Raw genomic sequence first — 71313 nt, 5'->3', positions numbered from 1 at the left:
CAGCTTGGCAATTGAATGAAAGAATGTATGTAATTTTTTATGCTTGACTACATCTTCCATTTCCACTCCATCTTACTTTAAAAACATTGAGCTGGATTGAATTACCAGCTGTTTTCTCTCTCCCTCTCTCTCTGTTTTTCTGTATAGGTATGGGGAATTACAGGGTCTTAATAAGCAGGAGACAGCTGAAAGATATGGAAAGGAAAAAGTGCATGAGTGGCGTCGAAGTTTTGATATTCCTCCCCCTAATGGTGAGAGTTTGGAAATGTGTTCACAGAGAGCTGTTGCTTACTTTAGAGAACATGTAAGCACATCTAGCTTCTTCTTGCTGACATTTGAGATTCACGTAGAATTTTTTAAAAGTGTTTAAAGTTCCTTAATATATATATATATATATATATTTTAGAAACCTGAATATTGAGAAGGAATGCATTGCAGATTGAACCCCATCTTCAATCTGGAAAGCATGTGATGGTTGCTGCACACGGGAATTCACTGAGGTCTATCATCATGTACCTTGAAAAATTAACTTCTCAGGAGGTAAGAAATTATATTTCTTGAGATTGCTCACTTCTGTGCCATAATACTTTCTGTTAGTTGATTATGGACAATCAATGATTTTGTCTGGCAAACAGGTCATTAGCTTAGAATTATCAACTGGGATACCATTGTTATACATATATACAGAGGGAAAATTTATGAGGAGAGGAAGTCCTGTGGGAGCTACAGAGGCTGGTGTTTATGCATATAATAGGGTATGAACTTTCTGTACTTTGTTGTGTCTGATCTTCTAATTTGTTAATTTTCTTAGATTTTCAGTTAGTTTTTTGCAAAATTTTTATTTGATGTTTTCTTACCATGTTCTTTTGAGGGGAATATTATCAGTTAATGGAAACAGAAAAAGGAAAAAACTTGATAATTTTGTTTGGCATGTATTGAGTACACTAATTCACCTTTTTAAAGCTTAGAGCCTTGTCTGTTACTGTAAGGTCAATCGTATTGGCTTGAGGATGAGTAGACTCAGATATATTTATCTATTTCACCTGCTGGATGGTCGTTGATTGGATGAGTTGGGGACTCCTCATAATTCCAAAACCAAGGGAACTATTTATATCGGACTTTGGTTTAGTTCCATTCATTTATTGCAGTTTGATAAGTGAAATAACTGAAATTTTACCTAGGCATACAAGAAACATCATGCTTGAAGTGTTACATAGAATTGAAAAGTTTTTTATATGAATCGCATAGTTCTTTTTGGTGGAATTTCATTTACCAAGGACCCAAGGAAGCTTAGTTTCAACTTCTGGAAAGTTTTCATACAAATTGCAATGTATATTTTTCAACCCTTTTGTCAAAGAAGCTAGAACCTATTCCTGTTAATTACCTGACAGGACAAATCGGAGAATTTGTCAACATTTGCTTGTGGCGGGCTAACGTAAAAGGCTTTGTAGATCTACAGTTTAGAGTTGTAGAAGAAAGAGTTAAGACTCAAAATTGACTAGGTTTTTTTTATATGTTTATTCAATAGAAGAAAGTATGTGTGGTTTTAGGGTTTTGATAGGTAAAACAAATTACTTGATTTATGGTTGTAAGGGAGAAGGAAAAGAGAGAAGAGAAAGGGAGAAAAGAGCTTACAAAGGCTAACATGCCTCAATAAGTAATAAGAATTATTTAGAAAGAAACAAGTACTCTATGTTCACGATGGTGAGTGGTGACCACAAAGTATCTAAAACAATTACAATCAAATCAACTAGAGAAACTAATAGAGTGCAGGAAATAAGAAATGGAAGTATAATGCATAAAACCTTACCCCAAACCCGAGACCAATCAAACAAATTCTAGATTAGCAAGGACTTCAAATGATCAAAAGGTCTCTCAACATCCTGAAAAGTGTGTTTTTTTTGTTCCTTCCACACTAACCACATCAAGCACGCTAGCACCAAATTCCAAACATCAAAGGAATGTTTCCCCAACTAGTTCTGCGAACCAAATGAAGAGAGACAACCCTCTCTAGCATCACTGCATCACCCATTGAATCCCAAACATTTGAAATACTTCACTCCACAGCACATGGGCAAAATCACATTGAAGCAAAGGATGATTCATTGATTCCCTCAACATCGACACATACAACACCGATTAGCTAGGGAAAAACCCCTCTTAACAAGATTATCAATTGTAGGAATCCAACCCCATGCTGCTGTCCACAAAAAGAAAGAAACCCTTTTAGGGGCCTTAACACGCCAAATGCTCTTCCAAGGGAAAGAAATAGTAAGGGTATGACAAATATAATTATAATAGGAGAGGACATCAAAAGTACCACTCTTAGTCAATCTCTAGATTCTCCTATCCCCCTTCCCCCTAGGCAGCTTGGAATAAATAAAACTCAAAGAAAGAATGCAATTCCTCCAACTCCCAATCATGAAAAGCTCTATGGAACTGCAAATTCTAGCTCCATTTAAATCAAGAAAATAAAAACCTAATAAAAGACTAGCTTGGACTCAGAAAATAAAACCTAAGATACTTGGGATCTCCTAAAAGGTTCTAGACTTAACTAAATTACCTAAATACCCTTAGGCTCTATTTGATTGGGAGGATGGAAATGTTGGGGAGATAGAAAATATTTTAGTTTTACACCATGGGTGTTTATAAATTCCACTCTACCATTCCGTTATTATCATCCCTATACATTGGATTATATTGAATTTATGTCTGTGCTATCTTGTTAATGATAATTTTACCAGTCAGTGAAGTTGTCGCCTGGCTGTGGTGTCCTCATCTGTGTGGCGCTAGAACATTTGAAGACCATCTACATGCTAATATACTAAAATCTATCCATTACCCATGAAGATGATTTTATTAATGAGCCATTTCATCTCTGTCCTTCAGAATTGCTGTCAACCAGCAATTTGATATGTAATTGTTTTTGAAGTAAAACTAATGGGAAGAAGAAAGAGAAGAAAAAAGGAGAATATCTTGAATTTTCACCCAACTCTACCAAAACATTCAACCCAAAGTAGGTGAGATCTAGAAAGTGAGTTAATCTTTAAACAGAGATGAAACAAATAGTGAATTTTTCCCCTTATCCTCATCTTATCTGGAAGAGTGCTTATTTAAAATCATATAATGTAATCAAGTCTCGAGCTCCATCCTTTAGAGAGTAGATTAGGGAAGCCAAGCTCCTCTTGTCTTGCTAAATATATTTTCAGTGTTTGCTTTTATTTTCTGTAGAATCTAGGCCTTTTTTGTTGCTGATTCACAAATAACATCTTAGCTCTTCCTACATTTTTCATATGCAGACTTTAGCTCTCTACAGGCAAGAATTGGATGAAATGCTGCACTAACTTTTTCAGAAAAAGAGGTAAGCGACATTTTAAATCATATACTTCTAACATTTGGACCTGTCTTAGATTCTATGTTAACAAAATCATTGCCTTTATAAGATCCGGTTGTACTATATTTATGCATGATATCAATGAGACTCCTCAGAAGACTAATTATATTATATCCAGACCGCAGCTATTCCAGGTTAATTAGACCCTTGCTCTGCTCATCCATGGTTCATATTTTTGCAGGGTAATTTTTCTTTTGTTCTTGATGGGGACTTTTCAGAGGATATAAAACTTTTGAAGCACTGGTGAAAAAAGCAAGCTCGTTGCAACGTAGGAATCAATTAGGAATCACTACAGGCTACAGCCCTCCCATTCTTTAAAGGAATCAATTAGGACAATGCAATAGGCATGGAGTATTATACTGTAACACATGGAGACTGTAACAATAACTGGGAAAGGAAACACACTCACACACACACACATTGTACGTACAAGGTTGCAAATGTTGTGTTAGAATTTGGTGATATTTAATAAAATTAAGCTAGTACAGGTGCATTTTTGCACTTATGTGTGAACTTATTATGCTCAGGATTTTATGAGAATTACTGGTGGCACTGGCGTCCATCCAATGAATCAGGATTTTAAAGCATGAGCAGTTAGTCTACACCATTGCACATAATAAAAATGCTTCTTGTAAGAGTAAAATGGAGGAGAAATCGTGGGGTCAAGACCTACTCAGTGCATGGATTAAATATATATATATATATATATATATATATTTTTTTTTAAAGCTCTATTTGTGCTATATATATGATGCTAGTTTATTTCTGGTTTTGTCAGTGTTAGGAAATAGCAAGGCCCTAACTTACCAATATCTACTGCTTGAAGTTTTATCTGTTCTCACTGAAGAAGAAGAATAGGGAATTTCTAGAAATAATTTGAACAATTTCAGCGGCAATGACCTACTGTTTATTGACAGTTTCGCACTGGCGACTGTAAAATTCAGAGTACTGTTTATTGGCCACTAAGTAACCAAAAAAAAAAAAAAAAATTTGATGTACTAATGTACCATATGTTACTACTCTTTCTCTACCATCCCTAAATGGTGTGATTAGGCATGGATTTTAAATAATAAGCAAGACAAATTCCCCCCCACCCCAAATAAAAGGAGGATAAAGCATTTTTCGGTTCTTGAGGTTAAGTGTGCGTTTGAGAACTTTGTAATTTTTTATAACATATTTGCATGGTATTATTAAAAAAATATATAGTTTTTGACAATTTTTATATTAAAAATGTGCGATAAAAATATAAAAACTAACTTTTTTATAAAAAAAAAAAAAAAGGTTTTGTTAGGAAAAAAAAAGTTTATTTTAGCCAAATAGAAATTAACAACTTATTTTTAGTTTATTAAACTTACTAGTTATAGGCCCGTGCATTGCACGGTTTTATGAAAAAAAAAAAAACTTATAAAATATATGTATAAATAATTATATATTTCAATAATAATTATAACAAAATAAGTGCTAATTTGTTAGTGACTTGAAGTATTGTTAAAAATAATATCAATGATTAAAAAATGTCAGAAGTATTTTTTTCCTTTGGAAAATCTTTGAATACTTATTTGTATACTATGTTTTTAGAGTATCCTTGTTCTTCTTCGTCATTGTTCTTTATTAAAATCTTTAGACATAGTATTATAAAAATTGGCCACTTTTAAAAGATAAAACTATTCAAAGAATAATAACCTTTAATTTGTTCTAATTATAGACCCTATCATAATTTTTGCTTCCTGTATGTTGCACGATTTTATACATAAATTCATATAATACAAAATTTATTTGAGAAACAAAAAGAAAATGAATAGTTTGAGTTGTAAAAGAGACACTACATGTAAATGAAAAAAAAAAAAATTCTGAGCTCTACATATAGATTACAGACCTTTTTTAGGATGCTTGGAATCTTTTATGACAAACCTGGAAAACAAAATTAAGAAAAAAATTAAACCAAGTTAAAAAAAAATTGAACTATATAGATTGTAAAATTGCATATGAGTCTATGACCATTTAATACCATGCTTTAAAATAAATCATATTATATTATATTATATATATATATATATATATATATATATATCATATTATATATAATAAAAGTTGGGCTTAGACGCCGTAGTTGAGCCATGTGGCTTCACTAAATTGCAGAAATTTTAATAAATTTTTAGATTTTAAGAATAGATATATACATATTTTTTGGATAAATATGATAAATCAAGTAATGAAAGAAAGTAGTATTTAATTTACAACTATAACAGTTGTGTTTATCTAAAATGTTATCAACAAAGCTTAAAATCAATAGAATAGAATTATCTAAGGATATAATTTAAATAAAAAAGAGAGATAAAACTATGCTAAAAAAAAAAGAGGTACATCCACTTAGAAATTGAAACTCCCACTATTGGAAAAAGAGCTTCCGTAGTATATTGAAAGCATATATACAAATTTGCATAAAAGAGGTCTAATACATCCACTTAGAAATTGAAACTCCCACAATTGGAAAAAGAGCTTCCATTGTGAGCTTCCGTTGTATATTGAATCATACATACAAATTTGCATACGTTTCTTAAAAAAACGTAAAAGAAAAAAAAAAAAAAAGATAGAACTTGCTTTTTTTTTTCCTACTTCTTTTTTTTTTTTTGGTGGATAAATTTGCATCTTATGTCATCTTTTTCCTAATAATTAAGTTAAAAAAAAAAATGTGAGTTTCACCTAAACTACTTCTTTTTGTTCATATCGTCTTCTTCACAATTTAAAATTCCCACTATATATACATACAGTTTTTTGGTGTTTCATTATTTCTACTACATATTTTACAATTATTTATTATATTCTTCATTTCTTCTCTCTACCCTACCTACAACCTTGCAGGTAAATTTTTTTTTTCTTTCATCAAATTGAATAAATTTTGTGTATTTGTTGCCTTTATATTATATATAATATGATTTTTACCAACAAGTTTTATAGATAAGCTGAAATTCTATGTTTAATCACACCTTTTAGTGTTTTTTTTAGAAGTCAATATAGCAAGCAATATATTTGTATTTTTTAATTTCTTATTACATGATTATTTGTTGTTGACATCAATATTTTATAATGGATTTAATTTGTTATGGTTTTGTTTGGTGCTTTGTTCCATGTAATCTATATTCTTTAATTAAAAGCAAAATTTGCTGTCAAACATGAAATTGGATACGAGAGAATCCATCTGTCCAAATTTCTATGCAAGTCTATCTTTGCTTAACTCCGTTTTTTATTTCTTAAGTTCAAAATTTTGGATATTTTTTCAATTATTGAATTCATTATTTTTTCATGTGTAATATTAATATCTATGTTTTTTTTAATGATAAAAAAATAATATATATGTTCTTAAAGGCTAAAACAGAATACAATTACAAACATTTTTTAAGTTAGGGTGTTATATTTATTTATTAGTTAGTTAGAATGTTACATTAAGTTAGAGTATTATATTTTTATTTATTATTAATTTAGAATGTTACATGTGGATACATATGCTGGTTTAAGATTGATATAACTTATAACCATTTGAATGAAAATCAACACTAAAAAAAATGATTTAAATATCAAAATAAGAAATAAAAATTAAATTTCTTTTAAGTGTACAAGTACAATTTATTTTTTAATCTTAAAATTTGAATTAATTCTTTTTTCATTTTATTTGTTATTAAATTTAATTATATTATCAAAATATTTTTTATTAAGCCGTGCGATAATACTAGTATATAATAAAAGTTGGGCTTAGACGCCGTGGTTGTGTCACATGGCTTCACCAAATTGCAGAAATGTTATTAAACTTTTAGATTTTTAAAAAACTAAAAAAGAGTAGTATACTACCAGGATTCTAATTCATTCTTATCATCAAATAAAATTAGATTAACATTATTATTTTTTATTTGTTAGGATATATTTCTTAAATTAAGAGATAATATTTAACATACAAAAATTTAATTTAGATAATATATATCATCTAATTAACATTATTTTTTTATTTTTCAAGGGATAATATTTAACATACAAAAATTTAATTTAGATAATATTTATCATCTAAATTTTCAAAATTTTAATTCTACTCTAATTAAAAGTCTTTTTTCAAAATTTTCTAAATTTGAATCTCATCCACGTTTTTGTTGTTTCTATTTTCCTCAAGTTGCAACTTAAATTTTAGCTGATGCTGCACTTTGCATCCTCTTTGCAGTTTAAAATCAAAAATATAAAAAGATTAATGAAGAATTTGTTGGGAATAGAAAATTATACTAATAATTAGCAAAAAAATATTAATTAATGTTGCAAATGGATATACATAATTCTGTGCACACTTTACATAATTAAATGTTGATATTCAAAATAAAAATAAAAAGTAAAAAGGGAACAACATGAATAAATCATACTTGACAAAATTTATTTCATTTTGTTTGATAAATTATATAAAATAAATCCTATTAACTTAGTTTTAGTGTATTTAAATGATTTAGAAAAATAATGAAGCATATACTTTTGAGCCTAATCACATCTAGCAAAATAATAAAGCATTCAAAATAAAGGTAATTTAAGTTCATATATGCTTGCATGAGATATGTACCTATCCATAATAGCAATGGAAGTCTCATCTTTGAGATGAAGAATCAATATAATGCTAATAAAAAATAAATAAATAAAAGAGAGAAAGAGAACGTGGTTGATATTTATATATATATATATATATATATATAAAGGAACTTCTTGTGTTCCTTTGGAGGCTGTTTCTCAAACTTCTTATTCTAATAGATTTTTTTTTTTTTTGGTTTAAAATGTCATCTACGTAGAAATTATTAAATTAATAGAGATATATACTGTTTTTTGGCATAGATAAATATTATCAAATTAATGGAGATATATACTATTTCTTGGGATAGATTTATATTAATCATCTCTTGAAGAATTTGGATTTTGCTTATCCCTTAATAATAAAAAAAGTGAACAATGAATAGTGGGATGAGATTTAAATTTAGAAATTTTTTAATTGTTTGTCAGTGACAATCTTCTTTGTCTCAAACTTTCTTTCTTTCTTTATTCTAGAAAATTTGAAGTATTGCAATTTTATACAACTCAGAGAAAAACAAAGACTATATAGACTTTCAGTGGCATTAGTCTTCCACCATTGTAGACCCCTCTCACGTGCTATTTTAGTATTTGAGGATGCAAAGTGCAGCATCAGCTAAAATTTAAGTTGCAACTTGAGGAAAATAGAAACAACAAAAACGTGGGATGAGATTCAAATTTAGAAAATTTTTAAAATAGACTTTTAATTATGCTCTGTTTGTTTCGATGGAAAACTTTCTGTAAAGATAGTTTTCCATATTTTCCAGCGTTTGGTAGCATTAAAAAAATTGGTCAATAGAAAACTATCTTTAGTCAATGGAAAACCTTAACAAAAATCAGGCTTATTTTTTATAGGTTGTTTTCCAGAAAAAAATTTCGGAAAACAATCTCTCTCTCATGCACTTCATCACTCCTATAAATAATTCTATTCTTTTGTGTGCACGAAACAAAAATTGATTTCATACTAGGTTGGTCATAGAGAAAAGCTTGTTCAGCAATTGCTATAACGTCCTCGCTTCCATAGTAATCATAGCTGGCTTTGAATGGGTAACCTTTATCATCACTGGGAGGGAAAATTTTGGGTGCAAAATAAACAATTGCACTTCCAAAAATTTGGGTTCTAGTCTTCCAGAATTAGAAGATTCCTTTATAAAACTATCACGCCACTCCTTAAAGAGCAACCAGAGGTTTGGCATGAAATTTCGAGTAAAGGTCTAGCCCATGAAAGCCATTAGCCATATTGCTGAGCCACATTAATGGAGGAGCTAATAAAGTCTCTACGGCCATCTAGAGTTCTTATCATATTGAAAAAAGAATTTGTGCTTGCTTTCAGGTCTCCTTCAATGGACAGGAAGCACTTTACATATGTTTCTTGGGCTATTGACATGAATTTGTTAAGTGAAGTAGGTTGTAGGAATTAAATCTGAAGGGAATTTTTCAGCTTTAGATGAACGCCAATAACCACTTCTGGTAACAGGACGAGATGATGAGGTATTTTTGAGTGGCTTAGCCATTGAACGGAATAGGCTGCAGATGGTGAAGTTGGCTTTGCTCTATGACCACCCAGGTAACATCTCTTTTTTTGTGCAAATATATATAATTTTGTTGAGAATCAGCTTTTTATTTATATTGATTACGTTAAATTGGTTTTACCCAATCCACATGATATATATGTTTTATATTATACAAGAAATGTTATAAAAATTTGTGCATACCAAATACCAAACAACAAAAAACAATCTCAAGCTTATTTTTAAGGTCAATACCAAACACTGGAAAATGAGATAGTTTTTCAGAAAATACTTTTTAGAAAATGACCTATTTTCTAGAAAACGTTAATGTTGAAACAAACAGAGCGTTAGAGTAGAAATAAAATTTTGATAAATATTATCTAAATTAAATTTTTGTATGTTAAATATTGTCCCTTAACAAATAAAAAAATAATGTTAATTAGATGATATATATTATCTAAATTAAATTTTTGTATGTTAAATATTATCCCTTAACAAATAAAAAATAATGTTAATTAGATGATATATATTATCTAAATTAAATTTTCGTATGTTAAATATTATCTCTTAATCTAAGAAATATATCCTAACAAATAAAAAAAATAATGTTAATCTATTTTTATCTGATGATAAGAATGAATTAGAATCCTGGAAGTATACTATTCCTTTTTAGTTATTTAAAAATCTAAAAATTTAATAAAATTTCTGCAATTTGGTGAAGTCACATGACGCAACCACGACGTCTAAGCCTAACTTTTATTATATATAATATGATATGATTTATGACTTATTGAAACTTTATTTAGTTTATTAAACTTGCGACTTGTTAAAACTTTATTTTTAGATACAGTCACTACAAAAAAAAGGTCCTCTGGCTGCATTTTTAAAACGCGGCTATATGTCAAAAAAATGTGGCTATAGGCTATAGCCGCGTTTTTTTAGGCCGCGGTTTCTAATGTGGCCTAAAACCCGTGACTATAGGACTGACGGTCCTATGGCCGCACTTTTTAACCGCGGCTCCAGCCCAGGTCCTATAGCCATAGTTGTCAAAACGTGAATTGTATCGTGAATCGATTTTTAATTTTTCCGTATCGTGTATCGTATCGTATCGTGTATCGTAAGATACACAAACACTAAATAAAATTAATAAAAAATTATAACTATACTTGTATAAAGGGTATATTCATTATAAATTTTGAATATATTCAACTAATGACTAATTTATTCATCACTTATGTAATAATATTTAACAAGCTAATTAAATAAATCAAACTAGCATGTGTATATAACATACACATTCAAAGTACTTAAATTTGAAATTGATAATATATTAAAAATGACCCAAAAATAATAATTTATTTTCATCAACCCCATCTATGTCAATGTTATCATCATATTTATAATTTTCCAAATTTATTTCTTTATTAAAAGTTTCTTCATCATCATTTGCCATTAACATTTACCATCTCTTCTTGTTCTTTTTATTTTAATAATTTTTTTATAATTTATTTTTTGGATTTCTAGTTTGTTGGACTTATAACAATAGTGATAAAAAAATTTTTTGTCATTATGTTTATAATTTTGCAAACTTGTTTCTTCAATAAAATTTTCTTCATCATCATTCTCATTAACATTTACTATCTCTTCTTGTTCTTTTTATTTTAATAATTTTTTTATATTTTTTTTTTTTGGCATTCTAGTTGGTTGGACTTGTAACAATAATGACAAAAATAAAAATTTTATATTGTCAATTAATATTTTATTCATAGTGTATAAAATAAATTTGTAAATATTAAAGTGAAGGGTAAGTGTGTACTGTGTAGTCCAATTGTAGGAGAGAGAGAGGGAAAAAAACTTATGAATATGTTATTTTAGTAGGGTAGTCTAAGTAAACTAATAATTTTATGTTAAAAACAAGTCTAACAACTTGTTAGATTTAAATAAAAATACAAATTTTAACAAAAAAAATCTCATTTTAAAGCATTTATCCATGTATCGTACGATTTACTATACGATACGATTCATACGATACGCACACTGTATCGTACGATTCATGAGCACTTACGATACGCCGATACGATACAGAACTTTTACACACGATACGATACGTATCGCGTATCGTACGATACTGACAACTATGCCTATAGCCCCGTTTAAAACGCGGCCTAAGGGTGCAGTCTTGGGCCGCGTTTTAAACGTAGCCCAAGGTTGAACCTTAGGCCATGTTTAAAACGCGGCCCAATGCCAAAACATTATGCCGCGTTTAAGAAGTGCGGCCATACCTCCCATGGTGATGGCCTCTGACACTTCTTTAAGCCGTATTTTAACCGTGGCCTAAGGTTCTGGTCTTAGGCCGCGCTTAAAACGCGGCCCAAGGTTTTGGTCTTAGGCCGCGTTTAAAATGCGGCCTAAGGTTCTGGTCTTAGGCCGCGTTTAAAACGCAGCCTCAGTTTAAAACACGACCTCAGAATAAAACCCCACAAATTTCACAAATTTGTTTTTGTTCACCATCTTTCTCACAGAAAACTCTAGATCCAAATTCATAGCTCTAGATATCTACGATCATCATGACGATCATATATAGAAATCACACAGTTCTAGATATTATAATAATGTGGAACATTTAAAAGTAAGACAAAAGATACTTATATATACGTTATTGACTATTTTAGAAAAGAGAAAGATTAAAATTAAAACAGAAAAAGAAAAAGAAAAGATTGATTGAAAGAAAGAAGGAAAGTTTAACTATATATGAGGTAAAATATACAATTCTAATTGTTCTATATGGAGGACAGATTTTAGGGACAATGTTAGCACCCAAATTCTATGGATGGATGGACAAACTGTTCTACAAACTGCTGGTTACGCTTCTCAGGTGTGAGCAATCTTAATGTCAGTGGTTCAGGAACGATTGACGGCAGGGGTTCAACTTGGTGGAACCAAGTCTACAATGATCAAGTATGAGATTTTTAATTTGCATATATTATTACGTGAACATTAGCATTAATGTTGGAAAAGATGGTCTCCATCCATCCAACTCATTGCCTAACTCCAAGAGGCCAAGACCACCACAAAAACCAACACAAAGAATGGCTCACCCTGATGAGTTGGAAACTCTAACCAAGGCCTTCTCAGATTCATAATCATCCTCTCTTTTGCTCTAAATATATATATTAATACATCAACTTTCTTCTATAATATATATTATATATCTTAATCAAATGTCAAGTGTATTTTCTTTTCATTTGAGGTGTAATTTAATGGCATACAAACTGGGATTAATCTAATGAATTGATTCTTTTGAATTTTTAGCAATATTTTGATTAACATTTCCAGTTCACAATGTTCACTCTCAAAAACATTTTCATTCAATTTTTCTTTTTCTTTTTTCCTTAATTAGGATTCTGCTGCACATATATATACATACATACGTACACACATTTGTATATCTATATATAGATCCTCTTTTTCACTGAATTTACTCAACACTGTACAATTATTTTTTTACTTTATATATGGTTTGTATCAAGTATTTTGAAAGTCATTCTTCATTTTCTTCTTTGCTTTAATATTTTCCTTTTTAAAATTATATCCTACATCATTTCCCTTTCTTGTTTTTTTCCTCCCATAAACACAATGTTTTACATGCTGACAAAGCTTTATATGACTAGCTTAATTCCATTTATTATTTTCTTTCTTTCCAGAAATCAATTGCTCCTTAGAGAAGTGATCAGTGGAAAACAATTTCCTAACATTTTGATAATGCTGTTATAATTAATTAACCAGGACATGGAATCCACGAGCAGGCATTAATATTAATATTGGGAAAATGGCAGCCAGAGGAAAAGAAATCCTTCCGGAAAGGAAATCCCAACTTGTTCATAGAGGATGAACGTAATTACGTTCATCCTCTATGAACAAGTTGGGATTTCCTATTGAGACTTTCTTTTTTTTCCTTTTTTTATCTGACTACCTTTTCTAATTTCACAAGCCAAAATATGGAAAAAACGAAAACAAAAATGTAATAAAAATTGTAAGAAATTGGGGAAAAATAAAATAAAACATTCTATTTGCTATCATTGTTGGGACGAAGGAACTTGAACCCCAATTTCAAACCAAAACCAAAAAAATGAAACAATCAAAGTAGAGAAGGAAAAACCTGAATGTAATCAACGACAAAATTCTGGCCGGAACGACGATCCAGCTCGAAAGCAGAAATTTGTTGCGGTGCTGCAGAAAAATCAAATTTACGTTTCCATGATCAGAGAAAAGAAATGAAGGAAGGTTGTTGATTGTGGGCGTGGAGAGGAGGAAAAACCCTAGAAATTGTAGTACCTTTGGTGTCCTTCGTTGCCAGTGAGAGCCGAAACCCTAGCTAGTCAGAGAGAGCGAGAAATTGAGAGAGATAGAGGGTTTGTTGAATTAGAGAAAGAGTTCTTTATCACTAAACAATCCCTAGAGATCGGAGAGATGGAGGGTGACGGTGAGATCGGAGATGGAGAGTGAGGATTGAGATCGGGTCTTGGAGAGTGAGGATTGAGATCGGGCTCTTGAGAGGCTAGGGTTGAAAATGTCTAAGGAATGGTATATAAACAAAGCCTAAAGCCGCATTTTTAACATGCGGCTATAGGCATAATCTGAGGCCCCGTTTAAAAAACGCGGCCCCAGTTTGGTCTGAAGCCGCGCGTTTAAAACGCGGCTTCAACTTTGGTTTGAAGCCGCGTTTTAAAGATGCGGCTTCAGACCAAATTTGAAGCCGCGCCTATAAAACGCAACTTCAGCTATGCTAGAGCCGCATTTTTAAAATGCGGCCACAGTTAAGGGAAAAAAAAAAAGTTTGCCAAAAATTAAATACGAAGGTCCTTAGGTCGCGCTTTTAGCTCAAAAAAACATGGCCTAAGAACCCTCCTATGGCCCTGCGTTTTAAAACGCAACTTTTAGGTTTTTTTAAGCCTCGTTTTTAGAAAACGGGGCTTCAATTTATCTTAGGCCGCGTTTTTTATAGCCGCACCTTAAAAAACGCGGCCCAAGGCCCCCGCGTTTTGTAGTGAGTTATATTTTTGTTTATTTTTTTTTAATTCAATAAAATAATTAAAATCAACTTTCCCAAATAAAATATTAAAACAAATGCTATATCAAATAGACATACATTTTCTTCTCAAAAAAAAAAAAAAATAGACTTACATTTTTTCCCCCGAATTATTAGACAATTAATCACTTGATTTTTTTAAGATTGGAGACAATCACATGGTTAGTCACCTAATTAATATAGTAACATTTGTGCAATTGGGGGATAAAGCTAGGGATACAACAAAAGTTCACAACATTCTTATAACCACCTCACATATCGGTCAACCACAATGTGCAATTTAAAATTTATTTAATATTAATTTGAAAATATTATAAAATTGTTGTGAATTTTTGTTGTGTTCCTAAAATGACTTAAAGAAAGTACTAACATATGTGCATGAAATGTGTAAATTCATGACATTCTTGTGCCTATGAATTTGATACAAGTCGATTAAAATCAAAGAAGTAAATCCAACTGAAACCATTGTGGTCTTACTTAAATAAAAAAATTAAAAAAAATCCATTGCGTAGAATCTTATCTTATCTTTTAACCTATGACGTTTGCTTTTGATAGTAACTCTTTATCATTAGACTAAGATACTAATCGATTTTTGATATAAATGAAGATTAAATCTCAAATTTCTTATTCAACTATAAAAAATTTTATCAGTTGACCTAACTGAAACTCACAAATCTTATCTTATCTTATATATCTGGCTTGATATTCAAAGTCAAATTCAAAACAAATTATAAGCTTTTTTAAAGTAAGACCCTAAACTAAGACTTTAAAGTCTTAGTTTTAAACTTTTTTAAGTTTATAATTTCATATTTTTTTGAATTTCTATTTTTTAAAGTCAAGAGCCCTTCAATGATGCGCAGATAATGATTGATGGTGATGTGTTTTAGACTAAGACAACCTTTTTTGACTATGGGACTCATTAGAATATGAACACATGTTCACAATCCAATGTATCCAGTGACATAGACCACTGGATAGAAGTCGGATCTTTTATTTTTTTTGGCAGAGAGGAGATGTATTAATGATGTGATGTTGATGTACTAATGTGTTTTTTTAGTTAATTGTTGGGCTGGGACCTTCAACGGTTTTGACTCTTTGCCATTCCAACTCCCGCCAAGTCATCCGAAAGAGTTGGCGCCAGAATCTCATCCTCTAGAACAGAGCCACATATGGAAAAATAAAATAAAAAATGGTTATGAACAAAATCAGCAAAAATTAAAAATAAATTTCAAACAAAATTTGTGGACAATAAAAACAGGGAATTTAATTTTCTCTCTTTCTCAAATTGTACCACAAAAAAAAAAAAAAAAAAAAATTCAAATTCAAATCAAATCTTGCTCAAACAACCAATAAGATATAGTATTAATTAATGAATGAATGTCTTCGTCAGATAGGTTTTCAAAGTCACATGGCAATGTTGATATGATCATCAAAACAGATAGAATCACCGCAGTTGCTGCCGCCTCCGCCATCAACAGCCCTAGTAGTATAGACTCTCCTAACAACTCTATCAAGAACGGAAAGAAAAAGAGGGTACTTTTTTTTTTGGGGGGGTGTAATTGTTATTTTCTAAAAAAATATATTTTCATTCATTTTTTATTATTATAAATTTGATGTTTTTTTATTCATGCATACTTATTTCTTTAGAAGAATATGTAGTTATTTATTAGGTTTTTGATTTTTTTTTTCCAATGTGGGAGTAAATTTTTTTTTTTTTTTTGATTTTTGGGAAATAGAATCTGTACTTATTGGTTTTTTCCTTTTTCATCTTTTGGGGTAAAAAAAAAAAAAAGTCTATTATTCCAAAGATTTTCAGTTCAAAGCGAGATGAGAGAGGAGGCTCAGATGAAGATATATTCAAATCAGATGATGGTGGAATTGATCTTGGTATCTTTCTCTCTCCCTCTCTTTCTATTAGGGTAGGACATGCACTACAATTTTAGGGTTTCTTTCTTTAATATTATTTAAATAAATGGTTTTGTATTATTTTAGTAGTATTATATTACTATTATTTTGTTTTTCATTGTTATAGATTTGGAGAAGAGTTTTGCAACAAGGAGAAAAACTTTATTGGAGACTCATGTATTAAGAAAGGGTTTCACAGCAGGTATGTGTTACGGCATAGGTGCATATAAGCCCTAAATTTTTTTCAACACATTGTTAAATGCAGAATATTATATTGTGAAAAATATTCATATGACATGACATTGAAAATCTTCTTGATGTCGATGTTGTTATCATAATAATTTTGTGGGTCCGTTCAGGATTGAATCTAGTGTGATAAGTACAGGCCACGTACCCATTAACCCTAGACTAGTCTCCTTCTCTCTCTCTCTCTCTCTCTCTCTCTCTCTATATAATTTTGGTAGTTTACCTAACAACAATATTTTCTTATTGTTTGCCATATATTTAATTATAAGGGTGAAGAAAAAAAAATCAAACAGGCACAGTGAAAATTTTGATGTCTGATAATGACCCTTAGGGCTTATCATCTGAAAAATGGTTAATCTTAGACTTTAGGAGTTCTGAAAAATGTAGAATATTATGTTAATCTCTTATCTACTCTCAGAAAGACAGACCAGTCCAGAGATTGAAGGCCTTAACCTGTCCACATTTGAAGAGTCTATGATGCCAGCAACTGAACTACAAGATATTAGGTATGAATTAATGTTCTTGTTTCTTGTTTGAGTGAACTTTAGTTGCTTTTGATCCGACTCCTATAAGAGAGGAGGGTTTAGTACACTGAGTGCAATGAAATAATCTCGTCACCATATTTTCTTAACGCGAGAACGCTGTGATTGGGTTGCAGATTATTCGTAGCAACATGGAATGTGGGAGGAAAGACACCCAACAATGGCCTCAACCTTGAAGACTTTTTGCAGGCTGAGGACTCTGCAGACATATATGTACTGGGGTATGATAAAAGTCACAAAAATTTACATTGTTTTGATCTTCTATATATGTCAACTTCATCAAATGACAGACCAATCACAGTACAAAGCTTTTGTCTCACAATCTTTGTAAAGCAACATCTTATCAAAAAATAGTTTTTGAGAAAGGATAGATGTAAATGGAAGATTGACAAGATTATTAGAACCTAGAAGTAGACTTAATGTTTCATGATATGGTATTGCATATGAACTTCAATTAGAATTCGTATCTATTTGGTACAACTTATTTTCAGCTTTTTGAAAATTAGTTGTTTCTCTATGACTCTCCCATCTAGTGTTTGCTACCATCAATTTCAATCAAAATCACCTGCTGTCTAACATTTTTTTTCTTCAAATATATTCAGGTTTCAAGAAATTGTTCCTCTAAGTGCTGGAAACGTTTTGGTGATAGAAGACAATGAACCTGCAGTAAAATGGCTGGCCCTCATAAGCCAAGCACTGAATAAACCACAGTATGAATCCATCTACTCTTCTTCTGATATAGGGCCTGGTTCCAAAGTCTCAAACAACAACATCACGAGGGACTCATCAAAGTGCACAAGCAGTCTTAACTTCTTCCAGAGGCCTTCTCTCAGAGCAATTAGAAGGAGTTTCAGGGCAGATAGTACTCTTCTTAAGAGCTGTAATTGTCAGGACTCACCTTCCAGAGAGAGGTGGAGGGTACGAAAACTTAGTGAACCCTCAAGTAAATTATACTCAGCAAGATCTCATCCAATCGGTCGCCATAGTAGTGTGGAGGAATACCTTTCCATTGCAGAAATACCTTTCTCACCAACCTCACCTTCCTCACCCTCCTCACCCTCACCCACTTCACACAGCCAGATGAGTTACTCTCTTGTAGCAAGCAAGCAAATGGTGGGGATTTTCCTGTCTGTGTGGGCTAGGAAGGAGTTAGTGCCACATATTGGCCATCTCAGAGTCTCCTCGGTAGGAAGAGGAATAATGGGTTGCTTTGGAAACAAGGTAAGTTGAAAGTTAGTTGGTGCAATTCCTCTCATCTTGGCTCTCCTTAGTCTAAGCGTGCATTTGCCGAGTAATGATTTTGCATTTTGCGTTTTTCTATTGGGTCCCACGACACTGTTTATGAACCAGTCAAATATTGGAAAACACAACAATAAGCAGTAAATCCTAAGTCCCACAACACTATTTATAGTTTAAAAATTATTTTACTACAGTATTTTCAGTAATAAATTTTCAGTTTTCAGCAAAATAAGCGGTATCCAAACAGGCTCTAAAGTGTCCATTTGGCAAAATTATTTTTGCCAACTTATTTTACTATTCAGCTTATTTTTGCTATTATTTATAGGTCTCACTGCACTTTTTAGTATTATTTATGGATCTCACTGTACTATTTTAACTAACTTTTACATTTATTTACAGTACTTTTAGCAAAAAATTTTAAATTTCAGCAAAATAAACAGATCTCAAACAGACTCTAAATGTCTAATATGACAACAAAAAATGCACTACTGAATTGGATAGCTTCGAAGCTGGGAGTGCTGAACCTAAATTAGAAATTGATCAATTTTAGATATACAAATTTTTCAGAAATTCTTTTTTTTTTTTAATTTTTTTTTTTACGTGTTAAGGCGACCAATTTTGTTTTGAGCAGTGTCATTTTTGTATGGTTGAACTATTGTCATCACTTTTATTATGCTTCAATCACAATAAGCCACATCAACTATTAAGAAAATCTGAAAAAGTCACATCACTTATTGTGAAATGTTGAAAAAAGTTGTGAAAAATTCCGCTCACTAGATTTATTGTTAGAAATTATTGAACCACTCTACAGTTTTGATGGTGGTCAACCTAGAGCTAATTTTGTAGTTTATTAAAAAATTAGTGTTTATTACACACACCTTCTTACACACACAAAAATTGCATTAATACGAGATTTTCTTTACAGGGATGTATATCAATGAGCATGTCATTGCACCAAACAAGCTTTTGCTTTGTATGCAGTCACTTGGCCTCTGGGGAGAAGGAGGGTGATGAACTAAAGAGGAATGCTGATGTGTGTGAAATCCTGAAGTGTACACAATTCCCTAAGATCTGCAAGAATCCAAATAGCCGAGCCCCAGAAAGAATTAATGATCACGAGTATGTGAATTGAAATAATTGATCTTTTTCATCTTTTTCCTCTTTTCCCATTCATATATAGTTCTCTGTATGTTTAATGTATGATTTTTGTTGTTATTATTATCAAATTTCAGTCGAGTAATTTGGCTTGGAGATTTGAATTATCGGGTAGCTTTGACCTATGAGGAAACAAGGGTTCTGTTGGAGGATAATGATTGGGACACTCTCCTGGAGAAGGATCAGGTTTGTACTTTAATATGCCCACCACAGGCCTTTCAATATAGTCTTTGTCATTAATTGGAATATTACTTTTATGACATTTTTTTTGGAAGCAACCTCAAGGAAGAACTTCAATTAAAAACTCTTGCACAAGCTTGTAGACATTTTTCAATGTATTATAAGCAATTATTAGCTTGTAGACATTTTTCAATGTATTATAAGCAATTATTGAATAAAGAGTAGTTACAGCTCCAAATTATTTTATAAGATTTTTACATACTATTGTTATGACTAATTTTTACTAGTTCTCATTTAAGCTCACAACAAACATAATTTTTTTCATTTATTAATAATTATTCATCACATCAGCAATTTGTGAAAAAAAATATATATATATATATATATATCTCTAGTACTTTCTTTGAATAAATTATTTATAAATCATGAGGTATAAGTATAATCTACCTTTGAGAAGTAATATTGGTGATTGAAAAGTATATATCCATTTGAAGTTATGATTCACAAGCATTCGAAAGGATTTTTTTTTTTTTTTTTCCTTTGAGGTAAATGATAGAAATATCCAAATTAAGCTTTTCTAGGCAAAAGAATTTTTAAGCGAGAGAAAGAGAAGAGGTGGGAGATTCCATATGAAGATTGAAGAGCCTGAAAATTATTTTGTGGCCATGAATTCAATCTTTGTTAAAATTGCATTCATGCAGGTTTTGAATACGAATAACAAACACATTATTTAAATGCAGTAATGGTGCATGAATGTTATGTATTGTTTGAAAATACAACTAAATGGATGTCATAAGCACACTGTGGAAACACTTCCTTAGTATTTTGGAAAATACTAAATTTACTACTAATTTTATTTATTTTTTTTAAAAAAAAACTTAAGAAATAACATCACAATGAATATGTCGATGTCATTTCAACAATATCATAAGTAACAGTATGAATTTCACTTCTATGAATTTTGCTTATATGATTGGTGTCCGTTCTTATAGCTAATGAGTGTGTTGATAATAGGGTAAAAAGTAAGATTCCGGGGGTTATTTGTAAGCTGGACATTGAGAAAGTCTATGATCATGTAAATTGGGAGGCTCTTTTAGATTTGTTGAAGAGAATGGGATTTGGGGTGAGATGGTGTAGGTGGATTCGTACATGTATATCTACAGTCCAATTCTCTGTCTTGTTAAATGGGTCTCCAGCTAATTTTTTTAGGAGTTCGAAGGGGTTGAGACAAAGGGACCCGTTATCTACTTTGTTGTTCCTGGTTATGATGGAGGTTTTCAGTAAGATGATGAAAAGAGTTGAAGGGGCTAGTTTACTTCAAGGTTTTAAGGCTGATGGCTGATGGGGTGGAGGGGTATGTGTCTCGCATCTATTGTTTGCGGATGATATGATTCTATTTTGTGATGTAAATGAGGAGCAGATTCTACATGTTTGGATGCTTCTTCTTTGTTTCCAGGCCGTGACAAGTTTGAAGGTTAATACTTTGAAGAGCGAGATGATTCCCATTGGGGAGGTTCCTAATGTCCTTGTCTTGGCAGAGATTTTGGGTTGTCGGATTGGATCTTTGCCTATGACTTATCTTGGTATGCTATTGGGGGCATCCCACAAGTCCCCCACTATTTGGAATCCTATCTTGGAGAAAATTGAGCGGAAGCTGACTAGGTGGAAGAAGATGTATTTGTCAAAAGGTGGAAAATTGATGTGGCTGAAGAGTACATTATCTAGTCTTCCTACTTACTTTTTATCTCTTTTTACTATTCTCACGCATGTGGCCAATAAAATTGAGAGGTTGCAAAGGGATTTCTTGTGGGGAGATTCCAAGACTCATTTGGTGGGATGAGACAAGATGTGTGCACCTCTGGAAAATGGTGGGTTAGGAGTAAGGAAATTAACTACTCTTAATAAAGTCTTACTAAGGAAATGGTTGTGGCAGTTTGGGGTTGAGGAGACAAGGCTTTGGAGAAGAGTTGTAGCTCTAAAATTTGGGGAAGAATGGGGGGGATGGACCTTCAAGCTAGATAGAGGGGTACATAGGTGTAGTTTGTGGAGAAGTATCTAAATGGGTTGGGAGGTTTTTAGCAAAAATATTCGATTTGAGGTAGGGGTGGGGGATAGAGTGAAGCTTTGGACAGATCACTGGTGTGGGGAGTCTCCACTTCACTTAATCTTTTTGGATGTGTACAGGATTGCTTCCAATAAAGAGGCGTCAGTGGCTTCCTCTCTTGAACGGTTGGGGACAGAGGAACGGAGAAGTTGTGATGTTCGTTTCATTCGGAGACCAAATGATTGGGAAATGGGTGGTGTGGATGAATTTCTCCCTACTTTGGGCTCTAATTTACCTCATTCTGATAATGGAGATTGTATGCAATGGAAGTTAACAAAGAATGGAGATTTTGACATCCAATCTTTTTATAATAAGTTAAGAAACCCCTTACCCATAATCTTTCCTTGGAAAGGTGTTTGGAAGGTTAAAACTCCTCGGCAAGTTTCTTTCTTTGTATTGATTGCTGTATGGAATAAGATCCTTACAGGTGACAATTTGAGGGGTAGAGGGATGGATTTTGTTGACTGGTGCATTATGTGTCGTTGTAATGAAGAGACGGTAGATCATTTGCTACTTCATTGTGATAAGACTTACTGGTTGTGGAGTTTGGTTTTTAGATCTTTTGGGATTTCTTGGGTCTTGCCAAGATCGGTTGCGAATACTCTCTTTGGTTGGTGGAATTGGCTTGGAAAGAATTCGTCCAGCATTTGGAATTTAGCTCTGTTGTGTATAATGTGGTGTCTGTGGAAGGAACGAAATTGGAGGATGTTTAAGGACATGGAAAGTTCTGATGACCAACTATTGGCTTCTTTTAGTGGCTCACTTTTTGACTGGTCTAGGGATTGAGGACTCACTACTAGTGATTTTCTCCCTATGTTCCTTACCTCTCTCTTTTGTAATTAGTAGCTTTTCTTTTTTTCTTTTTTCTTTGTTCTTTTTCCTTTTCTTTCTCTATAAACTTTCTCTGCCTTATGTTTTTTTTGCAGAAGGTAGTGTTCTTGAATATACATCCTTATTACTTATCAAAAAAAAAAATGATTGGTGTCATGTCAATTGTAAAACACATATAGTAACTTTATATTATCCTTAACATTACTTAGTTGTTTTACGTTAGAATTATCCTGCTTTGATTTATTCTTTCGTGTTGCTTGGCTAACCTACTTTTAAACATTGGGTGCAGTTGAATTTAGAGAGAGAAGCAGGTAGAGTATTTCCTGGTTTTGCTGAGGGAAGGATATATTTTGCCCCCACTTATAAGTATACACACAATTCGGATTCTTATGCTGGAGAAACAGTCAAATCCAAGAAGAAACGCCGCACCCCTGCATGGTACTCTCTCTCTTTCAACCTTAATAAGAGTGAATTAACTACCTAAAATCTTTGCATTGTATATATTGACAATGGAATTTAACAGTTTAAGCTTGATTGAGTTTCAGGTGTGATAGGATATTATGGCGTGGCAATGGCATTGAGCAGCTATCTTATATTCGTGGAGAATCAAGATTCTCGGATCACAGACCTGTCTGTGCTGTCTTTACAGTGGAAGTGGAAATAGAGAACAAGAACAATAATAGGTTCAGAATGGGCTATACATGCGCTGGTCAAAGATTTGATTTTGAAGATTGCATTCCTCAAAGGCACAGTTTGTATGAGTTATAATCAAATGTGCAATTCTTGTATATTTCATTAGGGTCTTATGGAAGAAGAGGGTATGAGACTCTTTTGATTTTTTTTTTTCAGCTATATCTTTTAACTTTTTCTTTGTAGAAGTATAACAAAACGAAGAGATTATATGAAGTATATAAGTAGGACACTAACTACAAAATTACATTTAATTTACATCTATATCGTTGTAATAAGGCTTTGATATTTGATCGATATTGATAGACATGGTAACATATGTATTACAAGAAATGGGAACAAGGGAAAGAAACATAATACTGTATAAGATTTCATTTCTAAAGCTACAAAAGTTGATATAAATATATAAGCTATGAAGTATAGCAACATGTGCAGCCAACTTTCTGTTTAAGCTTTGCTTCACTCAAATTCCAAATCCCAAATAGAAGTTGCTTCTGGATCATCTGAGCTCTCCTGTAATGAATTTAGATTCAAGTTCATGTTTTCTCTTAGGATCTCAAATGCTCCATTTAGAGCCACATCTTCAATCCCGCTCCCCAGTTGCTTGCATAATCTACCATTGAACTTCCTAAGGCCTGATCACCAACTCCCTCTATACTTGCATCATTGTTCTGATTAGCCTTTACTAGCTCCATAGTCATCCAGTCAGGTAAAATTGGCCAATGTGTTTCAAAGGAGAGAGGAAGAGGATCATAGGAGAGGATGTTTCCTTGGTCATAATTGACTTCCTTTGTGGCATAAACACATTGATATTCATGGTCCATCCTCAAGTTCTTGTCCACAAAGCCCAAACTTATGTCACTCTGTGGACACTGAGTTTTGGCAAGCATACAATGTGTCCATGGAGGCCTGTTCATCAAACACACACTTCCTTTTCTCACTGCTACATACAGTACTACTAGTACTAGATCCTCCTTCCTTCACATTTACATTTTGATCATCTTCAATCTTGAGGCATTTCTCAGTATGTTGTAGAAGGGCTTCTTCTTGGTTCCCCACCTTAGACCAAGTTGAAGTCTCTTTAGATGTCATCTTATCTTGCAAACTCTTAGACTGTTTAACAAGCCTTCTCATTCTTATCCAAATTATGAGACATGTGCTTGATCACTGCAACCAAAACATTAACTTTCCAAGCCTTTTTAAGGTCATGGGGCCTATAAGGAGGTGGACCATGTTCCTGAGAGATTCCTTCTTAACCCCACCAAAGCTCTTCCCCTGTGGGCCACCAAGGAGGTAGTAGACCCCTCTCTAGTGGAAACTTTCTTTGGGGAGGGATACAATGTTGCATTAGAGCAGATAGAAGAGACCCCAAAGTAATATCTTGCAAGTCATGAAGCATATGCATATAAGAACTTGGGTCTAATTCATGACTTTCTTGGTCCAAAACTGGCAAGAAATCAGCAATGGCAAGAGGAGCATCTTGATCAAATCTAACTTTTTCTTTCCACCAATGGCGTAAACTATCAGATGAGCCAGTGACAGGCTTTCCTTTCTCTGTGACTATACCATAGACGAAACCTTGTGCTTTACAAACTTCCATGATCTTCACCATGTACTTGAGGATAGCATCTTATGCCCTTGACATCTTTTTCCGATGAGATGCATCTTCTTGTTTTGCCAATGACTCTGGCTCTCCATTAAGCTTATCCTTGAGCTTTTGCAAGTGCATCCGATCCTTCCACATGCGCTTCTTGAGCTCATCGTAGTTGATATCTTCTGCTTCATCTTCACTTTTACTTATGGGGTCTATTTCTCCCTGGAATTCAACCATGGTTGCACTCATATTTAGCTATAAAAATGTGTATAATCAAATATATAGTCATGCATGCATGTAATATAGCCCGCTCTCTCTATATATACAAGGGTATTGAAGAGCTCAGTGGCGTTTTTTGAGCAGGAATAAAATTGGGAACATAAATATTAAGGCTTAATAAGGACAAATTACCATTAACGAGGTGATTGGTGACCTCTAAAGTTTCTTGAGAGGGTAAGGAGATCATGTGGGGGATAGAGGAATTTGAACAAATGGTACTTTTTGGCATGTAAGTGAGTGATGCAATAGAGGCCATGAGCAGAAGACAGCTCTTAATTCCTCTTGCTTTGCATGAGGGACACATGTGTATATGTTGCATATGCCTATCTTGCATGCTTGTTCGTAACAAATTTAATATATAAAGAATACTATTCAAGATATGCGGCCATATCATATATACTTGTTCACTTACTATATATATCACGTTTTTTTCTAATTAAAAACTAAAAAGTATATGTTTTAATATTATCTTTAAGTAAATGAGCTGATCCTGATTCTTGACTAAGGCTCCTGGTGATAGATGAATGATGATGTAAGAACAAATGTAGAAGGGGTGAAAAGGATGAAGTTCACCGCCATCAACATGAACATTTAGCCAGTCACTCATGTATATATATAATATTGTTAAGTATTGAATTTGAATAAGCAATTAATGGGGTGTAATTAGTTTAGCTTTTCTAGCTAATATATCGTTAACCTAACATTATCTTTTGTATTTAGTTTTTTAGTCAGTGTTTGTTCCAACTCTCATCTTATAATCTCAAAAATATAAATATAATACATGTAAACACTTTTATGCATGAGTGTAACAATTCGTTCAATCCTATTGTGGGTTTCAATTTGGTATCAGAGTCATTCAATCTTCATAGCCTACAACTCTTCTTTATCTTCCTCCACTATCCACCCTACCAAGTATTATTCCCTAACACCTATGCCTTTTTTATGTGTTAGAATATAGATATTTAAAAAATGTGGAAATTTTCACATCAATTATGAATATTAATGTAAAATAGTAGATGTAAATGAGTATGAGAGGAAAATTAAAAATTTCCCTTTCAACATTATTATAGCATTGAGTATGTCGAGAGATGTTTGTTTTACAAATTTATAAATTGGTATTATTTACATAATATTCACATTAAATAAAGTACACACATATTTAAGTGTCAGTTCTTATCAAAACAGACTCAACCTAGCTAGGTTTAAGCCTTCACATATGATTTCTTGCTCTCTCTCTTTTTTAGCTGTGAGGATAGCTAGTTATTATTGTAAGTTATTTTATAGAAACAACTGAAGCATTAACTTTTATTATTATAAAAATTGGATCTTAATCATCTTTTTAAAGAAAATAATGATTTTGAAGAATATAAGACCTTATGGAGGCTCTTTCTATTTAATGATCGAACCTTCTTGTTATAATTTAAATTGCTAGGGTTATTATCATAATTGTGGGGAAGTCATTAACGAGATCTCAGTTGAGGTCAATCCTTCACGGACTCTCGATCATCGAAATGGGTCTTGCAACAAAAGAGAACACCTATATACTACACCTGAGACCAAGCAATGGGGTTAACCAGAAGTGCTCTTCAGGTTAAGTTAGAATTGGTGTTGAAGGAAAATTCTACAAACAATGGGTGTTTTGTTTTTTTTTTTTTTTCATAGCTTTGCATGGAGATATGTCTCTGATATTTACAAGGTCTTCTCTATGAGGGTGAAATTGAGATTCTACTCTCCCTTGAATCCGGGATCAAGTCAATCACCTAGCACTCCTAAGGAAAGTCAGAGGAGGAGTGTGTGAATGACAACATCCTATTCTTGCCTTTTCGCACTACACCACCAATAATTTAATTTTTCAAACAACAATAAATGTGATTATTAGCGCTGTTTGGAAGCAATAAATGTGAATGTGGGGATTGTACTTTGCAAGCTGGTATTGGGTACTCCAAGAGTATACTCCATTCCTCTCACAAAAAGGTGGGTTCTACCCACCATGGGGCCCACTCTTATATGAAAGGGAGGGAGTATACTTCCAAAGTACCAAATAAATTTCCATACTTTGCACGAAACATATTAACTTGCACTTTTCAAACATTCCACAAATTGCTTGCTATCTTCATATAATAAAGGAGGCTTGCTTAGCTAATCTCTATGGCCAAAGGTGGTCATTGAGACTCGATCTTCCCATGCTAGTCAAGGTGGTGGATGAAAATTGAATTCAAGGTAAATTTGAGATTCTACTCTCCCTTGAATTCGAAGATCAAACCAATCACCCCACACTCCTATGGAAGTTCGAGGAAGAGTGGGTGAAGGATATCCTCTCCCTACCTTTTCAAATTGCAAGGCTAATCATGCATTATCAAAAAAAAAAAAGGGATTAATGGTGGTGGAAGCAATAAATGCAAGGAAAATTATACTTTATTCCTCTACTATACACCATATTACATTTACTCATCTAAAGTATGAGAATGCACATTTATCCCCTAAATTATACTTCATTTTATACATATCCTCTAATCTATGAGAATGCACATTTTACCCCTTTAAGCTATACCAATTTTACAATTATAATCCCCAAAACTATGATAATGCACACTTATTTCCCTAAACTATTACCCATGGGATGGAGTGCAAAGTGTTACACATATAATAGTTTATAGGGGTAAGTGTGTAGTCTTATAATTTAGAAGGGCAAGTGTTAGACAATAATTTAAGGAGATAAGTGTAAAAATGAGTATATTTTAGAAAGATAAAGTGTAATTTTCCCTAAATGCATTTAAAGTGTACAAAACCTCATGTCAACGTGAATTTCTCAAACATTTCATGAACCGCTTGTTATCTCCATACGATAAAGGAGGCTTGCTTAGCCAATTTCCATGGCCAATTAAGGGGCACAATCCTCCTGTGTGAACATCATGTCGATCGGCATAGATCATGCCCTAAAATTGAGGTGGTGGATGAAGACTGAATTGAGGATTTAGAAGCCCTAGTAGAGGGTTTGGCTTGATTGTGGACATACTGTGTTTGAATCCATTGGGCTTGGAACCCACGGTCCTACAAATTGGGCCCAAAGCCTTCATGTCCCACAAAATTGGTGATTAACAAGCCTCCCCAAGAATTGGATGGCAAGCTTTAAACTGGTCTGCACTGTTACAACAAGCTATCGTTAATTGATTTAAACTGATATCTAGGGTTAATTATTATCCTAGTCGTGACTAGTATCCCTCACCAAATATTGAATGGATTATTTTATTATGATTGAAGGTGACAGTGACACATCAATTTTTTTTTTTTTTTTTGAAGCACAGTGACACATCATTTTAACTTTCTGTAGTAGATGCAGTTTTTATCATTTATTAAACATGAATATTTAAGTAGTTACGTAGTTATGTGTGTATAGGCTTAAAGGATATTTGCCTGATTCTAGAGAATAAGAAATAGCACCCTCTTAATTAACCTCTAGTAGTCTCTTCGATTATCATGATTGTTAAAGATATATTAGCCTATTAGTATAGGCCCAAGCCTAATTCTACTTTGTGTGCAAGACAAGTCTCCTACTTGTACTAGAAGTCTATTAGTTTAGGTTTTAGTCTACTATATATACACATGTTATGATTCATTATAATATAGGATTTGTACTACACTCTAATATATTATTAATGTAACCCTTTAGGGTTTCCTCCGTGGATGTAGGCCGTTAGGCTGAACCACGTAACTCTTATGTGTTACTATGTTCTATACTTTATGCTTTCGCTTCCACATCCATACTAGCATATTCAACATGGTGTATCAATGCTAATATTTAACATGGTATCAGAGCCACCTTCCTGTGGCCATGGTTTTCTGTCATTGTGGTATATTTAAGAGCAATCTTTGTCTTCCTCGGTGTTTTCTTCGCTGCGTTCATCTTCTTTGGCTTCCTACTGCTGCCGTCAAAACTCTCCGGTACAGTCAAGCCACCATTAGAAGTCGCATCAACACTGCAAGACTATTGCTTTCCTCAAACTACCGTCATAGAGCCAAACTCCATTCAAGGGATCTTCTCAACCTTATCAAATCTCAAGATTTCATCAAACTTCCATCTTGAGTTTGAGAGGGGGTGTTAAAGCTTTATTAGCCCATTAGTATAGGCCCAAGCCTAATTCTACTTTGTGTGCAAGCCAAGTCTCCTACTTTTACTAGAAGTCTATTAGTTTAGGTTTTAGTCTACTATATATACACATGTTATGATTCATTATAATACAGGATTTGTACTACACTCTAATATATTATTAATGTAACCCTTTAGGATTTCCTCCGTGAATGTAGGCCGTTAGGCTGAACCACGTAACTCTTATGTGTTACTATGTTCTATACTTTATGCTTTCGCTTCCGCATCCATACTAGCATATTCAACATGGTGTATCAATGCTAATATTTAACAATGATAAAGAGAAGATTTACATGATTCTCTAGGTAGCTTGACCAGTTCGAGCATACCTTAGCAGAAAATAGAAAAGCGATGTGGCTTTCCAACAGCAATGTTTCAAAGAAGAGGAAGCATTTAAACCTTAATCAATCACTGAAACTATCGAAATTAAAATACAGAAATTGATCGCGAGATACCATCTGAGAAGTCAGACCCCCCGTCAGGATAAGAATTTCAAATCTTTGGACTAGCTAGGATTATAGAGAAAATTTTGCTTACAAAAAAGAAAAAATAGAAGGTAATCAATGAAGGAAATGCACCTGAAAAAAAAAAGGCTGAATTAATTAAGTACAATTTGCCCCTTAAAGTTCAAGGTTGTTCTTATTTTGGCAATTTTCGTATGAAAGTTTTCATTTTATCCTTTATGTTTGATTCCGTTTAAGGGTTTTTGACATTTAATTTCATCAAACTTCAAAAAAAAGTTAATATAAGTTTCTAGCTCTGTGTTGGGATCAATTTTTATGATTAAGTTCTTCTAATTGCGGGCATAAAGCCATGATATTAATTTCATGGCTTCTTCTTTCTAGAAAGTTCAGTTTTGTCATGTTCGTAATCGTAAACTATGTAATTTTGTAATTCACAGGCTCATTATACAAGCTAGATCTTCTAATCCTCTTTTTTGTTTGGATGAAATCTATTCTACCAATATTCATGATATATACAATGTTGATTTGTTAAGCAAGGAATAAAAAGTTGCTTTCATTTGTTTCTTAAAAAAGGGGAGAAATAAAAAAAAGTTTTTCTTACAAAGAGTTTTCAAGAACAATAATGTTATTCAATATTTGCAGAAAATTTTAGGTTCATCATTCAAATCACCCTCTCTCTAGATTTGGGAAAAGTCAAAGGAAGGGTCCCTTAGGCCTTGGATGGTTCTCCATAGCTTGCGGCTGCAAATGGTGTTTTATGGAGTATGTCCTAGGGCTTTAAGTAGATTGGGCTATGGAAGTCAAAGTTTCTAGGCCTATGGGTGCATGAACTCAGGCTTCAGGTTTGTAACATATGGGCTTCCGATGGAAAACTATTTTTTCAGATTCTTTGGGAATTGGGACCCTTAAATTCTCTCACTTTCAGTGATTTCTTTAGTTGAAACTTGAGGGTGAGGCAATGAGCCTTATAGCACAAACAAGCAGCTTGGCAATGTTAGGTGTGGAAGTGGAAATCCAAATTATCCAGTATGATGACCTCTTTATGGAAATCCAAATTATCCAGTATGATGACCTTTCTTTTTTAATAATTAGAAGAAAAAAAAATCCTTCTATTCTATGTCATTATGTCATCGTGTACACAACTCAATTTCTCTAGCGAGCACTGAGTTGTAATAATTTCTCTTTTATTCTCAATTATATAATTATTCATCCCATAATTAGCATGATTGTCACCCTTTAATTAGTTTTCCCATTTTAAATCATCTAACTTTTTGAAGCTTTATAATATGGATACTATCATGATACCTGTAAGGACACGATTAGTTCCCAAAACCCAAAAGGAAAAAGATTAAAGCCCAAAGAGCCCAAAACAATGAATTTGTAGAGAGTGAACCTAGAAACTAAACTTCAGTGAGTTGTACCGTGATCACAATAGGCTAATTGTTACTTAGAAGCATAAACAAACAGTTTGGGTAAGGAAAATCCTCCTCAGCAATGTCCGAGGAAGATTGTTGTTATATATTTCTTTTAGATTTAAACACAATCACAGTTCTTGTGTGTACAATGATTTTTCTACAGATTCTCTGATGATCCCCTTGTAATGGGATTTTTCTTCTTTATATCCCCATATTTTACTTCAACTCAGCCCTCCACGTGTAAATCAGATTGCTGGCTTTGATACTTGTCCCATTAGCACTCTCCTAAAGTCTTTATGAGTAGCTGTAAAGCTGAATATTACTATTCAGGTATCACCTCCATATTAATGTAGTCAGGAGGTTAGCTGTAAAGCATAAAGCATTCAATGCGGTGGTAGCAACTTTCTTCTCAGATATTCCTAGCTCCCTTTTGTCTTATCTCCACTTGATGTTTATCCTTGCCAGCATGATCGTTTGTTACTTTGTTCTTGATGAAAGGTCGGACTTATGACCTCTACCCTATTTAGCCGAGGAGGTACTTCTCCTCGGACAACACTTCAAGTTCCTCTTGACCTAACTCTTTCCACAGACTACTATCCTGTAGGTTTCCGTCACTATTACCTATCCTCGGACTACTTGATGTCCTCAGACATGGCCCACGACCCAATACCCATATTTGGGCCCTTTATCCCTACAATATCCATATTCATATTGTCTGTATATTAAATCGTAGACTGAACATAGAACAAAAGCACAATATCATTTCAATCTAAATCTATCAAAACTAAATGCCACATCCATTAAAGTATAAAGAAAAAAAGCAAAAGAAAACTAGCACACGATGTCTTAAAAGCCAGGTAAAAATGGAGGGATGAGAGTAAAAGGTTAGCAACGTAATGGCCTTATCTTTATCAGTTTATTTGATATATCTTGTTTATTATAACAAATGGTTTTTTATTAGTATAAAATAAAATAAAAAGTACATTCTTTCTAAGGGATTAGGAGTAAAGATGAAAATAAGCTCAATCAATTCATACAGATTGGTAGCCTAAAAAGATAGGAGAAAGCCTACTTTGGCATCCTTATTCCTTAGCATTTGAAGGATATGATTAAAGTTAAAAGTTAAAACAGGAAAATCCTGATTTTAGTGTGCTTTTTCTCTTTACCTTTGGGTAAAGACATATAATATGACATTGACAAGCAAAAATGTTTGTCAAGGCAGCTCCTAGATGATCCACACGGAGCTGGAAAAATATGACAATGGGGCCAGGGTCAAATTAAGGATCTAAAAGATGGACAAAGGCAATCTCAATAGCATCACCAAGTTTGTTTTTTTGGTTTTATTATTTATTTAAATTCATAGAATAAATATTTATATACATGTAATTTGGGAAAAGAAATCTTTAGACATTTACTTTTATTCATATATAATTAAAGTGGCACCAATCATTTTTTATTTTGATAAATTATTATAAGTGGAGGATAGAAGATTTGAATTTTGATTCTCTTTATAAAGACACCAATTATATTTGTTGTCATGTTACTTTATATTTTATAAGTTTTTTATAACAAAATTTGTAGCAATTTTAACATTTTTCACTAACATAGCTTCTTCTTTTTTTTTTTCTTTTTTTTTTTTTGAGAAAATTCATTAACATAGCTAGCCCTTATTTTCTTGAAGTTTGTTTATTTTTATCTTCAAATTTCATCTTACTTTCATTGTCAGTGTACAATATGCAGACATTTTTAGAGTCCTATGTGTATTTGATGCTCTTTTGTAATTTGATACATAAACTAATCCAAAACAAACTTGAAAGATATTCTTCTAATATGTTTCATATTCCTTAAAATGAAAAAGAAAAAAAAATTGGAGTCAAAATTCTTTAAGTTTTTTAACTAATTTGGAACACATTTAATGTATTGTCCCACACACTTGAAGAGCTATGGGGTATCATATAAAAATAGTTCTAGCTATGCACGTTAGAAAATTAACTCTCTACAATAGCTATCAATGTACGTTCTTGACTCCTTGTGCATAGGCATAACGTGGCTTGCTGGGCCTCTTATCTATTTTTGGGTCAACAGTTGAATAATATAAAACAAGCTGGGGATTTAATTTATTTCATTTTCATTCTAAGGAGAATATAACTCTATTTTTGTCTAATTTATTTTTATTTTTTGATTAAATAAATCAATGAACATATATAAAATATTACCAAACCAAATTAGAAGGGCAGAGGAAACAGGATAGTGCACACATGGACAGAGGAAAAAATTAGAAGGGCAGGTTTGGTACTCAGAAATAGATTCATAAATGAAATTACTATTTCTTTGTAAACATTGTTCAATTCTTTTGTTACATATTCTTTAGAAGGAATAGTTATTCTTTAAATTTTAAATGAGTAATAAAAATTTCTTACTATAAGGCCTGTAATAAATATTCCTTAAGTCATGCAATAGCTTAATAAATTAAATTTTTAATTAAAAATTTAAAAAGTATGAATTTATATTTTAAAAAATCACTAATTTTTTTTTAAATCAAGTTTGTTTTATATATCATCATCTTATTCAAGCATGTGACTTTGTCATTTGTTAGAACTACACTCCCGATGATCCCAATAAAACACTTTAACAACCAATCCATTAAACCAATTAAAAGGCCACATCCACCAGTAATACTTAGTTTAGTTCAAGATGCTTTATTTGTGTTTAATTTATACTAAAGTACGCTTTTGATCCTTAAAACTTTGGATTGTTTTCACTTTGATCATTTATGTTTTAAAACTTTCATTTTGGTCATTCACGTTTGATCTCATTTTTATTTTGGCCCTGGTATTCATTTATGTTAGTAACTTAACCGATAATTCCTTTCATGTTTAACTATTTCAGGAAATGTAGTGGGCTCGTGTGACAATAATGGTACTCAAATAACAGTTTGTTACCTTAAAAAAAAAAATAATAATATTCCTATCATTACTAATATAATTTCAACCAACCTTCTATTGATTTCTCCAATATTTCACCTAATCATAGACAACACATAATAGTTTGTTTCAATCCAGATCATAGAAAATTCCTCCATTTTTAATCACACAAACAACATGCATGCCATTTTTGTAGAGAACATCCCTCTATTCCTCTGAAGCCATAAGCAAGGGCGAAAGCTTAGGGGAGTTGAGGGGGGCAATTGTCCCCTGCCAGCCCAAAAGAAACTTAAACAAATACTGACTAGTTATTAAAACCCCCCTGGGGCAATAGTTGTTTTAACAAAAGACAGGCTTTTCCTTACTAGTTTTTATTATTATTTTGGATTGCTAGTCCTCTGATTGGGCAGCATGGAGACAAACATTTTGGAACCACAAATGGCAGCACTGCAATTGCATTTTTTCTGCCACTGTTTGGTTCTTGTAAGAATTAAAAATTGTAGATTTCTGTCACAAGTTAGAGGACTGAAAATGTTCATAGTATGGTTTTAATTATTACAATTTCAACATTTTATGAGTCCATATTAATCAAAATAACATAAATTTACTTAAATTGTACTCTTTTTTTTTGCAAATATATTAATTTTGCAAATCCTCCCTCTTAAATGAAATTGGGCAGAAATTTGAGAAATTTTTTATTTCTAGTAGCTTATTTGCATAATATTTATCAAAAGAAATAGATTTTGAAATTTTTTATGTTAAATGTGTTATAAAAAATTAAAAGCAAATTTATTTGAAAAATAAAACTAAAAACTAAATTATTTAATAAAAAAATAGAAAAAAAAAATTAAAAATCTGAACTTTTTTCAACAATTCCCAAATGCACACCCTAACTTTGACACAGACCATAAGGACAAATACCTACTGGCAATACAACCATCAACTCAAATTTTCCTCCTATAAACCCCATAAAAGCATGAATCTTGTTTATTGGCCACAGCTTTTTCATTTACTTAACAATTGCTTCTTCTTTTTTACATTTTTTGTATGCTAAAAGTATAAAAGTATTCAGAAATATCTCCCTACTACAATATCCCTTGTCAACAGACTGCTTTCCTGTTCCCTGCCCATTAAAAATCTATAGCCACAATACCCACCTTTTCATTATTTTATAGCTTCCCTCCCATTCTACATTAGATTAAATTGGTATAAAAATTAACTTACCTCCCATTTGTATATACTCAAATATTCAATCAGTGGCTCATTAAAAAAATTGAAAACCAAGAAAAGAATATTCAATCAGTCCCCATCAAAAAAAAAAATATTCAATCAGTCAGTGGGGTTCGTGAGTCTTATCTTGAAATGAAATATCAGATTGGGGCCTCACTAGTGGTGGCATCCCACCGTCCCATTACTACTACAAATTGGTATATAGTATAAATGCTGGCAAATAGGTACGTACAACTAATATTTTGCTTGATTCTCCACAAAAGAGAAAAAAAAAGTTAAGAGTCCATTTGGTAAATGTGTTTAAATAATAATTTTTAATTTTTTTAAAATATATATAAATAAAAAAATGGTATAAAAATATATATAATATTATTTAAAAATTAAAAACATATATTTAAGTTGATGCTCCAAACATGCTCTAATATTTTGCTTAAACTCAGAAAATTAAAGGCATATTTGTTTAAGACTAATAATAATATTTTGCAGTTTTTTTCTTCTTTTTGGATGCAGAAAGAAAAAGTGAAACCCAATGCCCCCAAGAACCGGATTTTAAGGAGCCGTTAGAGTGTCCCTCGGGAAAACCTAAGGGCAATTCTGTCATCCAAACACACCTTTTCCAATAAAAACAGGTATTCTTTCTGACACTCACACTCTGTTTTGCCCTGTATCAAGGAAAGGAAAGTTTTTTTTTTCATTGTGATTTTCATTTTCTTCAATGTTCACTCCTTTCCCTCCAGTTTTCCCTATAGTAAATAGTAATCTAATTCACCTCCATGATCTAGATTTTACTTTCAAAAAAAAGAAAGAAAAGTTTTTTACTTTTTAGACAGAAAATAAAAATAAAAGAGCTGTTTTTGGAGGAAAAAATAGTAAATTTCTCTGTTTTTCCTTTTATTTTGTCCAATATCATTAATTTCTGTCAAAAAATGAGTGCAATGAGTGAAAGAAAGCTCATATGTTAGACACACATCTCGAGGCTTTTGCTCTGCAGTATTCTTCTCTCTCTCTGCTTTTCACATTTTGCTTTTTCTTTATTAATACATATTTTTAATCATTTTTACCCATCTCTGGAAAATCTTGGTCTCTGTAGACCCACACCAAAAGGAGACTGATACTCTCAGCTGCTTAAATAGTTTCTCCAATTCATTGCTTTCAGACTATTTCAGGTTTTCGTTAATGCCTTCGGTTTTATGACCGTCTCTCCCAACTACTTCTCTCTCTTGAAAACAACTATTCCTCTGTTTTTGGCTCTGAGCAGAGTGTGATAGAAAAAGTCCAACGATTTTTCCTCTTCATTGTCGATTACACCATCTGGGTCTTGTCCCTTTCCTCTGAACCAACCTTTTTCTCCAAGTGGGTTTTTTACGTTTTGTGGCCAGAAGAACCCACCTGCTTTTTTGGGGGCTTGGAAAAAAGGTTGCTCTGTTTTACTCTGTTCAAGATCACAAGGTTAGGGTTTTTGTGGACAATAAGGGTTCTTTGCCTTTGCACATTTTGTTCTACTTCCTTTGTTTTCTTAGTTTTTAAGGTTTTTCTGAAGTGGGTCCTCAATGTTCTAGAGAAATTCACTTTGGAGGCTGAGAAAATGGGGTTTGTTTCATGAAGTGGGTGGAAAGTTGGGTTTTTTAAGCCCCTTGGTGGTTCTATTGCGGTGAAATTTCGGATTTAATATATTCATTGTCCATATTTTTAGTTTCACTAGCTTTTGTTCAAGTGGGTTTTTGATAATGGGGTTTGTTTCAAGGACTAGATTGCCAAGGCTTTTGGTGGTCTTATTGATGTAGTGATTTTTGTTCAGTTGTGGTGGGGGTTGTGTTTTTTGGATTTTGAGAAAATGGGTTGTGGTAACTCCAAAACTGATAAAAATGAAGCTCTACGTCTCTGTAAAGTACGGAAGAGATTCATCAAGCAGGCCATTGATTCAAGGTATGCTCTAGCAGCTGCTCATGTCTCTTACACACAATCCCTTAAAAACATCGGCATTGCTCTTCGGCGGTATGCTGAGGCCGAGGTCTTGATAGAGTCATCTCTGTCGGATAAGACCCCATCACATTCATCATACCCGTCACCGTCTCCGTCACTTCTTGCCGATGTTTCGGACTCACCTTTGCACAATGAGAGCCCCCTTTCCCCGCCTGTGGCGGCTATTAGCTATATGAGGTCTGGTGGTGGTGCTGCTGTTACTGTTATGGTCAATCCGAGTGGTGTTAATAGTTATGTGGATGAGGAATCAATGGCATTTCCTGTGCCACCACCACCTCCCCCTCATCTTGAGTCAGGTTCTTGGGATTTCTTTGATCCCGTTGATGATAATGTGAGCTTTAGGTTTGTGGAGCATAGTGGGTTGGATATGAATTTTGATGATATGAGTGGATGGAGACAGTTCAAGAGAGAGTTTGATTTAGGTGGAACTAATGAATTTCATGAAGGTTGGTCCCAATCAGAGCAAAAGGCTGGTGACATCCCTGGTAATATAGTGACTCGAAATAATAGTAACAGTCGATCAAAAGAGCGTAATGTTCATTCAATTACCTCTAGAGGAGTTGAAGGTTCTCAACAAACGGTTGATGGTAAAGTTAGGCAGCTAGAGTTGGAAAATAATGGTAATGGATTAGCTGAGACCTCTGCAGGTAAAGTTGCTCTTGAACAGTCTAGTTCAAAAAGGGAGAAAAGCATGGTGGAGAAAGATGTAAGTGCAGAAAGAGAGGATCCTTCAGAGTTCATTACCCACAGAGCTAAAGATTTTCTTTCGAGCATTAAGGATATAGAGCATCGTTTCTTCCGTGCTTCTGAATCTGGTAAGGAGGTCGCCAGGATGCTAGAGGCAAACAAAATCAGAGTTGAATATTCTGAGGCTAAAGGTAATTTTTTTTTTTTTAATGGAAGAATTATTTATTACCACTCAAAAGTGCTGAATGGGTTCTAATTATTTACATATGCTGTAATGCAAATTCCTTTTATACTTTTGCTGGCTTAAATTTTTATATATACTCAATTTTCTTATAGGGAAGTCATCTGCCTTGGCTCTTTTGGTGGCTTTCAAGCTTGTTTGTTGCCATGGGAAGACTGCACTTGTTACTTATGGTAAGTTCTAGCTTGTTACCTGGCACCAAATTGGTTAACAATCAACGGTACTCTTGGGGTTTGGTTTTTGAAATTTATATCCTTAACAGTTTCCAGTCATAATCCTTAAAGCAGCTAAGTAAGGTAAGATCCATTTATTTGGTAACCAACTTTTGGTCATCCTCAACAGTTTAAGGGAAATGGCAAGAAGTTGTATGTTAAAAAATATTGTGAGATTGTTTAAGTTAATCATATATTTCAATAGATTGTTTTGATTTCGAATGGGATTAATTAATTTCAATTAATAAGATTACTATTTGCATAATGTACAGTCAATTGAGAGAAGGTCTGTTCCAAGTTCCAACCTTCAGGCCTAATGAAGTACAACTTTTGTCATGGGCTGATTTACTGCAGCATTACTTGCCTTTGCTTTACTTAGTTTTGGGTTTCCATGTTTGTGTAGAACCTTCACAAAATGTAACAAAGATTATTACATGGAACCGGACAACATCTACAAGGTCATCTTCATCTAGGAATCCTCTCACCGCAGCTTCAAAAGAATATAATGATGACAGCGGAAGTGATTTTGTTGAGGAGTTTGGCATGATTGCAGGAAGTCATTCCTCCACTCTGGACAGACTGTATGCATGGGAGAGAAAACTTTATGATGAAGTAAAGGTACTTCGTTGAAGCCATTTTATTTGTATAAAATCCTCCTGATAATCTGGGATCTGGTGCTGCATGCTCTGGGGCAGTCCTTTACAATAAACTTGTCATAGTTTCATGATTTGGGGCATAAGTATATTGTTGATATGAATCATGTTCAGGGCACTCTATCAATAATATCATCTTCCTAATCCTCTCAAATGTTTATTATTTTGTGTTGATTTTGGATTTTGACTACAACTTAGTATCTAAATTTTGGAATATATCTCTTATATACTTTTGTGAAACATATCTGAATGATTCTAGTGGACTATTTCTTATTTACAATAGCTAAAGAAATATTGTGTCGTAAATACTAGTGTGAAAATATGTTAAATTTAAAAGTATACTGTTGATATAAATCATGTTCAGGGCACTCTATCAATAGTATTATCTTCCTAGCCCTCTCAAATGTTTCTGATTTTGTGTTGATTTGATTGACTACGCTTTGGATAGAATAGAATGATGAAAAAGAATACATGTGGCCAACCTTGTCCAATTTGTTGAAGACCCATAGATAACCCTCAAAAATTGGGACCAAGGTTTGGTTGTTGTTATTTGGATTTTGACTACAATGTATATCTAAAATTTGGAACACACATCTGTTATTTACTTTTGTGAAACAGGGTTTCTAGTGTAGTATCTCTTTTTTACAATAAATAAAATATTGTGTTGTAAATACGTGTGAAAATATGTTAATTTTAAAAGATCCTTCATGGAATAGTTTTTCAATCAGATGATTGTTCTTTCATGATTCAAAATGCTGCCTTTTTTTTTTTCTTTTTTGTTTTGTTTTGTTTATTTATTTATTTTATAGAACAAAAGAGTTAAATTTACTTGTTTTTGAAGAAGATTTCACTTGGCATAGAGGTCAGTGTGAATAAGATTTGAATATCATTTTTCATTATTTTGGAGCTTAACACTTTAATATATTTGTCCAATCCTTCAACAATCTATGGACAAGTGAAGGGGTGTTGATAATTAATAAGATTACCCACATATACAGATCATAAGTTTGCTAGATTCTGTGTTTGTCCTTTTTTCCCCTGCTAGTATGTTCCTCTTTTTTGGACACTTTTGAGGCTGGTGAAACCATTCACTAATGCTCCTTCCTGTTGATTGTAAAACGCCTCAACACCACGTCAACTTTGGTGTAGTTGCACATACATCCCCTTGAACTTTTAATTTAGCCAATTTAGTATGTATGCTTTGGTATTGTAACCAATAGACCCCCTAAACTTTTATGTTGTTGTAGTAAATCCCTTCATTTTCTTTCTTTAAAAAAAAAAAAAAAAGATTTGGTGAAAGAGAGATTGAATTGGGGGCAAAAAAAAAAGGGGGCCTTACTGCTACAATATCATAGTTTATGTACTAAATTGACAAAAGATAAAGTTAAGGAGGTCTCTTTGTTGCAGTATTAAAGTTTGTGTACTAAATTGACCAAAATAAAATTTCAGGGGGTGTAAGTGCAACTACCCCAAAGTTCAAGGGATGTCATGGCATTTTCCCCCCTCAAGTACTGCTAGAACTAAATTGACAAGGACTTACTTCCCCATTTGAGTATTTACAAATCTGGAAGAGTATCTATTCGCGGGAGACTCATAATCAGGATTTCTAGGATCTTAAAAAACATCTCTATCTATCTCAGTAGCTAATATATCTATTTTGCTAATTGGATTCTTCTTTACCAGTATTGCAAATGCTTGTCTTCAAAGTTAGCCCATATAAAATGATGCAAGTCCTTGCTCCTCCTAACTTGTTCACTTTTTTTGTTCTCGGTAGGCCAGTGAATCTGTCAGGAAGGAATATGACCGGAAGTGTGACCAGCTTAGGCACCAATTTGCAAAGGATTGTAGCAGTCAAGTGATTGACAAAACCCGGGCAGTTGTAAAGGATCTTCACTCACAAATAAAGGTGGCAATTCATTCTGTTGATTCAATATCTAAGCGGATTGAGAAAATTAGGGATGAAGAGTTGCAACCACAGCTTGTAGAATTAATCCAGGGGTAAGTACCTTTTTTGTTCATATATTTCATTTATGTCCAAGACTTTGGATCTCATGCCCGCATGGCATTTTTTATTTTTTGAACCCTTGAGATTTGAATCTGGATTAGTTATGCAATACCTTTGTGCCCATGCAGATTGACCAGGATGTGGAAAGCCATGCTTGAATGTCATCACGCACAGTACATCACCATATCATTGGCATACCATTCAAAGAGTTTGTCAGGAACTCCCCAAGGAGATACCCGCAGGCAGATAACATCTCAACTCCAGGATGAAATTGAATGCTTTGGCTTAGGTTTTGCTAATTGGATCAATAGTCTCACATCATATGTGGAAGCTCTGAATGGTTGGCTGCAAAACTGCATCCTGCTACCGCAAGAACGTTCCAGGGGTAGGAGGTCATTCTCCCCTCGTCGAGTTGTGGCACCTCCTGTATTTGTTTTGTGCCGTGATTGGTCAGCGGGACTTCAAGCTTTGCCATCTGATGAACTAAGTAATGCAATCAAAACATTTTTATTGGATGTTTGCCAGTTGATGGACCAACAAGCACTATTGCAGAAGAAACAGAAATCTGCTGAGGCAGAAAATGAAGAACCAGAGAGCAAAGATGCTGAAAAGGATGACGATAGTTCCTCAAATTTGTGCGGCAATCATACAAGTTTGACAAAGGTTCTTGAGCAACTGAACAAATTTTCCGAGGCTTCATTGAAAATGTACGAAGATATTAGACACAAAGGTGAAGCAGCCCGAAATGCATATTTGAATTATAAGCCTAGAACATAAGAGTTTTACGTCATCATCTAATATAAGCACTGGAATTTGTGGTTGGGAATAGATATCTGTAAATTTCATAGTGTTGCAAAGAACTATTGAAAAGTACAATTATTTGGGAGGAGTGTGGGCATTGGCTTAATTTTAGAAAGCTCAAGGTGAAAATTCCAGATTTATGGAATTCATGTCTTCTTATACTTACCAATCTACTACCTTTTCTTATGAGCGAATTTGACAGATTCCTCTTCTTTATTTATTTGTTTTTCCTCTCCTCTTTGTTGCTAATATATTACTTGATTTTTGCTTCATTACTTCCCATGTATTGAAATGTGATAGAATTCAATTGCTAAAGTTTTCATGTTTTGAGTAAGTCTTACTGGTGCATTGAAAACCCTTACTCTTTATATCAACGAATGAGGTATTTTCCTCCTGTCTGCGAATCTAAATCATGCCAGTGATTTTTTTTTTATCCCTGAGGAAGTGGGGAAAGAAAAGAAAAGATTTTTATTTTTAGTGCCACCAATGTGAATTTTCTTTTCGTTCTAGAAAATTTCCAGGATCAGCCCTTATTCAATTTTCTTGGATCGAATCACCCAAGGATATTATAACATAATCACAAGTTAGAAAGTATATATGTAAGAAAATATGGACAGTAAAATTTGCATTTTGAATACTAATTGATGATTGATACAGTTTACAAGCAATCGTGTATAAAGTATTGTTTCAATTTCTACCACAGCTAATTATTCTTCCCAAACACAGTGAAACACCAACCTCGGTTTGAAAGCCACCATCTCCTTTGACCAATTCATCTTGCTTTCTTATTAGGAAAGAAATAAAAGAAAATAAAAACACTAATGACATTTGGCCACCAAAAAAAAAAAAAAATCCTGACAACCCACATACTGTGTGAGGCTTTTTCATATGTATCAGCATCAGAAATTCTTTTATATGCATCTTGTGAGGCTTTTTGCTCTATTTAGGTATTAAAATCCTGCATACTGCAAGTACTGTGAGTAGGCTTCTGACTGCATCGCAATAGGGGCCCGTGTAACATGATCTGGAAGATCAAATGCGTCAACAAGTTCCCCTGCAATATTCCTCACTTGAAAACTCAAGTAATCTGCAAGCTTGTGGATTGCCTGCAACAGGATATGCATAGGTCAGTTAATAAAACACTAACTATAAAACAGAACTTCACATTTGTTCTGTCCATCCTCTACTCAGGTACTTCCCTGAGACAAATGTTCACAAATGCCCCTGTGCTAAATTAAGAAAGCATGTCAAAATCTTCTGACACATGAATGGCACTTTATACAGTATATCTCAATAACTTCAGTTGTCAGTCTTTTTATGTTTGATACCTTAGCTTTGTTGGGTGCCACATAGTCAACATTACGGTAGGTTCCTATGTCCTTCCAGATTCGTTCCAAGGCATAAAGATCACATACAAGTTTCAGAGCTTCTTGAGTACTCGCATCCGGACATCTACCAATCAAACCAAATCAAATACTCAAAAATCAAGAAGTGAAAAAATAAAAGAATATATGAGGTTAAGATTAAGAGGGTACCTCTTTACAGCTTCAATAAACTTTGCTAGGATGACAGATTCAATATGGGATTCAGCAAGTGTCAAAAGGTGATTCAAGCATCGATTCCAAGCACCAAAGCCTCCAAGAGTTTTAGAGTGCTTGTTTAGTCTCACAGCAACACTTTGAAGCAATCGAGATGTTCGGTACTGCAACAAGATCATTCACATAAACCATAAATATACAGACTGTATTGTCTGAAACAATTAAAATCTGTAAATAACCTTAACTAAGATAAAACTCACTCTGAAGGCATCCAACTGGAACTTGGGATCTCGTAAATGATCGGCACTTTCCCACCTAGCAGTTACGGGATTTGGCTGAGACAGGTAACTGTTCATTGATTCTCTTAAGTAGTTCCATGTAACTGCAAGTGTCCCACCTTGGAACTTCTCCTTGTATCGCTTCAAGAGATCGGCTGCTACCTGGCATCACAATTGAAAGGTTCAAGAGTCTAGTTTCCGTCCAAAAGAGTAATCAAGATTTATTAATAATGCAGACCATATATATACAGCCCCATACAAATTATAATGTATGTTAGCAACCAGTGGAGTGATAACCCGAAATGACACTAGCAACCAAAATTTAATCTGAAGATGTGGGCACGGTTGTTATCTAACAACTATCATTGCCTTTCATTTTAACATTGGATGACCACCATAAATCCATTTATCTCAAATTGCCCAAAACCCAAGTCCACATAGGAAAGCTAGAATCCTCTATGGTAAGTTGGTGACCAAAGAGCATAATTTCATCTATTAAAAGCACAGAGACTTTACTACCTAGGAAAGGCACAGGAGTGCAACTATCAGGCTATTCACCTGAATTGACCCTACAAGAACAATTTTGTTGAAAAATAAACATGTTAACATTTTAACACTAGCTTTTCAAAACTAATTTAGGATCAGGTAGCCTCAACTTTATTGTGAGAGATAAAACAATATAATCATTCTCTTCAGTAGTTCACAGCTAACCAGCTGACTACATTTTGGAGTGATGCAAGTCAGGGTGGGTCTTTAGGGAGGAAGTTGCTATTCTAGTTGCAAACCCATCCTGTAGCAATTCCTATTTCCTACCTCTTCTCTACCTATTGAAAACAGCACCATCAATTCAGATGCTCTTGTACTTTATTGATGAAACAAACTAGGATATATCAAATTCTTAAGCAAAGTGTGTAATAGAATTGGATTTGTTTGCAACCTGTTGTAGAAGCACTGTGTTGTCCCCTTCAAATGTCTGAAAGATGTCATGATCATTCCTCAAGCTGCCAAACCGGTTCACTGCAGCATACCCATGACCTCCACAGGCTTCCCTGCAGATGCTCAATGACTTTGCTGTATAAGATGTCACGTATGCCTTGAGACCTGCTGAAAGTGCATGGACATCTCCAACTAATTCTTCATCATGAGTCTTCTTCATCTCTGAATATATCTCCACCAAATGCTGAGTGGCAAAGTGGAATGCATAAGTTGAAGCCAGCATTGGCATGAGCTTGTGTTGTTGGGACTGGTAATCAAGAATACTGACTTCGGGTTGCTTGGGAGGGCCAAACTGCTGGCGCAGTAAAGAATATCGGGTGGCAATTGTAACAGCTACCTTGAGGACACTAACTGAAGAATATGCAAGGCCAACCCTCCCACCTACCAGTTCACCTAACATGGCAGCAAATCTTTTATTTATGGATGGGAGGCTGGTTGTATATTTCCCATCACGGGAGACATCTCCAAATCGATTAAGGAGATTATCTCGAGGAATTCTGACTGAATGGAATTTCAATGCTCCATTGTCCACTCCATTCAGGCCAATTTTGTGGCCACAATCATGTATTTCAACTCCTGGAAGTGGTTGGTGGGTGTTAAAATCCCTTATTGGAACGATGAAGGCATGGACTCCCATGTCAGAAAATCCTTTTGTGTCATGAGTTGGCAACATCAGCTTAGCAAAGACAGTGGCAAACTTGCCGTGAACTGCAGCATTTCCAATCCACCATTTGATGGCCCCGTCATTGGGTGTGTCAATTACAAATTCATCTGTGATTGGATCAAATTTTGCAACTGTTTGGAGGCCTTGAACATTTGAGCCTTTTAAAGCACCAAAAAATAAACAGTTTAGTTTAGATATGCATGCCAAGATAAGTGGAAAATAATATATTTTCAGGACCTTAGCCTATATCTTTATACAAGTTATCAGGCTTTGTTTGGAAGACAAAATGCCCCTTGCATGTTGTAGAATACCTATTTAATAAGAGACCTAATTAGGCAACATCCAATTTCACATTAACGTTTGGATTCATGACTTAAGATTCCGTGAAATTAGCAAAAATTGCCTTTTTTTTTGGGGTGGGGGGCACTGGCAAGCATACAACGACAGCAGGAAGATGTTAGAGACACAACAGAGATAGATTTTTCATTGTAGTAGCAGATAACACACAAAAGCAAGGAACAAACAATGAAATTAACATTTGGATTCATGACTTAAGATTCCGTGAAATTAGCCAAAATTGCCTTTTTTTTTTTGGGGTGGGGTGGGGGACTGGCAAGCATACAATGACAGCAGGAAGAGGTTAAGGACACAACAGTGATAGATTTTTCATTGTAGTAGCAGCTAACACACAAAAGCAAGGAACAAACAAATAAAAGACGAGCAGACTAGCTTACCATGATGCAGTTCAGTCATAGCAAAACAACCTGTATAGTCCATATTGTCAATACCATCATAGTACTTATCCTTGTGTTTCTTAGTTCCTAAATTGATCACAGAACCTCCCCAAAGACTGCAAGAGCAAAATAAATAGTCAATGCAGGATATAATGTACAGACTATGAAGATAATGTGACTAAATATTAGAGAGAGATGGAATTAGTACAACAGCAATCTAAAAAATGATCAACCCCAAAGCAACCACAATCTAAAAGTGAAAAAAGATAATCCTAATAGATAGATAAACACAATATTGTATTCAGTATCAACTCAGACAATAACATTCAAATCAAAACATCTTAACTCCACCTTTACTAGATATTGAAAGTCACTAGCACAATTACCAAACCTTAAAAATCAAACAAAACCAAGCCCAAATCCAAAACACATCCTATTTCCAACCCAAATAACAGGAAAAAAAAACTTAAAATACCATACAATTTAGTCCCTAAAATTTGGATCAGGTTGTATTTTAGCATCTGGAATTTACAAAAAAACTAAATTCTGCCAAGTAAGCAAGTAATGGTAGACTACAAGGCACAATTTTTTTTTTTTTTTTTTTTCAAATTCTTTTCACAACAGGTTGCAAATTGTTAGTTTTTTTTACATGGACCCACAATAGATTTTATTCTTATTCATTCACAATTTGTCGTATCGAACCGATATGAAAAAATAAATTTATTATTTACAATTATTTTTAGTAATTTGGTACTTTACATTTTATTTTATTTTTAATAATATTAATACACAACATGTTTTAATCACAGCTATAATTAGAACTTTCATACGCACAAATCCCCATGATGAGTGACCGAAAACTCCTCAAAATTTGAAAGCATAAAATAGAATTAAACCAAAACTTAATAGCTCCCAATCCCAAAATAGGAAAAAAATAAAATAAAATAATAATCCTTTGGAGCAATAATAAAGATAAGATCAGCACCATACCTGTACTGCACACCCATCTTGATCCCAAGCGACATGTCGACAGCTCCCACAGCTTCCAAAATGGCGAAGTACTGAGAGGGCTCTTCCACGAGGTAGCTGAAGGGCCTGATATTGGCTTCTCTCACCAACCCAATCAGCTGCCTCATGCACAGCTCTCTGTGCTCGTCTCTCGAGATCTCCAACGGGGTCTGAAGCTCCGGCCTCGCGTTGAAGTACTCGAACACCTTTTCCTGAATCTCTCTGTGCTTCCCTCTCATGCACTCCCACAACCTCGCCCTGTCCACTTCCAGCTTCTTCCTCGTCGTCGTTGCCCCGCACGTTACTGTCTGAAGCTGAAGGTGATCATGATCATGATCATGATCTGGGTCGTTGAGGAGGTGCAAGGAGAGCCGTCTGATTCGCCGAGTTGTGGGGTCGTCGGATTCGGTTTCGTCGGTGTGATTTGGGTTTGGGTTTGGGTTTGGATATTGGGTTTCCATTTTTGAGAGAAAATTGGAAATTGGCAGAGACAGAGACAGAGGGGAAGAGTAATCTGGGTTGTGTTTTTTGAGGATTTGGGTTTCCTTAATTTATTTATATGGTTGAGAGGGTGACGTGGCGTGTGTCAGAGATGGACGTGGAGGGATGGTATTGGTGGATATGTTTGGCTGTTGTTTCATTTTGGCGCGCCTTTCAACGCCGTGGGGGCGTGTTATACGAAAGGGTTTTTTTTTTTTTTTGAAATGCTGGCGAATGGTTTAAAGAATCGGATAATAATCTATTTTAAAAAAAATAATTTATAGGGAATAAAATAATTTATTTAAATAAAATTTTTATGAAAAAAATTATTAATGTTTTGATATATATATTTTTTTTCGTAAAATTAATATCAAAATTTTCTTAAAATAAATTATCAATTAATTTTCTAAGAACATTCGATAATATGACCTTTTTTTTTTTTTTTAATGGATTAGGATAGATGAGATATTAAGTAATAATTTAACTAGATTTGGCATTTAAGAGTTGGGCAAATATGGTCAAAGTGATATATTTTGGACCTTTTGACAACAAATGGCTGAGCCAGCCGTCTTTGTATTTTTTCCTCTTATTTTTTTTTAATATTATGGCTTGTTTGAATCAAGAATGAGAGTATTATGGAGCTTAATTTATGGTCAAGTTTACTCTTTTCCCTGCTCCCTCTTCCTCAATCTAAACAAGTTAATATTTTGTTATCAGTTCCAATTCTCATGCGCTAAGTGCCTTTTTTTTATTAAGCAATGTTATGTTAGGGATCAATATTTTTCACAAATTTCTTTTTGGATGTTTTCACAACTTTGTAAGTTGTAATTTGTGGAGCAGTATTTTCTTATTAGTTATTGCTAGAAAAATGTAAAAGAGTGAAAATAAATTGAATCCTAATATATCCACTTAAATATGTTATTAAAGTTGTGGAAATCCTATAGTTTCAAGAGGAAAGAGAAGAGATGATATATGAGTTTAACATGGTCGTGAGCTAGACATTAGGTTGAGCTTAATAAGTATGTGTGAGTTGTGCCCTCTTTTTTCAAACAATAATATGTTATTGATTTTATTTTTGAATTAAATAAATCTATGCACAATGTTAGTTTATCTTGAAGTGTTTCTAAAAAAAAAAAAAAAAGTTTATCTTAAACAAGGTGATATATGAGTTTAACATGGTCGTGAGCTAGACATTAGGTTGAGCTTAATAAGTATGTGTGAGTTGTGCCCTCTTTTTTCAAACAATAATATTTTATTATTTTATTTTTGAATTAGTAAATCTATGCACAATAGTTTATCTTGAAGTGTTTCTAAAAAAAAAAAAAAAAGTTTATCTTAAACAAGGTGTCTATTCACCAATGTATATATTCTTCATTGTCTCTCACTCATAAAACTACTTCTAGTGAGAAACTTTCCAAGAGAAAATATTTGTCATGCATACATTTGCATAGAATTACATAGACAGAAAGAGAGTTTAGTGTGCTGAGTATGGAGATTACAATGATTCTTCTTCGTGTTGTTGATTATGTTATCTTGGGAGGTAAACGTCCCTGAGTCTTTAAGCACCATTGAGTGTGTGAGTGGCAAAATATGCTTTAAGGAAATTCTGTCAAACACAAGACTTGATGAATTATGTATTGTTCATTTTTCATGCACCTAGTCTGTGAATTATTTAATTATTGTACAAATTTATTCTTATATACATAATCTATTTAGTGTTTTTGCCTATTGAATCTATTTGTGTTTTATAATTTAATCTATATGTTTTTCTTGCTTACTTAATCATAACTATAAATTTAAAAATTTTGACCATAAATAAATTAAAATTCATAACTAAATTAATAAATAAAATTAAAATTAGTATCTTGTGGGGGGGTAAAAGACCGGAAAGCCCATGTCAATATCTACATTGGGCCAAGGGCCCATTCCAAGGAAGAACCCCTCCTCGGCCATGGGAAGAACCCTCCTCGGCCATGAATGTAGCCGAGGACAAAGGGAGCAGCCTACTACTGGTAGTGACACTCCGGGTCATTCCACGGAATAGAATAAGTACTAAGACAGAAAAGGACAATGGGAAGAATGGAAATATCTAAGGGAAAGTTGCCATTATTACGGTACTCCGTACCTGACATAGTCATGCCTCTCTGCCTTTACAACCACTCCCAACAACTTTAGGGATGGGCAGATAGGACAAGTAGCAAGGCAATGAATCTAAAAAGTTAGAGGAGGAAAGGGGGGTATAAAAAGGATGGAAAGGGAGGCAAATGAGGGAGGGCGAAATCCCTACCACTAAATGCGAAATGGAGAAGGCTCCTCGAATTGTGCCGATGACCAATCTTCCTTGATAAACTCAGTTCATCTCAGCTTGATCGTGTCAAACACCATATTAACTGTTATATGTGCACTAAAACCTAGCTCTTCGACCTACTCTTTACAAATTTATTGTTCTGGGTTCACTGGTCCAAGATGCCATACAATTGGCATCTTGGACTTGGGCTGAAAAACGTGACCCTACAATTGGCATTGTCTGTGGGAAGAGCTTGTGCATTAGCAAATGCAATGGTTAATCATGGTGGGATCAAGCTCCTATCAACAAAAGTCCCTTGAGAAGACCACTTTGGCGATGGTGCAAGCTACATGAAAGTTTCCCCATTATTTTCAAGAACACACCGTCGTTGTCATAACTCAGCTTTCGCTTAGGTCTACACTTCGAAGTACTAATTACACAAGAAGGATTGCTAAATGGGGCGCAATTCTAGGGGCTTCTGACGTCAAGTATATGCCCCGTACACTTGTCAAGGGGCTAGTTCTCGCGGGTCTAATAGCCCGGTTCGCTGAATTCCCATTGGAGAAAGAAACCGAAGGTCAAAGCATGGATAAAGAAGCGGTTAAACAGAACCTTAACTATGTCGGGTCCTCAGATTTCCTACTTTAGGGAAATTAATACGCACCAGAATCTTATGAAGCGGTTAAACAGAACCTTAACTATGTCGAGTCCTCGGACCTCCTGCTTTGGGGAAATTAACATGCACCAGAATCATGTAAAATGGATAAACAAAACCTTAGCTATGTCGGGTTCTCGGACCTCCTGCTTTGGGGAAATTAACACGTACCAGAATCTTGTGAAGCGGTTAAACAGAACCTTAGCTATGTTGGGTCCTCGGACCTCCTGCTTTGGGGAAATTAACACGCACTAGAATCTCTTGAAGCGGTTAAACAGAACCATAGCTATGTTGGGTCCTCGGACCTCCTGCTTTGGGGAACTTAACACGCACCAGAATCTTTTGAAGCGGTTAAACAGAATCTTAGCTATGTCGGGTTCTCAAACCTCCTGCTTTGGGAAAATTAACACGCACCAGAATCTTTTGAAGCAGTTAAATAGAACTTTAGCTATGTCGGGTCCTTGGACCTCCTGCTTTGGGGAAATTAACACGCACCAGAATCTTGTGAAGCAGTTAAACAGAACCTTAGCTATGTCGGGTCCTCGGACCTCCTGCTCTGGGGAAATTAACGCACACTGACAACTTTCTAAATGACTAAGTGTTAGACAAAACCAAGGTCTTGAAGCAGTTAAACACGCACCAGAATCTTTTGAAGCGGTTAAACAGAATCTTAGCTATGTCGGGTTCTCAAACCTCCTGCTTTGGGAAAATTAACACGCACCAGAATCTTTTGAAGCGGTTAAACAGAACTTTAGCTATGTCGGGTCCTTGGACCTCCTGCTTTGGGGAAATTAACACGCACCAGAATCTTGTGAAGCAGTTAAACAGAACCTTAGCTATGTCGGGTCCTCGGACCTCCTGCTCTGGGGAAATTAACACACACTGACAACTTTCTAAATGACTAAGTGTTAGACAAAACCAAGGTCTTGCATGGTCCTCATACTCAAACCTATGGGGAAACTAGTTACTTCAAAGAAGAACCTAAGTACTAGACAGAACCAAGGTCTTGCATGGTTTTCGGACTCAAACCTATGGGGAAACTAGTTACTTCAAAGAAGAACCTAAGTGCTAGACAGAACCAAGGTCTTGCATGGTCCTCGGATTCAATCCTATGGGGAAACTAGTTACTTCAAAGAAGAACATAAGTACTAGACAGAACCAAGGTCTTGCATGGTCCTCGGACTCAAACCTATGGGGAAACTAGTTTTTTCGAAGAAGAGCCTAAGTACTAGACAGAACTAAGGTCTTGCATGGTCCTCGAACTCAAACCTATGGGGAAACTAGTTACTTCGAAGAAGAACTTAAGTACTAGACAAAACCAAGGTCTTGCATGGTCCTCGGACTCAAACCTATGGGGAAACTAGTTACTTCAAAGAAGAACCTAAGTACTAAACAGAACCAAGGTCTTGCATAGTCCTCGGACTCAAACCTGAAGAAGGATCTAAGTACTAGACAGAACCAAGGTCTTGCATGATTCTCGGACTCAAACCTATGGGGAAACTAGTTACTTCGAAGAAGAATCTAAGTACTAGACAAAACCAAGGTCTTGTATGATCCTTGGACTCAAACCTATGGGGAAACTAGTTACTTCGAAGAAGAATCTAAGTACTAGACAGAACCAAGGTCTTACATGGTCCTCGGACTCAAACCTATGGGGAAACTAGTTACTTCAAAGAAGAACTTAAGTACTAGACAGAATCAAAGTCTTGCATGGTCCTCGGACTCAAACCTATGTGAAATTAGTTACTTCAAAGAAGAACCTAAGCACTAGACAAAACCAAGGTCTTGCATGGTCCTCGGACTCAAACCTATGGGGAAACTAGTTACTTCAAAGAAGAACCTGAGCACTAGACAGAACGAAGGTCTTGCATGGTCCTCGGACTCAAACCTATGGGGAAACTAGTTACTTCAAGGAAGAATCTAAGTACTAGACAGAATCAAGATTTTGCATGGTCCTTGGACTCAAACTTATAGGGAAACTAGTTACTTCAAAGAAGAATCTAAGTGTTAGGCAGAACCAAGGTCTTGTATGGTCCTCGGACCTCTTGCTTTGTAGAGACTAACACACGCTGACAACTTTCTAAGTGTTTAAACTAAATTCAATCATGCCTCGGTCCTCGGACCAGACACTTAAGGGAAGCCAACGCTACAAACATCATCGTAAATGTTGAAAAGAACCTTAGTATCCGATGACCCCCTCGGACTGTTCACTTTAAATTACACGTCCTTCGACGGTTGCGCTATTCGCAATGTAGAGCACGCGGTTATTTTTCTGATTAGTCCTATATAGTTAACCTATTTAGAGTTGGCGGTGGTGCACCCGTTAGTTTTGATAAATTCAGGATGACTACACTTTACCATCAACGACATCAATTCTAAGTACTATTCGAAAGAAAAGATACCAACACACCCATTCATAAAACAATTATTGTAGAAAATGAAAGGTACACAAAATGAAATAAAATCGTCTTTTTATTAGATAAAGAAGAAGTACAGTGTACATAAAAGGGCTTAACACAAGCCTATTTCAAAAGCTAACTATAAAAAGCAGTCCACGGGAACAATAGATCCACAATCTTGCTCCAGCAACAATTCGAGCAAGTATGGATGGCACCGGTGATGGGAGAGAAGAAGAAGTAGAGACGCCAAATCCACAATCTTGCTCCAGCAGCAATCGAGCAAGTATGGATGGCATTGGTGATGGGAGAGAAGAAGAAGCAGAAACGCCAAATCCACATACTTGCTCTAGCAGTAATCGAGCAAGTATTGCTCTAGCAGCAATCAAGCAAGTATGGATGGTACTGGCGATGAGAAATCCAAATCCGCACACACGCGACACACGGCGCCAGATGAAATCCAAATTTTGTCGCACTAAAAATCTGATGCGACCTACACCTGCTTCGGATTTTGGCTGAAGGATAAGAGACTTCTTTCTTGTCCAGTCGAAGGGGAGAAGTATCTTTGGCCTTTGCCTCCCTTGCCTTAACTGTGTCATTCTGAATCCCGAAGACGCTCGTGGCTTTTGAAGAGGGCTTGGTTCCTACAACCTCACCCTTATCCTTGACCATTTCACTCCCTAAACCTCAATCACTACCTTGGTGGGACCCTTGGGAACATTTGGAGAGTTAAGAACCTGAAACTCCCGCAGAACTCAAGGGTCTGCGAATAAAGAAGAACGACCTCCCCCCATGTGTCTTATATAGGAGGCAAACCTGGTGGCAATCAATTCGCCTAAATCTCCAAGAAAGAATTACAAGTGAGATAGATCTCGCTCAATTTTCAAAGCAGTCTTCAGCCGTTGGATTTGCGTCACCTCGTAAAAAAACCTTAATGAAAGCGCGCCTCATGTACCGAAACAGCAGGAACGCGGTTGGGATAAACTAAAAGAATATCTCACAACCAGGAATAGTGCAAAATGGGCACGAAAGGGCAATCATCACATCGAGATCCTCATTTCCTTCCATGGGGAAGAAAAGAAGAATCTCGAGGGGCTATTGTGGGGGGTAAAAGACTGGGAAGCCCATGTCAATATCTACATTGGGCCAAGGACCCATTCCAAGGAAGAACCCCTCCTCGGCCATGGATGTAGCCAAGGACGAAGGGAGCAGCCTACTACTGGTAGTGACACTCCGGGTCATTCCACGGAATAGGGTAAGTATTAAGACAGAAAAAGACAACGGGAAGAATGGAAATATCTAAGGGAAAGCTGCCATTATTATGGTGCTCCGTACCTGACATAGCCATGCCTCTTTGCCTTTACAACTACTCCTAACAACTTTAGGGATGGGCAGATGGGACAAGGAGCAAGGCAATGAATCTAAAAAGTTAGAGGAGGAAAGGGGGGTATAAAAAGGATGGAAAGGGAGGCAAATGAGGTGGGGCGAAATCCCTACCACTCAATGCGAAATGGAGAAGGCTCCTTGGATTGTGCCGAGGACCAATCTTCCTTGATAAACTCAGTTCATCTCAGCTTGATTGTGACAAATACCATATTAACTGTTATACGTGCACTAAAGCCTAACTCTTCGACCCACTCTCTACAAATTTATTGTATTGGGTTCACTGGTCCAAAATGTCATACATCTTGGGCTTGGGCTAAAAAACGTGACCCTACATATCTATTTTAGAATAAAATATAGATAAAAAATACTAAATATTTATTTATTAATACATTTCAATTCAATCATATATGATCTATCAAAATTAAACTCAACATTCTTTTAAATTGTGTAGGCATATACATCATGTATTAATTTCATAATCTAGGACAGAGCTAGGGGGATGGGGATTGGAATGGGGTTTGGGGGGGGGGGGGGGGGGGGGGGGACGGTGGAGCCCCCTTATATTGTCAAAAAACAACTTAAACATTATGAACATGTTGGTATAATGAATGAAGATTATGATGAGAATGGTAATCTTTATTTTTGGCAATAAAAAATGTTGTAATGTAATAATTATTACCATTCATATATTTCGTTGTAAAAAATTAGAATCATTTTTTTTTTTGAGAAAGAAAATTAGAATAAAATTGATTGTTACATGCATATAGAAAGAGATATTATATTTTAAGATTAGTATGTGCATAAGGGAAGTATGTATTTTTAGAAATACATAAATTTTATAAGATTTTTTTTTTACATAAATTTTTTTTTTCTTTAGATAAATTTTTGTTTATGTAAAAAAAAAAAAAATTTACATAATGTTTTGTTTATTTTATTTTTTTACATAAATTTTTTTTGTTTTTTTTACGTAAATTTTTGTTTATGTAAAAAAAAAAAAATTTACATAAAAATTTTAAATATTTTTTTAACATAAATTAGGTTTTTTTTTTTTACATAATTTTTTTACAATAAATTTTCGTTTTTTTATAATTTTTTTTTGTTTTTTTTAACATAATTTTTTTCACATAAATTTTTGTTTATGTAAAAAAAAAAATTTTTACATAATTTTTTTTACATAAATTATTATTATTTTTACATAAATTTTTGTTTATGTAATTTTTTTTTTTTTTCATAAATTAGGTTTTTTTTTTTTTTTTTTTTTTTTTTACAATTTTTTTTTACATAAATTTTTTTTTTTTTACATAAATTTTTTTTTTTTTTACATAAATTTTTGTTTTTTATAAGTTTTTTTTTACATAAATTTTTTTATTTTTATTTTTCACATAATTTTTTTGTTTTTTTTTTTTTTTTGTTTTTTTATAAATTTTTTTTGTTTTTTTTTTACATAAATTTTGTTTATGTAAATTTTTGTTTATGTTTTTTTACATAAATTTTTTTTATTATTATTTTTACATAAATTTTTGTTTTTTTTTTTTTTTACATAATTTTTTTTATAAGTTTTTTTTTACATAAATTATATATATATAAATATATATATCTTTTTAAAAAATAGAAATTCTACTTTAACCTAATCTAAATGTATATGTGTGTGAAATTTTCTTTTGGAGACTTGAACCCGGCCCTTACCCCTACCCCTCACAAGTACTTATACTTGTGGAGTGACCATTATACTAAGGGTGCATGGTGGTATTTTATAAGTTATTTGCACATGCTAAGAAAGGATTAAATTCAATAAGAATAGATTAAATTCAATAAGAATGTTGTATATAATTTCCATACTTACACAGTTACACCCTCTGACTAGACAATAAAAGTATGAGCCCTAACACTCACAATCCAAAACTCATTAAAAAAATTTCGAAGTTTTTTAGGAAACTAAAAACAACTAAAACACTGGAACAGAAACCAACATAGCAGAAGAGGAGGAACCAAATTAAATAGAAACCCCAACCTCCATGGACTACTTTTTCTCTCATTTGCTGCAAATCTCTGTCTCACTAGTTAACCTTGAACCACTTCTCTCGCAAGGTGACGATCATGAGGGGTTTTAGGAGGCCAAAAGTCATTCGGCTACCACTCACAATGGTCGGAAGACTCGGAATTAATGGGTTTGTTTCATGGTACGAATTTGGTAGAGGGTCCTGGTGTGGTGGTCAATGATGGCTGAGTATGGAGGTAGGGCAACATGCACGGTGGCTGATGTTGTTTTTGTTAGTATCATTGGGACAATTTTGAGGTGGATGCATGGAGGTCTAGTGGATATTGAAGTGGTTGATGACTCCAGCGTTTGCTCTAGTCTGAAAGCTTTTCTTACTTCTCACGATCCCAATGCTTTTTTTTTTTTGGGTTTATTTAAGCAATGTTACGGTTAAACATTTTTCAGAACTTTGTTAAGTTATAATTTGTGTGGCAGCATTTCTTTTTCTTACGGGTTATAAGGGATGTTGAGTTCATAATTTTAGGTTGGCAAATCATGAATAAATTTAGTATCTTGTATATATTCAAGATTTGGTGATCAAGGTAAAGTTGTTGCAACCAAAACATAGTCAAAGCTTTTGTATAGAATATTCAAGACGGTTTTTGAAGTTGCAACTTGCAAGCAGAGTGTTCATGTTGAACAAAGACCACGGTAGAAGAGTTTATAAAAAATAAAAAATAAGAGGTCCATGGTAGAAGATTGCATGGTCTTGAAGTTGCATGTATGTACTCATGTTAGTAAGTACTTTATAAGGTAGGAGTAGGCTTAGGTTTAAGTCTATTGTAAACACTTCAATTTTATGTAGTGAATTTATTTCCTCAAAGGTTAATGGTAAATCCCCTATAGAGTTTTCCCTGTTTAGGGTTTTCTTTCGTAACCATATCACTTGTATTATTTCATATACAACTTTGTTTTTTATTTGGGATATGGATGTGTGAATGATTAGCCATGAATTGAATTTTTAAGCATATTTGGTTAATTAATCAAACTCGGTTTAATTTAATTTATTGGTAACAACTTGTATCTAAATTTTTCAACAAGAGATATCACTTTTATTGAGTATCCAACTACATTACAATAGAAGAAAAAGAGAAAGTTCGAGAGGGATTGAGAGTTTTTATATATTCCAATAGAAAAAGCAAAAATTCGAAGGAAACAGAGAGTCTCAAGGTGCAGTTACCTTTATGCTAATTAACATAGAAACACGTTTAAAAGTTAAAAATATAAAACATTTTAAATGTTTAAGCTTTAAAATTGTAAGAATTGTAATATCCACTTAACAAAATTTAAACAACAATAAATATGTCAAATCCATTGCATTTATTAAAAAGAAAAATTAGACTCCACATTTTTGTAACTTTTGATAAATATTAAATATTTTAGTAAAAATTAAAAAAAAATTAAAATGATACATAAAACAAAATTAGATCCCAATTAAAATTTCATTTAGTATTTAATTGGATTTAATTTAGTATTTTCAATATATATATATATATATATATTTAAAAGGAATGAAATTTACAAATCCCCGCTCTCCCTCCCAAAAACGACATTCACAAAGTTCAAACTTCAAACTTAGGAACGCGGAAGTGAGGACCATATTTTAGTACCAAGTGGTTCCCCGCCTCAACCAAATTTTAGTACAATTTCTTTATTTGACTCAAAACGAACACACACTCTGATTTCATTTCCTCTCCAAATCTCATACATCTCCAGATCTCCTTCAAGTTCAACCCAAGGTCAGTAAGCACTATCTCTCACACCCAGTATTTGCTTTTTCATGCTGTGCTACTCAATATCTCTCTCTATGTGTGTGTGTGAAGTTTAATATCATTGCTAGAGTTAGATATGAAATTTAACCATGACCGCTGTGGGTTGTCTTTATCTTGTCGATTTTTTTTAGATGTATAGAGCTTAAGATCTGTAACCGGCAAGTGAATTTCATGATGAGTGGAGATAATTTCACAGATGGGTTTGGCAAAACCCGTCAGGCTTTAGCCGATGTGACCAACAGGAAAAGGGCGTTTTCTTCGGTTTCAGGTGATGTAGGACTTAATTATGGAGATGGGTATGGTAAAAATGTGGGTTGTGGAGATGGGGATCCAAAGTTTGCAAAGCAAGGGTGCTTAGGAGTAGAGAATTTAGTCCAAGAGGAATGTGAGGCCAAGTTTGGAGTAGATGGTAATGAAAAGGAGAAGGATTTGTCCCCCACTTGTAGTGAGGTTGGTACTTCACTAGAGAATATTGCATCTACTGTTGTGAACTTACTGGATAAGAGTAAGGAGACATCAGATTTGTTTCAAGGCGACAGGATACGGCATAGTGTTGCTGTGGAGACTGGTGATGTATTGAGAGATAGTTGTGTGTCTAGTATTTCGGCGCCTGCTTGCTCTGGACTGTCCAAGAAAAATTGTTGCGGGGTCGGAGGGAACTGTCAAGATGAGGAAGTGAGACTCAGTTCCAGTGTTACTGGAAGTAATGCAGTATGTGAAGGATTGGTCGCACGTGTTTGCAAGGATAATGAGAAGGATCAACAAGGTGGTAGATTGGCCTCAAGCAATTATGGGTCTGTTGAGTGGTCAAGATTGCCCAAGTCACATGGTTCTAAGTTCCATGAATTGGAAAGATGCACAAGCGCTAAGGGTGATGGTTGTGCTAATCTAAATGCTGGTACCGATGTTCTCAAAGGTTGCTCTTGTTCATTTTGCTTGAAAGGTAATCATAAGATTCGTAACACGTAAATATGTTTTGTCATGTGCTTGATTGCATGTGATTATGGAATTTAACATTTTGTATGCTACATATTGTTCTAACATGGGGATGTTTGTTTTACAATTTGGTAATCAGCTGCTCATATGTGGTCAGACCTCCATTACCAGGACATCAAGGGTCGAATAGCTGGTAAGTTTGTGGGTGGTATCTGATAGTTTACTGGTTTGGAATTTTCTTTCTCATTGTGATGTTGTTTTCCTTCATTGGTATTGCTTCATTTTTTAATTTAGTATTGAAGAAGAGTCAGAAAGAAGCAAGCATTTTGGTTCAAAATAGTTGCAGGGGAAAGGAGGTTGACATTCATGGCCAAGGGAACTTCAACAAAGTAACAAAATTAGATCCTGACCTCACGGGTCAGTGGAAATCACTCTTTCTTCACATGGAGAATATCTTTGTCAATGAAAGCAACCAGCTTGTGAGTGCAACTTTTGTTTCCTATGACTTAGCCACTTAGGTGTGTTTTGTGTTAAGTGGGAGTCATATTTTTCAAAATCCACTTGCCATTTTGGATAAGATCTAGAGAATTCAGGCTGTTTAAAGAAGTCCTGAATCAACTTGCTGGCCATAGGGCATTGGTGATAGCCACCTAACATCTGACTGCACTTTGTGGTTAACTATTCTAATCAATGCTTCATTGCTAGCATCAATGGCTCCTTATGATCAGGCTAATTCTCAAGATCACCCTTTATTCATGTCATGTCATGAAATTTAATTTGATTTATTTTTTTCCTAATCTCAATTGTGTTAAATTAGCCTCTTTTTCTGGGCAGCAATCCAGCTATGTTACGCTTAAAGATTTGAGAGAGAACTGCAAGATGGATCTGGAGATGATCAATGGAATGGCTTCAGAAAAACATTAGCGTCCTTGGTGATTGTAAGAATGTTTCATTACACTTATTTGATAGTTTGTGCTTGTGGCTTGCATGTAGATGCATTTGCCCATGTGTGTTCCTAGTTTGTTTCTCAGAGAACTCCTTGAACTTGTTACCAGTCTTATTGTATTGAGAACATATCCATTTAACACATATAATAGTGTTTCCTTTAATACCTACCATGAACATTTCCTGTATGAGAGAATGAAAGTTCTTTTCATTTGCCTCAATTCATGTTCCTTACTAATTCATTTGTTTGAGCTATCGCAGGTTTGGATTGATTTTTTCACCAAACCTGCCATAACTGTTCCAATGGCCAATAACTCGTTCAGTACTTGGTAATTCATGTTCCTTTTGTATATTTTTTTTGGTAGGTTCTTGTGCTAATAAATGAGTGGTTCCAATGGCATGTACTTTTAAGGGCTGTGCATTAAGAGCACTAAAACCTATGCTTTAAGAACCAAAACAGTAATTAATTTTAGTTAGATTCTGCTTTTGAATGTACTACATTGGATAGGGGTGATTACTGGTCGATTGGGTTCAAGGTGGAAGTCAAATCCCCACTCACCTGAATCTTTCGGATGGGGAAATTTCTTACCTGCTGCCGATTGACAGATCAGATGAAACTGTTTGCACCCCGTTATTGGGTTAGTTGTGGCCTCGGGTGGATCATCAAGTATGACATTTTAATATCAAATAGAAAGAAATAACCAAAATTTTAGATGAAACTTCAGTTGGTTGTTGATTGAGAAACCGTTGTGCAATTAAGAAGTAAATATACTTTCTGTACTGGAATTGTTAAAAAGCGTCACCTCTCCCTGATGATGGTCAGGTGACTTGTTGGTGTGAGGCATAACATTTTCGTGTGGGGTAGGAAATCAATGATCTTTGGGTTTGAAAGAACCATAACAGGCACTGATTCAATTGAACTAAGCCAATGAGCTCTAGCTCAATTGGCACCTCCTCCCCTTACAAGTACTATTAGGTGGAGGGTGAAGTTGTGGGTTCAAAATCCATTAGGTGCATGTGTAACTCACTAACTCACCCCCAAAAAATGAAAGAAAGATCCATTTTAACTAAATTTGATCAGTTAGGTAAGGTTTGCTTAGTTCTTTCAGCAACCTAAATTTGATCAGTTTGGTAAATTTGATCAGGTTTACTTAGATTGCCTTCTTCTCAGTTGGGAAAGTTAAATTAATGTCCACACTTAGCATCTTCTATGAGATGGATCCAGGCCCTAGTGTAAAATTTAGCCTCTTCTTTTACAATTTAAAATGAAATTTCCACCGATAATTATCTTTTATTCTTTTCTATTAATAATATTACTTTCTTACCTATTAATAAAAAAAAAAAAAAAAATTCCACCAGTAATTCTAGATCATTTTCCCCCATTTCCACCCAACCTCTTTTTATGGTAGATTTTATGGAGCTCTGTAAATCAGAATCAGGAGTTCCCCTTTTTTTTTTCAACAGGTCAACATGTTTTTAGTTTTGATTTTTCTCTAATATCTCATGGATGAATTTAGACAATGGGTTTAATATATTATATACAATTATTATAATCAGATTCATGCTTCTAAAACTTCTTGTGTGCATATGATCTTACTTTAAAAAATAAAAATAAAAGCTTATTGAGAACATGAGGTTTCACCGTTATTTTTTATTTTTAAAAATATTCCTACAAAAATAATGACATTTATAAGGGAGAGAGAGATATTGTAGTAATTCAGAGATTTGTTTCTGTGTTTCAACAGTTTGGATGCCAAATGTTACATGTACGGCACCGGGCCTCCAGAGCCATTTGGGCCTTAGACCCAAGCTGTATGGTATGTCCCGCGGTTCCTGACACTCAAGTCAAAAATTGGGCTAAAGGCCTACTAGGGCCATGGGAGCAAATCCTACAGTATCATGTTTGGCCCAAAACCTGTTGGGTCGGTCGTTGAAATATGTGCTTGTCAGTTCGTGGCCGGGAAGTTGCCCAGCACGTCCCATTTCCCATGCGCATGAGTGCTCGGGAAGGCCCTATCCTGGATGCTCGGCGACTCCTTGGCAAATTCCGCCGTCAAACATCACCCTTTCCTTGAAGTAGGAACCAGTTCCAATGCCATTCACACCATACTCCCAACGAAACATCCATTTAGTGATAACAGTATTGGACCCCTATTCCCACTAGCCTTGAGAGTAATCATCATTTTCCCACTAATTTTGGACTATAAATAGATGAGGCGAAGGAAAGGAAAGGGGTGGTTGAAAGTCTGAGAGGAGAGTATTAGTAAGCTACAAAAAATGACAGGAAAGGAGTTTAGAGGTTGAAGAAATATTGCTGGGTCTCTAAGTTAGAATCACCCAAAGTAGGAAATCCAAAACCCACATTATAAATATATTGTGAGCCCAAGAGCGAGACAGGTCTATTAAGCTCGTTTAAGGTGCGCACATTACATTATTTATACCATGCACTTACTTTGTCAATAAGTTGAGACTCACAACTTGTGAGTCTTAAACAGTTAGATGTGCAATGACAGGCTTGTGGTTATTCAGGCTACTCTCTCTCTCTCTCTCTCTCTCTCTCTCACACACACATATATATATATATATTTTTTCAATCCATGACCTTACCCTTCACCCCTTTATTACAACTCTTTTTTTTTTTTTTTGGTGATATCTCTTTACATTAAATGCAAGAACAGGCAATATTGTCAATATATGATTAAAAATACTAGCGTTATGTTGCAACTGTTATTTTAGAACCTTCAATGGGCTTGTCCCTTGCAGGTCTAGGGCCACATAATTGTCTCAGGATGGGTGAACTTGGCTGTATTCTTGGATTAGGGGAAAATGTTAACAGAGTTGAATCTTTGGGGGGGAATCTGCTCAGAAGTTTGTACAGTGTAAGAGTTATTTTCTTAAGTTCTCTTGATAGATTTGATTGTATCTGGGGAAGCTGTATCGTCCATTCAAAGCCAATATATGAACTTTTCCTCTCTAATTTTCTAGGGCACCTTTTGCATATTTAAGCATTTTAGAAGTGTCGTCAAAATATTTTGTCATATGAAAGTTGTGAAATTCATAAAATTACGTTGATAGAAAAATTTTATTTGTAAAAAATATATTATAAAACTAAAATTTAATATAGAAAACTGTTGAGAAAGTTGAGTGGTTCTTTTTCAACCCATTTGGTTTCAAAATATTGAATAAATAGACTATAGATTAAATTTTTACATTTTACTATATGGTCTAATTTACATATTAATAAAAATCTCACATATTTCCCTGGAGTCATGCACATAACATATATGTGTAAAAAAAGAAAAAAAAAAAGAAGTAGCATAAGTAAAAAAAAATGCAACAAAATTCAAACCACTTGATTATACTTTTAATTTGTCTTAGGGGGAAAAAAAAAAGAATACTCTAAAGTGTCTAAAGATTAATATTTAAAAAAAAAAAAAAAAAAACCAGTATTATTCAGTCCACCTTGGTGTATTCGGTCCACTTTGGTCATATTTGGTCCACTTTTGTTCTATTCTGTCCAGGTTGGTCCTAATCGGTCCACATTGGTCCTATTCGGTTCACATTGGTCTTACTCGGTTCACTTTTATTCTTACTAGTGTGTAGTTCTATGCATATGCACGAGTACAATAAAAAACAATCACAATTATACATTTTTTTTTAGAAGAGATTCAAATTATACATAGTATTAGCTTATGCTTTTTTTAAACTATACATTTCTAAAATATGTAATGGTTTCTCATTATATATATATATATATATATATGATTTAGAAATTTTTTTTTTGGTGGGTATGATTTAGAATTTAATTGGATTTAAACTTTTATGTTTTTTTCACCCAATAATTCTCTTGCCACAAAAATTAAAAGAAATAAATGCGTGGCGGGAAATTGGACTCCAATTGAAATTCAATTTGGAATCTAATTGGATTTGGACTCTTCGATTTTTATACTTAATAATTCATTGAGTTTAAATTCGATTCGAAGCTGGTGTAAAACACTGCTTTTACGCCAGCCAATTAAAACATGCCACGTTATTTGGCTTATTTCACAATTCTTATCTTCTTCTTTGGATTTTCTTTCTCTCTTCGTTCCCTTTGTAACTCTCTCTTCTCGTGTCCTTTTTTTTTTTTTTTTCCATAGCATCAAATCTATTGCTCTTCCCCACACTGATCCATGCATCAACACAGTGGCAGTGGGCATTAAATCTGAAAGTAAAAAGAGAGCTAGAAAACAAGCATATCAACCTCAAAAAGTAAAAGCTTTTAATATTTAAGCTCCCAAAAAACCTAGATTTAGCACCAAACAAAACCCACAAAAATTAATCATGAAATATCTCATTTATAAATTCAGAGCCATTTGAATTCATTCAAGATCAATTCTAAACTTAACATGAAGAGCTAAAAATCATCCATCAAAAACACAATCAGTAATATTATAAATAAATAAATAAATAAATAAAAGCCAAAAAAAGAAATGTTCAGAGTATCACAGTCACTCACATTGGTACTCTGAAACTACCAAATAGGCATACTCTATTCTAATTTCTAAGACTGTGAACCCAAACAAACAAACAAACAAGCAAAGAATTAGAATGTAGAGTAGCTCCTCTGACACATTCATAGCAATAACCAAACAAAACCCATTCTGACAAACAAAACCCATTAGAACAAATTCCTGAACAAATTTCGGCCCATTACGGTGTGTTTCGGCTATTTCGGTGTGTTTTAGTGAATATCAGCCAAAATGCAAGCTTCGGCCATAATAAGTTTTGGTGTTACTTTTCTTTTCCTTCAACTTGTTTATGTCTGAAACTTTCAAATTTAATGCCCATTGCCACTGTGTTGATGCATGGATTAGTGTAAGGAAGATGAGTACACAAGAGAAGGAAAGCAATGGATTTGATGGTATGGAAAAGGAAAAAAAAAAAAAGGTGAGAAGAAAGAGTTAACAGAGGGAATGGAGAGAGAGAAAATCTAAAGAAGAAGATGAGTGGGTCCGTGAGAGGAGAGAGATGAAACACAAGAATAAGTCAAATAATGACGTGGCATATTTTTATTGGTTGGCGTAAAAGAAATCTTTTACGCTAGCTTTGGACCGAATTTAAACTCTAATTCATTTGGCACAAAATTAAAAATCAAATGGGACACATGGCGCAAAATTGAGAATTCAATTAAAATATAATTGGATTTTCTCTGAACTTTAACTATATATATTCGGCCCACTTTGGTCTTATTCGGTCCTATTCAATCCACTTCGATCCAATTCGGTTCATTCAGTTCTATTTGGTCCACTTTGGTTTTATTCGGTCCAGTTTGGTTCTATTTGGTCCATTCAGTCCAGGTTGGTCCTATTCGGTTCTATTCGGTCCACATTGGTCTTATTCAGTCTATTCAATCTAATTTGGTCCACCCTGACTTCGGTCTATTTAATAATGTGTTTTCAGTTAAAGGGAAGCAAAACTTTAAACTTTTCTCCAAATAAGAAGTTATAACTGAAAACATTTTGTTTGTGAATTTCTTCATTTTCTACAATCTTTAAAAAAATCATTCATAGAAAACATAACCCAACAGACTACTATTGCATTTCTAAGTTCTAACTCATAAGTCTTAACTGAGAACAGACATAATAATTTTATAACATGAAATCATTCCTATCCATATGTCCTTGAAATTCAACTGATTCTCCACTTTGGTTCTGAATCTACTCTACTTATTTCGTTATGTCTTATTTCACCTACCTTATCGGTTAGATTTTTTTTATATTTTATTTTTTTATTTTTTATTTTTATCAAAGTAGCACCAAGATTCAATGCAGTCCAGCTAATCAGTAACTTCAAAAGACTTCTCTGTTTTTAATTTTTTTCTTCTTTTGAGGTCAAAGCCCCACTAAGATCCTACAGCATTAGTTAGTCGGTGCGTTGAGTTGACCTACATTATGCATTTAAGGGTTCTATTTCAAGACATGAACTTCCAACAAATCATGTGAGACTGAGAGTATACCTTTGTTATTATAGACTACACATCCTAGTTGGTCATTTCTTGTTTGGTTTTTGCAAACAGTATTAGTTCATTTTTTGATGCATTGTAATTCTTGCAAGAAGTAAAAGATGTACATTCACTTCCATTGAAAGCATTCTTAGAGAGCTAGTCGTTGCTGTGGTTTATTGATAGCAAACTCAATGGTGCAAAACATAGATAAAATTCCATAATTAACTAATCACTTCTCTTAAATTATTCTAAAATTTGTATAGTGAGGTTGGTTTTAGAGTAAACCTTCTTGTTTTAGAACCTTCAATGGGTTGTCCCTTTCAGGTCTAGGGCCACATAATTGACTCAGGATGGGTGAACTTGGCTGTGTTCTTGGATTAGGGGAAAGGGTTAACAGAGAGTTGAATCTTAGAGTGGGAATCTGCTCAGAAGTTTGTACAGTGTAAGAGTCATTTTCTTATGTTCTCTTGATTGTATCTAGGGATGCTATATATCGTCCATTCAAAGCCAATATATGATCTTTTCCTCTAATTTTTAAGGGCACCTTTTGCAGATTTCAGCATTTTAGAAGTGTTAACAAAATATTTTGTCATATGGAAGTCGTGAAATTCATAAAATTATGTTGATAGAAATCTTCTTTTTTCTAAAAAAATTATTATAAAACTAAAATTTAATATAAAAGACTATTGACAAAGTTGAGTGGTTCTTTTTCAACCCATTTGGTTTCAAATTATTGAATACGTAGACTATAGATTAAATGTTTATATTTTATTACAGGTTTAATTTACTTATTAATAAAAATCTCACATATTGCCCTGTAATCATGCACATAACATATATATAAAAAGAAAAAGAAAAAAAAGAGTAGCATAGGTGTAAAAAAAAATTGCCATAAAATTCAAACCCTTTGATGATAATTTTTATATTTTTTAGGAAATACATATAAAAAAATACTTTAAAGTGTCTAAACATTTATATTTATAGATTTTTTTTTTTAAAAAAATTCCGGTCTAATTCAGTCCACCTCTGTCTATTCGGTCCAATTTGGTCATGTTCAGTCTACTCGGTCCTATTTGTTCCACTTTTGTCTTATTCGGTCCACTTTGGTTCTATTCGGTCTATGCAGTCCATTTTGTCCAGGTTCGTCCTATTCAATTCACATTGGTCCTAGTCGGTCCACTTTTATTCTTATTCAGCCCACTTTGGTCTTATTCGGTCCTATTCAATCCACTTCGATCCTATTCTGTTTAGGTAGGTCTTATTCGGTCCATTATGTTTACTTTGGTCTTATTCGGTCCAATTTGGTCCTATTGGTTCTACTCAATCCACTTCAGTCTTATTCGGTCCACTCTATATACTTTGGTCTCATTCGGTCCAATTTGATTCTATTTGATCCATTTTGTTGAGGTTGGTCCTATTCAGTTCTATTCGGTTCACATTAGTCTTACTAGGTCCACTTTGGTCTTAGTCGGTCTATTCAATCCAATTCGGTCATTTCGGTCCATTCTGACTTCGGTCTATTCAATAATGTGCTTTCAGTTTAAGGGAAAATAGAAGTTATAACTGAAAACATTTTGTTTGTGAATTTCTTTATTCTCTACGATCTTAAAAAAAATCATTCTTAGAAAAAATAATCAAACAGACTACTATTGCATTTCTAAGTTCTAATTCAAGTCTTAACTGAGAACAGAAATAATAATTTTATAACATGTAATCATTTCTACCCATATGTCCTTGAAACTCAATTGATTTTCCACTTTGGTTCTTAATCTACTCTACTTATTTCATTTTGTCTTATTTCACCTACCTTATAGGTTAGATTTTTGTTTATCCAGGTAGCTAGCACCAACATTCAATACAGTCCATGGCTAATCAGTAACTTCAAAGGCCACCACTCTGTTTTTTGTTTTTCTTTTGAGGTCAAACCCCACTAAGATCCTACAGGATTAGTTTGTTGGTGCGTTGATTTGACTTACATGATGCTTTTTTTAGGGCTCTATTCTAAGACATGAACATCTACAAATCATGTGAGACTATGAGAGTAAACCTATGCAAACAGTATTAGTTAATTTTGTGATGCATTGTAATGCTTGCAAAGAGTAAAAAGATGTACATTCACTTCCATTGAAAGCATTCTTAGAGAGCTAGCTAGTCGTTGCTGTGGTTTATTAACAGCAAACTCCATGATGCAAAACATAGGCAAAATCCCATAATTAACTAATCAATTCTCTTAAACTATTCCTAGATTCGCTTAGTGGGGTTGGTTTTAGAGTAAACCTTGTTAGTTGTTAAGTTGTTCTTGTCTTTTTCATTTGATATATTAACAAATAGAAACATATATAGTTTATTGGTTATCTACTTATCATCATAAACATTATGGCCAACCAAAGTTATGTCACTATAAGTTCTGATGATTGCACTCTCTAAACAAGTACTTGTTTTTCCATGAAAACGACTGAATTGCAGAACGTAAGATTATCCATTTTTAAAATATGTTATCGTATTCAAATCACACTCATACCGGCATGTGCATTTGCACACGACACATAGCATGTGTAGTATTTAAGAAAATTATCAAATGGCTGATTGCACAAATTTGATATTAAAAAGTTGGAAAATTAAAAGAGTAAGAGCTGTTTGGCAGTGTATTTTAAACAACAATTTTCAGTATGTAAACACACTTTTTTATCAATACATATTTCTAAAAAATACAAACAACGTTACTAGAATAACATTACTAAACCGGCCTAAGTCCTTTATATGATACTTTTAAACAGACCTTAAGTCTTATATATGATGCTTCCGCGAAGCTGCGTAGTTAGAAGGACAATTAGCTTAATGATTAATTTGCTGTTGCATGTGATGACGTTCAATTCTCAGCCAATAAATTGAGAGAAAGTTCATTGTGACTTGTGAGGTGTTGCTTATTCAGCGACTTTAGCCATTATATAGTTGGTGCTTAGATTTGACAAATGTGAAGGTCAACTACATAGGTAGTTCATACTTTTAAGTAAAGTTTTTATTTTTTATTTTTTATTAAATTTAGTTTGTGGTCAGAAATGGTTGAGATATATTGGAGCAAAAAGAACTCTACTTCAGTGTATCATTAATAATGTTTTTGACTAATTCGACCAAAGCTGGCAAAGGGAGTAACTGAACTATACATTTCCTTTTTCTTCTGACCTAATTTTTAAAAATTTCTTTAAAAAAAATGAAAAATCAATCAAGAACACTTTGGGATTAAGCTAGCTTAATCCCAAAGTGTTCTTGATTAAGCTTGGTGGCCACAAGTTCCAACCTTATCTCTATACTTTTATGGGAAACACTCAATTAATATTGCTCACTAAGAGTCTTTTGGTCTATATTTCTTTTAAAGCTCCATTTGTTTTACTTGATTCTCTCCTATGTTATGGGTTTCATGAGCATCTTCTCAATTACAACTCATTTGGAATGGGTACAAAAGAAAAAGAATGGAAAAGGATAATAGACATCCACCATTCTCTTTAATTACTTTCTACAAAAAGGTCTGATGATAATATTGTTATAATTGCATTCTTTAACCAAAGTTCCTTGTAGTTTAGTGACATATTAGTTTTCCTTGGGCTTGAATTGGAGGATTTTATCCCCCACTTACCAGCAAAGAAAATAAATTGCAATTTTATTAAAAAGAAAAAACTTTAGAAGTAAAGATATTAGTATAAAGAGAAGAATTAACGACAAAAAAAGGATAAGAGAAGAATTAGATATACATTTTATTCACATTTTGATTTTTCATTAAATAACAACAACAACAAAAAAGTTTGATTTCCTTGTGAAATCTTATACACAATGTTAGGGTTTTGAAATGATGGTGAAAAGGCAATTCCAAATGGAGAATGAGTTGTTTTGTATCAGGTTCAACAAGTTAGTGAGTTAAATGTACACCTCTAGGCACTAAAATAAACTTACAAAATAAAATTGTTATAAATCGCCGTGATAGTAAATTTGATTAATATCTATATCGCATCAACAACGTAATAAATGAATTATTATTTTATTTTATTTTGCATTTAAAAATTGATTCATCAATCTGTAAAATTAATATAATTAAATTTGGGATAAATTACACTTTTCCTCCCTAATCTATCACATTGATTACAATGTCTTTCCAACCAACTTTCAAAATGCACAATTAAAACTAACATTCTAATATTAGGGGATCAATTGAGTGTTATGAAAGTTTGAGTGATATTATAATCGAGGTGAAAGTTTATAATAAAAAAGTATAATTTACCTCAAAAATTATTTATTTATTTTGTAAATGTGATAGTATTTTATCTTATGATGCTTGCTTCGTAATAACAGACTTCACTAATTACGTTGACGGAAACGGAATTATAAGGACCCGTTTGGTAGAGGAATTTGAGTAATATTGTTTGTAGTTTTTTGACATACGTGTAGGTGGAAAAATTTATAAAAATATGTGTAATATTGTTTAAAAACTGAAAATATGTTATTTAATTAATCTACCAATCAGCGCCTAAATTTCTTAAGCTCACTCAATCATTAAAAAAAAGAAAGAAAGAAAGAAAGAAGAGGAAAACAGGTTGGAAACCAGAGGCATGTGAGGGTGGTGAACACTTAGCAAATCACATGAGGAAAGCCCACGTGAAGTGTCCCCTCCATAACGTTTCGGGCATGAGATGAATAGGTACTTCTGTTCCAAAACTTGCATTAAGTTTACTGTGTGCCCCAGATAGATTCTGCACCAGCAAGCAGAGAGACCTGCATTAATTTCTAAACTAAAAAAAACAACGGTTAATAAAGAATTTGGAGAAAAAGACAAAAGACAAAATAATAAAGAGAGAGAAAGAGAGAGAGAGAGAGAGAGAGAGGGATCGAAGTTCAAAGACCTACATTGTATTTGGATGGGATGAATAACTTTGATGCGGAAGAAAGAATCAACCGCAAAGTCCCGTCACTAGGTGTTACCTTTTTTTTTTCCTTTTTTTATATCATGATTGAATTTCACGTCTATCAAGACTATAACCTGTGCAGTATTGTAATGTAATGTGTTCACATTTGGGAGTTTTGGCATGTTCCATTCCATCTCTTCGAGGTTAT

General features: G+C 33.9%; 6 protein-coding genes across 9 annotated transcripts in view; 4 read left to right on the top strand and 2 right to left on the bottom strand.

Annotated features, from left to right (window-relative positions):
* The window catches only part of LOC115994150 (2,3-bisphosphoglycerate-dependent phosphoglycerate mutase-like), a 6759-nt gene extending 2721 nt beyond the window's left edge, over positions 1-4038 (top strand). The window contains exons 4-9 of the mRNA XM_031118207.1: positions 1-25; positions 148-304; positions 439-540; positions 636-755; positions 3300-3361; positions 3576-4038. The exon at positions 1-25 is cut by the window's left edge and continues 94 nt beyond it. Coding sequence (XP_030974067.1) covers positions 1-25; positions 148-304; positions 439-540; positions 636-755; positions 3300-3344 — 449 coding nt within the window. The 3' untranslated portion in view covers positions 3345-3361; positions 3576-4038. The remainder of the gene's footprint in view (positions 26-147; positions 305-438; positions 541-635; positions 756-3299; positions 3362-3575) is intronic.
* Positions 4039-16021: 11983 nt separating this feature from the next.
* LOC115949616 (type I inositol polyphosphate 5-phosphatase 5) lies at positions 16022-23795 on the top strand. 2 transcript variants are annotated; one of them, XM_031066892.1, is made up of 10 exons: positions 16022-16117; positions 16378-16471; positions 16617-16691; positions 17154-17241; positions 17394-17498; positions 17880-18498; positions 19442-19635; positions 19749-19857; positions 23076-23224; positions 23332-23795. In XM_031066892.1, exons 4-10 carry the CDS (start codon positions 17210-17212, stop codon positions 23552-23554), a joined length of 1431 nt encoding a protein of 476 aa, XP_030922752.1. In that variant the 5' UTR covers positions 16022-16117; positions 16378-16471; positions 16617-16691; positions 17154-17209; the 3' UTR covers positions 23555-23795. The 2 variants fall into 2 exon arrangements, with proteins under 2 accessions (XP_030922752.1, XP_030922751.1); XM_031066891.1 differs by lacking the exons at positions 16022-16117; positions 16378-16471; positions 16617-16691 and having other exon boundaries at positions 17047-17241.
* Positions 23796-24045: 250 nt separating this feature from the next.
* On the bottom strand, positions 24046-25307 carry LOC115950435 (putative ETHYLENE INSENSITIVE 3-like 4 protein). Its single transcript, XM_031067631.1, is given in 3 exon segments — positions 24046-24352; positions 24354-24613; positions 24615-25307. Coding segments are annotated over 3 exon segments (1260 nt in total).
* An 11093-nt stretch (positions 25308-36400) lies between these two features.
* LOC115995350 (nitrate regulatory gene2 protein) lies at positions 36401-42327 on the top strand. The gene is made up of 5 exons (XM_031119874.1): positions 36401-38390; positions 38536-38613; positions 39056-39270; positions 41080-41303; positions 41439-42327. Exons 1-5 carry the CDS (start codon positions 37364-37366, stop codon positions 42085-42087), a joined length of 2193 nt encoding a protein of 730 aa, XP_030975734.1. The 5' UTR covers positions 36401-37363; the 3' UTR covers positions 42088-42327.
* Positions 42328-42721: 394 nt separating this feature from the next.
* Positions 42722-47861, bottom strand: LOC115995050 (acyl-coenzyme A oxidase 2, peroxisomal). Its single transcript, XM_031119461.1, has 7 exons — positions 47312-47861; positions 46322-46437; positions 44865-45745; positions 43910-44089; positions 43647-43813; positions 43440-43563; positions 42722-43217 (listed from the first exon to the last, which is right to left on the bottom strand). The coding sequence occupies exons 1-7, from the start codon at positions 47788-47790 to the stop codon at positions 43062-43064; spliced, it is 2103 nt and encodes a 700-aa protein (XP_030975321.1). The 5' UTR covers positions 47791-47861; the 3' UTR covers positions 42722-43061.
* A 10251-nt stretch (positions 47862-58112) lies between these two features.
* On the top strand, positions 58113-60445 carry LOC115995072. 3 transcript variants are annotated; one of them, XM_031119490.1, is made up of 5 exons: positions 58113-58310; positions 58475-59286; positions 59419-59472; positions 59574-59758; positions 60114-60445. In XM_031119490.1, the coding sequence occupies exons 2-5, from the start codon at positions 58515-58517 to the stop codon at positions 60201-60203; spliced, it is 1101 nt and encodes a 366-aa protein (XP_030975350.1). In that variant the 5' UTR covers positions 58113-58310; positions 58475-58514; the 3' UTR covers positions 60204-60445. The 3 variants fall into 3 exon arrangements, with proteins under 3 accessions (XP_030975350.1, XP_030975352.1, XP_030975351.1); XM_031119492.1 differs by having other exon boundaries at positions 59574-59797; positions 60114-60205; XM_031119491.1 differs by having other exon boundaries at positions 58113-59286.
* The last annotated feature ends 10868 nt before the right edge of the window (positions 60446-71313 follow it).

The sequence above is a fragment of the Quercus lobata genome, chromosome 6, assembly GCF_001633185.2.
Source record: "Quercus lobata isolate SW786 chromosome 6, ValleyOak3.0 Primary Assembly, whole genome shotgun sequence".
Classification (NCBI taxonomy): Eukaryota; Viridiplantae; Streptophyta; class Magnoliopsida; order Fagales; family Fagaceae; genus Quercus; species Quercus lobata.
Note: the sequence above shows the minus strand (reverse complement) of the source record. Positions and strands in the feature narration are given on the sequence as shown.

What these genes read in the sequence shown, in the direction of transcription:
- LOC115995072 (XM_031119490.1), top strand. Translation starts at nt 58,515, where the DNA reads ATGATGAGTGGAGATAATTTCACAGATGGGTTTGGCAAAACCCGTCAG. An exon ending in TTGTTCATTTTGCTTGAAAG is followed by an intron (nt 59,287 to 59,418) that starts GTAATCATAAGA and finishes TTTGGTAATCAG; the next exon opens with CTGCTCATATGTGGTCAGAC. An exon ending in TCAATGAAAGCAACCAGCTT is followed by an intron (nt 59,759 to 60,113) that starts GTGAGTGCAACT and finishes TTTTCTGGGCAG; the next exon opens with CAATCCAGCTATGTTACGCT.
- LOC115995350 (XM_031119874.1), top strand. Translation starts at nt 37,364, where the DNA reads ATGGGTTGTGGTAACTCCAAAACTGATAAAAATGAAGCTCTACGTCTC. An exon ending in TGAATATTCTGAGGCTAAAG is followed by an intron (nt 38,391 to 38,535) that starts GTAATTTTTTTT and finishes ATTTTCTTATAG; the next exon opens with GGAAGTCATCTGCCTTGGCT. An exon ending in AACTTTATGATGAAGTAAAG is followed by an intron (nt 39,271 to 41,079) that starts GTACTTCGTTGA and finishes TGTTCTCGGTAG; the next exon opens with GCCAGTGAATCTGTCAGGAA.
- LOC115949616 (XM_031066891.1), top strand. Translation starts at nt 17,129, where the DNA reads ATGTTAATCTCTTATCTACTCTCAGAAAGACAGACCAGTCCAGAGATT. An exon ending in GAAAGAATTAATGATCACGA is followed by an intron (nt 19,636 to 19,748) that starts GTATGTGAATTG and finishes ATCAAATTTCAG; the next exon opens with TCGAGTAATTTGGCTTGGAG. An exon ending in AAACGCCGCACCCCTGCATG is followed by an intron (nt 23,225 to 23,331) that starts GTACTCTCTCTC and finishes ATTGAGTTTCAG; the next exon opens with GTGTGATAGGATATTATGGC.
- LOC115995050 (XM_031119461.1), bottom strand. Translation starts at nt 47,790, where the DNA reads ATGGAAACCCAATATCCAAACCCAAACCCAAACCCAAATCACACCGAC. An exon ending in TCCAGTTGGATGCCTTCAGA is followed by an intron (nt 43,814 to 43,909) that starts GTGAGTTTTATC and finishes ATCTTGTTGCAG; the next exon opens with TACCGAACATCTCGATTGCT. An exon ending in TGGCACCCAACAAAGCTAAG is followed by an intron (nt 43,218 to 43,439) that starts GTATCAAACATA and finishes ATCCTGTTGCAG; the next exon opens with GCAATCCACAAGCTTGCAGA.